At 37.2% G+C, this 61,841-nt stretch overlaps 1 protein-coding gene across 1 annotated transcript; it reads right to left on the bottom strand.

Annotated features, from left to right (window-relative positions):
* Positions 1-5,638: 5,638 nt before the first annotated feature.
* Positions 5,639-36,904, bottom strand: LOC143849720 (putative disease resistance protein RGA3). The gene is made up of 5 exons (XM_077358881.1): positions 32,728-36,904; positions 30,223-30,272; positions 28,615-28,707; positions 8,004-8,101; positions 5,639-5,929 (listed from the first exon to the last, which is right to left on the bottom strand). Exon 1 carries the CDS (start codon positions 36,705-36,707, stop codon positions 32,745-32,747), a length of 3,963 nt encoding a protein of 1,320 aa, XP_077214996.1. The 5' UTR covers positions 36,708-36,904; the 3' UTR covers positions 5,639-5,929; positions 8,004-8,101; positions 28,615-28,707; positions 30,223-30,272; positions 32,728-32,744.
* Positions 36,905-61,841: the final 24,937 nt, after the last annotated feature.

Below are 61,841 nucleotides of genomic sequence, written 5' to 3'. Positions count from 1 at the left end.
AAAACCTGAACAAAAAACCAAGGGGCAAAAATGACATTAAGGGGGAATTAAATAGGGGAATGCTTGGAATCTGTTTCCTGTCCAAGAGGTTATACTCTCAACCCGGCCCAATTGGAATGAAATTTGTATTTAATTTTTTCTAATTAAATTTTTTATTCTAATTTTTCATTTCATTTTCGGGCGAATTTGGATAGGAATCAAAATATGATGCTAATTTTGATTCCTCATTCCAGTCATCCAAACGCTCCCTGAGGACGTGTTCAGCAAGGTAAAAAAAAATCTTGTGAATCTCATTCCGTCTACAGAGTCGATTTCCTTCTTTTCTCTTTTTTTTTTTCTACCGACAAAATAATGGAATTTTTTGGAGCGAGTTAGAACAAGACTTACCATAAAGTTTTCGATACCTTGCTGCAAGAATTACGAACATATTCAAGAAGTTGGTTACTTAAGACATGAGGCTCCTAGCCTGAAAATATAGAGAAGACTAAGCCAGTACAGTCACCAATCACAAACATACATAGAAATTGAAGATAGCACTTCAATGAGGTATATTAATCTATAACAATGGGATGTAGAAACTTAGTACATTACATAAATAAATAATCAAGTAACACTCAAATGCAAATTACACAATTCGAAGATTTAGCAAGTTCAAGAAATACAAAACTTTTATATGACAAGATGTATGATAGTGATATACAAACGTAAAGTTCAACAGTCCCAAGAAATTGTTTAAACTCCCATACAAATTATGAAGAAAGGTGTGGTTGGAAACATGGATCCAGAAGCGACCCTTACTGATGAAACATTATGTTGTCTTGTTGATGTCAGTAATAACTCCCATCCTCATCAAACAACTAAAACTTTCCATTCCTCATCATTCCTATCTACTTTGATGTATGCTAAATTTCCAAAACCAATTTTGATTATTTTTTAAAAATGCTCAAATTAATAAGTTTATGAACTGGCAATCATGAGCTTTTCCAGTTTGAAAGATTCCAAAAAGAAAATTTGGAGATAATAAATGCAATTGGGTTGAGTAGGGCTTCATGTTGATCTCCTTTTGAGTTAGAGGGACTCATAATAGTTTCTAAACTAGTTCTCAAAGCCCTAAAGTTGCTAATAGTCTACGAACTACTTGCACAAAATCTCTGTTCTTTCTAAATTGGGATTTTTACTTAATTGGGAAGTACTGTATGTATGATGAGATTCGTAACTTGCAATAGGAGAAACAATCGTTGTTTGTTTTTCGGAAGTAGGAAGTCTAAATTTAATCGTTTCAAGAGTTTAGAAATTGCTTTTCTCTTTTGAATTTTTTAGGCCAAAACAACTCTTACTTACTAAACTTTAGAAATTTAGAGTACAGAGGAAAAGTGTTTTGGGTTTATTTAGAAAGCACTATTGGTCTAGGATTAGACAATTATAGCTTACACTTTAGAAGAAGCTTCTTGTGCCAAGATTTTACATATTTCACCCGTAGGGTTGAATGGAACAGTTCTTGATTACCTATTTTATTGAACATGTTTTCTTGCAGCTAAAAAATGCAGTTAATGATTTTGGGAATTTTTATTTTAAATTCCTGCATGAATTTCTATGATTTTGGGAATCAAATAAAGCAAACTTTCAAGTATCTACACAAGGGCTGAGATCAGTGAACAAATGTGGAAAGTGGGACGATCAGTCCCTTCCAATGTAGCTTGATTTTTATCTGTTGTCATGGAAGATAAATTCTGTTTTTGAATATGAAGTGATCATGTTATAGTCTTCCTTCCAAAAGGAAAATTAGATAATTAGAACCCAAGGTTCTGATTCCAACAATACAAAAATAATAAATTGCCACAATGATATCCTTGTTGGGTAAGCTAGAAAGTCATATCCGTGAACAAAAATTTTGGGAATTTAAAGGTTTGAACGATGGAAAACTTCTCTTATTAAAATTGTGTAGTCTCTGCTTCAAGAAATTTTTTTCTAGGCTGAATATGGAAGAACCATGATAAAAAAAAATAAAAAAAAATTCCCTCAGCTTCTGCAAGATGATCAGTTTGGTTATTATCGGATGGGGTGGCAGATAGTTTAGGCTCAAGCAAAATTCAAAACACCTTGGCACATGATTTCACAAGCATATTAGTCATTGGACTGAAATCCCAAGATAGAACCATATTATGGATCCCAATATGAAATGCAGTGATTCCAACCAAGAGGCTTGAAAACATATTCAATATGTTGAAACTATCTAAAATGAGTTAGAGTTTATATGAAACTACACAACACGTTGATTCTAACATAATATAATTTCTTAAATAGGCTTCCAGCTGTAAATGCTTTCAGAGAATAGATAAAAGGTTAACTTCTTGTTGTCTCTCTTGTCGTATTGATTCTGATTCTGTATATTTTTTCTAACATGATGTTGAAGAAGCTTTTCCTAATTTTATCACATTTAGTCCAAAGTAGCAAGAATTTTGAATAATCTCAATGAATGGATAAAGGTATTCAAAAGGGATGGAGAAGTGGAAACATACGTAAAACGTAGGAATCATTCATTATTTGGTAGAGCTAAACTAAAGAGTATATGAGACTTTGTAATAAAATAGAGAAATTTGAGTTTAGTAAAAAATTGCAACTAAGAAAGAATCAAAGAAGCATTTTAAGTCAACATGTGTGCATGTTAAGCTCTTATTTAGAGAGAAAAGAAGTCAATATCTGGGTGTGCCTGTGTTTTTAACTCTTGATTATTTAGCCAAAAAAGGCAATGTTTGTGTGAGAATGAGAGAGGTCATTTTAAGTCAACATGTGTGTACGCTTTTAATTCTTACTTATTCAGAAAGAAAAGAAGTCAATATGCATGTGTGCGCCTCTGTTTTTACTATTGCTTATTTAGCAAAAAAGGGCAATGTGTGTGTGAGAAAGGGAGAGAGGTGCATGCAAGATGGAAAATTACCAATGCTGAGTTCTAACAGAAGTTTGTGTAATAAATGCAACAGAGAAACCTCTCATAGCATTTCATCTTATTATGACTTATGAGTATAGAGAATGTAACCAGTTGCAAACGAAATCATAAGTCAAATACCATTTAAAGCAAACCAACACTAAGAAAGGAAGAAGAATTGAGAAGTTGAATGTCTGAAATTTCAGCTACATGATCAAATATATGAAATATACCAAGAAATGATGACAAGGAACAGCCAGTGATTAATAAGGTCAATAAAAATCATGGTGGCTGGTTTAATTTTGTAAGTTAACTGTGCATAGACCTTACTTTCATACATTGATCAAATTCTCAAGTAATTTATACAAAGATTTTTCTTCTTTTTTCAGGATAAGCTGGAAATTATTGAAAAAGGATAACAACAAAAAATAAAACAAACACTCTACCAACGGAAAAAGCTCGTAATGGTAAAAAACAAAAAAAGAAATCTCATAAGAAGTAACCATAGAATCCAAAACAGAGCATAAATTCAACGAAGTATACAATGTAAATTGGTCCAAATTAGGGTTCCTCTTTTCCTCAAATGAGTAATAATCAATGGTAGATTAGGCAAGATTAAGATGATTTTTTTTTTTTAGATTTAATGAGAAAATCTGGTAATTTTTGGGTCAGAGAAGAAATTGGTGCAATTTTCGCTGGTTTTATATTTTAAATTTTTCATGGACAAGTATCCTTTCTTTATGCACCTGAAATTCAAGTAAAATTAATTATTTCCTTTGTTTTGTAAGAACAAGTAAGTGAAAAAATGAGGAAGTGAAAGTAGATACAGAGACTGTGTAAGTTTACTTTTCTTTAAAAATAAATAATGGAGTGAAAACCATTCATAAAATTATTAAAGGCCAAGAGGAGAGACATAAATGTACCTTCAGCAGAGTTGCCTTTAAATCAGCTTGTGATTTATCCATATTTGGGTGCTGTGTGAGATGTTGGGAGGTGAGGTTCTTCAGCATCCCCTTGGGAAGGGATTTGAGATTATGACATGAGCGAATAGCGAGTTTTATAAGCATGGTAGGAAGCAGTTCTCCTGGTAAGGACACAAGTTGCAGACAGTCATGAATTTTCAAATATTGGATGGAGGTGAGGTTGTTGGGCAAGATCTCGATATTATCAACTACAAGGTGTGTAAGCTTGTTGAGCATCCCCTCTGGCAATGACTTTATTTGAGGACACTTTTTAATTTCCAATCGGTGAAGTTTTGTGATGCCTCATCAAGGGATTTGAGATTATCGCAACTGAAGATATCGAGAGATGTAAGCGTAGCAGGTAGCCTCTCCAATGACTCCAGTTGTGGACGCTCAGCAATATGCAATTGATTGAAGGATGTGAGGTTGAGCAAATCATTGGACAGGGACATGAGATTACCACAACTGATGGTCTTGGGAGATAAGTGTCGTGGTTTGTAAAGCAATATAAAAAATGTGTGCAATCTCTTCGATTCATGAAAGGTCTCAAAAATTTGTGAGAAGTCATCGTGGGGCCACATCACTAAGGATGCAACATTTGCACGGGTATTGCAAGAGTTAATGTCCTCCATTCTAACATATTCATTGCCAGAAATGGATTGTGCAAGGTCATGAATCAAGTCATGCATCTTGTAACATGATCCGTACTTTTCAGCATAATATTGAAAGGACCTCCACGTCAATTCATCAAAATACTCGAAACCTAAATCTTACAATCACTTCCTTCCTTCAGGTTGGATAAATCCTTCTGCAATCCATAGTTGGATTAGAGTGTCCTTCTCAAACTTATAATCCTTTGGATATAAAGAGCAGTACACAAAGCATTGTTTCAGACATGCAGGTAAGTTATCATATCTAACTTTTAGAATTGGAATAATATTCTTTTCCATCTCTGATATTTCCCACATGTCACTTTTAAGTATATTCTTCCACCTGTTCTCATTAGTGTTTGTGCGTAAGAGACCTCCCAGAGCTTCCATTGCCAAAGGCAAGCCTTTGCACTTGTTTGCAATGTCTTTACCAATTGCTATTAAGGTTGGAGGTACATCTGAGCTTCCCACTGTGAATGCTCATTGTGTAAATAAGGACCAGCTATCATCCTCCGCTAAGCCATCCAAATTATAGACATGCATTGTGCCTATGATACCTGAAACTTCCGGACAAATCCGTAGGGAAAAGTACCAAAATCCGTAGGCAATGGTTTTTCCCTACGGATTTTAGCTTGCACAACTTCCGTAGGCTAGGTGAGGGTAGGGAAAGCCTTTTCCCTGCGGAAGTTAATAAATACTGTAGGTAAATTGTACTTTTCCATACGGCTTTTTCCGTAGGCATAGATCATATTTCCCTACGGAATTTCAAAAACATTCATAGGGAAAATTGTGCTTTTCCCCACAAAATTTCCAAAAAAAATCCGTAGGGACAGCCTTGTCTCTACGGAATTTCAAAATAATCAGTAGGGAAATGTTCTTTTCCCTACAGAATTTCAAAAAAAAAAAAAAAGCCGTAGGGAAAATGTGCTTTTCCCTACTGAATTTCAACAATAAATCCGTAGGGATAGCCTTTCCTATTTTTTTAATCCATTAAATATCAATTCTTTGTGACCTAGTGGATCTGTACATTCACAGACATTATATATAACATCAAAATTTCCACAGTTCTAACATCCATTTCCCCCCAAAATATACAAATATATAAAAACTTAACTATTTTAATTGAATATTTTTAAAATTACAAAAATTCGTTAATAACAAAAGTCTCGATATTGTTCCCTCAACTGAACTTGACAAAATACAGCATTGTTAAACATTCATCATCTAATGATTTATATAACACCATCTTCATCATGTCCTCATCATGTCCTCGATCCTCATCATCAATTACTCTAGAACTCCATGTGATTTTCAGTTGAATGTTGAACTCTTTGAGATGGATGGCTCTGCAGGCACTGAACCTCTTTAGGAGCAACGGTATGTGACATATCCTGCCAAACAAAAAGTTAAAAAGAATGAAGTTCTTAGCCGATTCTCGCAAAAATTATATAAACAAGAATACACAGCATACATTACGCTTTCAGAATGAATGATCTTCAAAATGAATGATACGGAAACAACTACAACATATAGTAGAAAAAAAGCATGCGTTGCACATTTATACGACCACAAGAAACACAAGTAATATTAAAAACATCAATGGCCATATTTACAAAAGAGACACATTCCGTAGATTATATATTTTGTTTTATGTAATGCAAGAGTCAAGAAATAGGCTCATTCAATTCATCTCCCTTATATATCACATCAAAATATACATTGAAACTAAGCTATGTCCAAGTATCCCATATTGATGATGATACATTGACTTGCCAGCTAAGAAGGGAAGCTATGTGCTGGTCCGCTAAGTCCAATAATCGGATCAGTCATTGCAGAAGAGACTAAAACTTGACCTTGCTGACCATATGCACACCTATAAATGAATATTGCAAACTAATACATGAATTAACTTTCATTTAATGATCCATGGAGGAGCTATTATCTGAATATTCCATCGCATTGTCGCCTTGTCCTTGACAAGAGACAACATCCATGATTCTGATCTCTTTGAAATTTGAGGCTCAAAGAATCCCTCGCGGTCACTATTTTCCCTTTGGTATGCCTTTAAAGAGGATGTGGTCCCTACATAAATTGTCTCCATTAGAGTATGAGTGATGTTTTTTTTTTTTTTTTTTTTTTCTGAAACCAATTATCGCAAGAAGACCATGTCTACATTTTACCTATCAACTCAGACAAGTGAGAGACGAAGTAAACAATACTTGTACAAGCCTAACAAAACAAGCAAGACAGACCATGCATATCCAGAGTGTACACAGGGACCTATAAAAGAGGATAAGGCTGATAAATTGGTTCAAATGTGGCCATCATTCTTCTCACTATCAAAGATTATCATGCTTGCAACAAAGCAATCGTGGAATTAAATCTTAGAGAGTGTGATATCACCTATTAAGTGCTAGTTCATCATTGACACAATTAGACACCATGGTGTCCAGATGGACAAAAAAAATAATGTTTACAAGTTTGACCACTTGAACTTTAATTAAATGAAGAAATTGGAATTTGATAAGAATCTTGAACTGCCAATTGGAGAGTGCTGGAATTTGATAAGAATCTTGAACTGCCAATTGGAGAGTATCTTGGCACAGCTAGTGCATGGAGCGTCATGCTATATCCACGTTAAATCACTCCCATGACCCATGTCGATATGATAAGGCCTCGAGGGATTCCCAACAACAATAGAGACACAATACAGTCTGTATAGCATCTAAGACAATAACAATTCAGTTAGAAATAGGAAATGACAGCAAGCATGTTACATAGCTTTCAAAAAGTGTAATTGCAAGCACAAAATCATCTACAGTGCAGTAGAATAACTACATATAACTAAATAATATTAGAAGACACTATATCATAAACTATAAATGGAGGAATGTGAAGTACCAGAGTGAATAGATTCAGTTATAGAAACAGATGTCTGTCAGATGAGCTCTTAGCTTAAACAATATATCCAAGCATTATAATAGTAACATAATTCATATCACCTTCTAGTATGAGGATTACTCAAGAAATAAATATGTAATGAAACAAGGAAACCTTTTTTTTTTCTCAAAAGGCTGACATTTCGGTGCCACTTTTACTAACCACAAACCTAAACCTCATGAACTTGACATATTCTGGTAGAAAGAACTATGAGGGTCAAGAAAAATGAAAGAGAAGAATAATTGTGAAAACATTATTCGGCTCACACGGATCATTCATATGCCACAAACCAGCGGGAGACATGGAATTGAGAATGTTCTAAACAACATTAAGAGGCATTGTGAACTATATCAAACAGAGATGCAGAATTGATGTCCTTAACAATGTAAAAAATATCAGTTAACTGAAAATTAATAAGAGCTATATGCTACGGCTGTATAGTTCTCATTATTGGCTAATAGCATGAAGAATGTCAAATAAACCATGATAAAACTTGATGCAGTTCCAAAGGCTTTCACGTTTTACCTGTTGAGAAAGAATACGGAGGGCCTGAACCCTCTTGAAACCATCTGCCAGACTCTTGCTAGGAAATAGGTCTTCCAAAGAACAAAATCATTGAAAACCTGCAAAAGGACACATACATATAATAAGATAAAAAGATTTAAGTTGTAAATAAAACCTCATCAGTGACCAAAAGGATAAGTGGATCAAAATTAAATACCTCGTTTGAAACGGAAAATTAATTTCAGAAAACTCAAATTTCAAAATCAAGTTTGAAGTTATTATGAGCAAAATATCTAAAATATGGATAAAGTTTTTAGACTCATAAAGTTCCCAGGGAAGTCATGCATTAAAAATGCTAATCATCTCCCTAACAATCTAACAAATGAGGGGCTAACCTCAAGTTGAAGTTCATCATTACTAGGGAAAACAGAATTATAAGGGTATCACCTGTATGTTTTATGACAGTCTACTTGGATGGTTAGGATCATCCATGTATGGTCTGTCCTACTAGCTAGAATATGAATCAACCGAATGTAGCACTCATTATGTTACGTTGGTCGTGCCTTACCTTGTATACTTGATCCCATGTGCTCATCAAGTTCCAAATTGGAGTATTAGTCGGACCTACCATATGTCCACATAGTCCAGCAAGAGGGACCCACCATGGTCAGATAGGTGCTTAAAAGATCAAAAGCCTTAGACAGGTCTTATTTCCCAGCTTTGATAGCTTATTAAGATCAAGAAAGAAAGAATTTTAGCTACATTAGTAGCTACCGCTCCTAATTAATTTTGATCATTTAGTTATCACTCTAAAGTGATCCACATACAGGGATATGTATTGTCACCTAGACAAAAAGGAATTTATCATATATGTGAATTAGCTCCCCCTACACACCCCAATTTGCTCCCTGCTATGGAGTACATACATGCTCTATGTTATCTAAAGCAAGGTTTTAAATCTCGGTTTCGGTTTCGGTTTCGGTTTCGGTACGAAATTTCGGACGAAATCTTGTAAAAATTTCACCGAAATTTCCGAAACGTTTCGGCAAAGTTTGGTACTTTTCCGACTTACAGTGAATTTCGTTTCGGTTTCCACCGAAACCGAAATATTTTGGCCGAAACGAAACGTTTCGGCCGAAATTTAAAGCCATGATCTAAAGTTCCATGTGACCAACTTACTATTGCTCATCATTAGCTGCAAGCCGGCATACTGAGAAAGACAGTTAATTCCATCTTTTAGATGAGTGTTATGCACAATCATTTACATACACACCAACCAAACTCGGAACCAGAATAACAATTCTGGAAGTCATAAGAATCAAAGATGATCTTTCCTGATCGGATGCATAGGCCACACATGAAAAGAGAGAGGAATACCATAACAGATTTTAGCAGTATATAGTGGGGCTAATCCCTAAGTAAGACATGGGTGTTCCATGAAAAGGGAAGCAAAACTAAGATACAATTCTAACATTTTAATGCAAAACTCCATTGTTATGATACAATTGTCTGAAATGAGATCACAGAGTGAATAAAACCTGTCATATTCAAAATGGTCCGTATCAATGGCAAGAAATGCATGTGGATAATGACTATGTTTTTTGGTCACCAAAGGATATCTCCTCAGCTCAAAGTTAGTTACCATTGAAAACAACAAAAAATGACAAAAAGAGTAGCAAAAACAGAGTTCAATGGGTTTTACAAAAAGCCTCTTTGTATTTGCCATCAAGTGCTGACCATAGCAATGAAAATAGAAATTTCAGAAAGAAAGACAAAGCATGAAAGAAAATCATAAGCATTGATTACAGCAATACAAACAAAAGAGAAAGTACAGAAATAATCAATGACACACCTGAAACCATAAAACTTTAAAGATGAGGAAAATAAAATCCAAGTAAAAAACCCTAGGGTTCTAAGTCCAAAATCCTTCTTTTGCAACCCCAAGTCGCTTTCTTACGGGGAGAGTTTTTGATAATCTGATCTGATTTCCATACTAACATCTCTTGCAGCAAAATTCAATCTCGGTGTATAACAAGGGTTCAGATTTTCAACCCCAAATTTGTGTTTTTCTGCCTAAATTCCTTCCAACCTCTCATCTATCTACCTTTTCTTCTTTAGAAAAACCATAAGAAAAGAAAAGGCAGAAACTAGGATTGAATAACAGTCCTAGCATCCAAATTAAAATATAAAATCGATTCAACAAACCATTAGCAAATGAGCATGTGGGTTCTGGGCACCAAAAGAATATTCAAAAAGGTCAATAAAAAGAACAAAAAAAGAACAAAAACGCCATTATCATTCACCTAGGCCTTAAATTTAGGGCCTACACATCAGTAGTAGAGCGGCAAAAGAAACCCTAGAAACCCATTTTGCTGTTCAGGAAACAAAATCGCAACGAAAAGGAAACAAATACGTAATTAATCTACACTATTCAGGACGCAAAGACATGATTAATTCCAAAATCACAACGAAAAGGAGAAAGTAACAAACAGAAATCTATGAAATGGTTCCCAAGCAAAGCCTCTTGCGGCAAAAGAACCCTACCTACGGAAATTTTTTAAGAAGGCAAAACTCGGTATTTCCCTATGAAAAACTACTGATTCCTGTAGGGAAAGGAGTACCGTAGGCATATTGCTCAGGATTTCCCTACGAATTGCATAGTAATCCTTAGGTAGACACTATATCCCTACAGATAAAACTAACACCTGTAGGGATATGAAGTATTTTTGTACTGATATAAAATGGGTAGGGAAAAGGTGAATTTTTCCCTACTGACATAACTAAAGTCGGTAGTGTAGACACCCCATTTTGCTCTACCTTAATCGATAAAGAAATTAGGGTTTGTTTTCCGTCGGTTTTCCAATGTCTTTCTTTCCCGCATCCGTTTGTTACATTTCTAAATATTTTTGGTCATTTCCGTCGTGTTTCGCATTTTCCCGCTAAATGTTGAGAAGGATTATTCAGAAAAATCTAAACTAGGGAGAATTTGTACCCGTTTGTGTGGGACCCGCTGGTGTGGGACCTGCTAGTGTGGGACCTGCTAGTGTGGGACCCGTTTGTGTGGGACCCGCTGATGTGGGACCCGTTTGTGTGGGACCCGCTGATGTGGGACCCGTTTGTGTAGGGCCCGCTGATGTGGGACCCGCTTGTGCGGAACCCGCTGATGTGGGACTCACCATTAGCATGACTTAACTTTCTCTACCATTTCCACTAACTTCATTTTTCCCTTTAAAATAACACCATTATCTCCATTACCATTATATATTCCATTATCCCCACCACCATTCCCACCATTACCATTATATATTCCATTATCCCCACCACCATTCCCACCATTACCATTATATATTCCATTATTCCCACCACCATTCCCACCATTACCATTATATATTCCATTATTCCCACCACCATTCCCACCATTACCATTATATATTCCATTATTCCCACCACCATTCCCACAATTACCATTGTTTATTTCCATTATTCTCCACCACACCCACCATTCACATTATATATTCCATTATTCCCCACCACAATTCCCACCATTACCATTATATATTCCATTATTCTCCACCACACCCACCATTCTCATTGTTTATTTCCATTATTCTCCACCACACCCACCATTCTCATTGTTTATTTCCACCTCTCCACTAAGTTTTTCACTATATAAAGAGAGGTGATGAGAGGAGAAAAAAAAAAAAAAGAACACATTGTTTTTGGATAGTTTTCTCTTTCTCTCCCTCAATATCTCTCACTCTCTCACTCTCACACTATCATTATCTACTTTCTTTCCTTATTTGTTTCTCCCCATCTCTCTCCCTTGTTCCATATAAAAAAAAATATAAAAGAAAATAAAACAAAGAAAAAGAGAAAGAAAGCGGAAGCGGATCAAGCGGCGGTGCGAATTTCGAATTTTTCGGCTCTCGGATTCGGCGAGGATTTCGATCACAGGTAGGTACTTAATTTTTAGATTTTTCTAGAATTATTTGGTATATTTGCATGATTTTTAGTATTTAATTGGATTTAGTTGAAAATTAAATATGTATGCTCAAAATCATGATCTCCATGAGTGTTTCGAAAATAAAATATATACTAAATGAATTCCAAAATTAATGAAATTTCGTGGGAAACTAATATGATACCAGTACATTCTACCATGAAATTTTGAGAATTTTGAGAATTTGTTTGGTATATTATTTTATGCTTTCTTTGAAATTTACCAGCTTTTGGAGGAATTGTTACTGACATCAGATCACAACTAAAATTCTTAAAATTTTTACAGTAGTCTTCAATCTCACATTTCTAGTTACTGTAAAAGTTTCAAGTGATTGGGATCTGTTTTCATATGGGATGTAGGGTTAATTCATAATCTGGTCTGAAAATTAAAAAATCTGAAACTGATAGTAAATGGTTTCCAAAATTCATGAAAATTTCTCAGTATGTTATTTTTACTTATATCTTATTACTGTAGAAATTTCATTGAATTTAGATTCATATTTCTAGTGGTTTCTGTGTTATTTGTGCAATCTGGTCAATCAATTGTTAAATCGAAATTAAATATGAGCTTAATGTAAAAATCTGTAAAACTCTTTCCGTAAGCTACATTTCATCATATCTTGCTGCTGTAGAAATTTCAACTCATTTCGAATTCGTTTGCTACAATTTCACTTGTAAAATCACTCATATGTTTAAAATTGATAAAATTCATTGAAAATCCGAAATTAATTGAAAATCATCTGAATATTTCTAAAGAACCTTAAATCTCTGTCACACATTAACTCCTTAATCCATTGAAACAGAAATCTTAGGATCATTAGAATTCCCTGGAAAAATGGTCAGTGCATCCATAATCGTATCCCAATTGCAACCGATCTTTGACAATTTGAATACTTAAGCTATAGCATGTTGTTGGCTCCGAGGTTACTGTCCACGGAAATCCTGAGATATGCCAGGCAATAAGATGTTATAACCTAAGTATTAAATTGCGCAAGGAAAGAACGCACGATTCCCTTCCTTGGATGCTATTCTGGGCCGAAATTGGTGAACCCTAGAACCATTGGTAATCCTCAAGTGTCCATAAATCGAAAATCCATGAAATCTGAAATTAATTAACTTCAAGAATTTGAATTGATTTGTCTCGAGTCTTCCGGAACCATTGGATTATGGTTTCCAATCTAAGAACCATTAGAGCCCAATTTAGGAACACTAGTGTTGTGTCGTGTCCTAAGTTTTAGGGAGTCCTAGAGTTAGGAGTCCAGCCTCATCACGGACGTTTGTTATGTATAACAACCGTGCCATAGGTCTAGTCACACTAGTCACCCAATCTTTCCTTAAGACGAGCCTAGTAACCTAGGATGTAGGCAAACCTGCATTAGTCTAAGGAACAATTTGCATTTAGATAAGAATCATATAGCATCTCAGATGAAATCCTAAGATAATAAAATCCTCAACTTGAATTAAATAACTTCTCTCAAAACTGTTGAAACAGTCAATTCTGTCTAGGTCGGTGTCCTAGTTGAGTTAGGCATAAGTAGCTTGGCTTAGGTGCACCGAACTACGTCGACTCTGATCCCAGTGAGGCTTGGGTACGTAGGCAGCTTGGATGTCTGACGGCATACCACCCGCGAGTCGGCACCACAACAAATTGTGGTGTTTTGGATATTAATTTTCTTGTAAATGCTTAATCAAATCATTTAGGGCTTTCCATGAAATTAGAATTCTAGGAGAACTTTCACTTAGAATGAATCCAGACAAATTAATAAATCAAGATACACATCTAGGATTCACATTGAAATTAGATTCTAGGATGCATGTCACTTAGTTCGCACATTAACATAGAGTTGAATGAGCCATTTAAAATAAATTTAAAAGAGTTAGCTTTTGGAATCGAAGACCGATTATCGGACAAGAATGGTGCATGTGGTGGATAACTCCCCATACCTTCCATTCTCGTAACCAGGTAGCGAGTCTAGATTTCTGGTTAATTATGGGTCCTAGATCCCACATCTAGGTGGCGACTCTGTCAGTCTCTTTCGTGTGGAATTCGGATTGCCTTAGTGATCCCAAGTCCACAGGAAAGACGAATTCAAATCAATATTAAAATGCACACGCCAATCGCGTGGGAACGAGAGACCAAAGAGAGAGCGCGCGGCGGCTCGCGCCCCCCGCCCCTCTCGCGGGATCATGTCCCACAGTCTGGCGACTCTGCTGGGGACCACCTAACTTCATTAAAATTTCAAAAGATAATTCATTTGAATTTAATTTAACTGGCTCATAAAAACTCTATACTTGTTAGATTAGTTTGTCTCGTTTTATTTTCTCATCATATTTTACTCGAACTTAATTTAACAAAACCTGAAGGCATCATAGATTGCGCGAACTTATTGCACACACTTACATCACTTGCATCTAAACCCTTGCATTTCACATGCACACACGTCCTATTTTAGGAACCCGGAGTGTTATCTAGCATGGTTGACTGGGATTTCATCACCTGGTGCCTCTGTGCTAGAGAAGCATTCCACCCTTAGCCTAGTACCTTTATGGTGCGTAAACGGATCTCTTGTTCACGTACTGATACGCCGGACACTGGTACAGTATATCGAACATGGATTCGCGCTAAGGGGACTCTTGGCCTTACCCCTAGATTAACCCACACATGCATGCAGTATACGAACACATGTGCACCACATGTGTGAACCTAGTTTAGGATATCCTACCCATTTGTGTCTAGATTAGGCCGTAGTCCATCTTCCAATGGCTACGATCGGTCCTAGGTACACAAACAAAGTCATGAGTCGAGATCCTCTCTCCACTCCGCTAGATTAGGATTAGGGTTGATGCCTTCAGGTAACACTGTTAAAATGTGCGAAGACTAAAAACTTTTCCTTTGGGGTTAGATATAAATCCCATCATTTCCAAAGATCTCATAGGATTAGTTATTCTTGATCTACCCGTTGAAAGTAATCCTATGCAATCTCACATTTTGATCATGTGTCTATCATTCGTCTCTTGTGGGATTCGATTGTGTCTTCATTGGCGGAAATTGTGTCTCAATCATTTGATCGTGCAATCTTGATGATCCAATCTTGCCTGTACCCTTGATCTCTTCCTCCTCTAGGGGCTACCTTTTTCAAGAATATTTCTGCTAAATCCTTCAGAGTTTACTCTCATAATCCTTGAACTAAGGGCATTCCCCTCATCATTTGGATTCATTCTATTGTCCCAATTACTTGCTTAAATGTGTAATATTTTTCAGTCATTGAGAAGAAACACTCCATGAATGCCAAGCTCATATACCTCGTGTTCATTATTTCCATGACAGGGCACTAAACACCATAGCTAACCCTACTATTCCTTGGGTTCGGATCTCTTCTTCGATTGCAGAGGAAATCTGTCTCCCCGCCACCTTCTCTGAGGACCCCAGCATCTCCTTCTTTCCCATCCTCATCCTCCCCAATGGCAGAAAACCAGAACAGTAGTCTTCCACCCGCTGCTATTACCGATACTCTCACCTTGATTCTCCGGCAGCTTCAAGAACTCAAAGAAGAGAACCAAGTTATCAAGGCCCAGCTTTCTGAAAAGTTGGGGCCATCGTTGTCCAAAGATAAAGGGTCCATGCACCATACAGTTACTTCAGCCGCACCTGCCCAGCCAGTGTTCATTCCTATCCCTGACAAAACTGAAGAAGATTTTGAAAAAGAGCAGTACAGCGAAGATCGCAGCAGGCCTTCTCAGTCCATGGTTGATAAAGTAGTTATGGAGAAATTAGAAAGTCTTACCAGGAAGGTTCAGGACATTCAGTTTCAGGACCAGGGTGGTTTCAATCCAAGTGACCTCACACTGTTCCCAGAAATCCGTCTCCCAGCCAATTTTCAAATGCCGGACTTTGATAAATATGATGGTGTGGGTTGTCCAATCACACATTTGCAAATGTTCACCATCATGTGTCAACCTCAAGGCTTATCTTCTGAGCAAATGGCTCAATTGTTCCCGGTTTCCCTAACCAAGGTTGCCAGGAGGTGGTTCATGGTCTTGGACAAGACTCGTTACAGGACATGGAAGGATATCGGCGAGCAGTTCATCAGGCAATTCAAATATGATGACGGGACAGAAATCACCAGAAAGGATTTGGAAAGGACAAAGCAAGACTTGAGGGAATCCTTTCTGACCTTTGTGAAAAGATGGAGGAGAATAGCAGCTCAGATGATGGAGCGCCCTTCTGAGGAAGAGCAGGTCCAAATAATCATGAAAAATATTTCCCCCCAGCTCCAGTATCACATGTCGTTGCAGTATTATCCGGACTTCAAACACTTTATCGTGGCAGGCACCCAAATAGAGGAGGCTATGGCTCAAGGTGTGTTCAACCGAAGTAACCCGAATACCAAAGAATTCAGGAAGCCTCCATCAGCTGAAATTAATAACCTTTCCCGCTCCAAGCCTCAGCCTTCAAAACCTCAGAACCCCATGGTGATGGATTATACCCAACCTGCTGTCGCACCTCGGCCACAGGCCCAGACAGAATTTACCCCTCTCCCTCTTCCACCATCTGTGATACTCAAGGAGTGTCTAGCCTCAGGTCGCATAATCCTGCCCGACATTAGGGCTCTTCCTAATCCTTTACCAGCAAATTGGCGAACAGATCAACACTGCGAATACCATAGAAATTCTGGCCATCTCACTGATAATTGCATTGCCCTAAAATTCAGAATCCAGAGGTTGCTCGACAATAAAAGCCTTGTGTTTGAGCCAAGTCCCGTTGCTACCAATAACCCATTATCAAATCATGCAGTACTGCCGCCAGCCGTTCGCAATGCTTAAATAACTGAAGGTTCAAAGGGGCACAGGTCCGGTTGCAATGAAAAGAATCAGAAGTTGAAAGTACCATTTATGAGCCAGCTTTCGCCGAGCCTCCGAAGCTAGACAGTTGCGGCAGTTAAAGTTTTAGTCGTTTATTATTTTATTTTGAGTCAGCCATCATGGTCAGTACAATTGTTGAGTCCGGTTCTACAGTTCAAGGTTAATGCCTAGTCCAGGCAAGTTATCTTTTGCTTTTCTTTTAGAGTTGTGAATCATGAACATGTTCAGGATAGGTTGTGAGATGTAGTATCTTTTTCTTTAAATAAAATTTCAGTTCCAAGAGTTCACTTGTGTCTATTTCTTAAGTGTGCTTCTGATCTTAAAATAAGACTCCCTCATCAAATGAGGACAAAATTGACGAAACTCCACTTGAGTCACAACGATTACTTGAACAAGAGGAGGAGCGCCAATCTCAGCTTCTAAAAGATGAAATTGAAGTGGTAAACACTGGCACTGAAACTTTGATTCAGTGGATGCTGATTGAAAATACATTACCCTCTGAAGAGTGTGAAGAATTGATAAAATTATTTCAAGAATAAGAAGATTGTCTAGAAAAGCTACAACCGATACCAGGGGCAAGACATGGATGGAAAGCTCAAAGAAAATGAAGAAAGTGAGAAGATATATGCTGTACAAGGGGCATAGAGTGGAAACAACTTTCATATTTCCAATCAATGACCTTGGTTCTCAAATTCATAACATAAAGCCAACAAATTCAAGATAAGAAGTTCAAGAGCAAGCATTGAAAAGTGATCATCAGATATCAAGAGTACGAATCCATAGATGGAGGATGTCAAAGAACAAGTTTCGCTCTATGAAAGTCTAAAGCACGCATTAGAATCTTGAAAGAAGAAGATCCATTATCTTACCTGGAAATGCCGTCAAGCTCCGTGAAAAAAAAATAAAAAAATAATAATAATCAGTACCAGAGGGACTCTAGTAACCTAGATCGATTCCCAATCTGAACATCGGAAGGCCTCCTTTGGCCGAATAAATCCCAAAATCAGAACCCAACGTCAAAAGAATACTGGTTTGCAAACCCTTCGAGCCTAAATGAAATTTTCTTGAAAACCCATCAAACTAGGGGCATTCGCCCCGAACTACGCGAGACCTGATCCCTACACTGGGGTACGTAGGCAGCTCGGTTAAACCGAGTTCGGTCGATTCAAAAAAAAAAGAAAAAAGGAAAAGAAATGTAATCGTTCCGAAAAAAAAAAAAAAAAAAAAAGAGGGACCAGTTCCAAAAGAAGAGAGGTCAATCATTCCAGAAAGAAAGAAAAAAAGGAAAAAATCAATTAACCTTCAAACAATTTATCTTCAAACTAGGGGCATTCGCCCTGAACTACACACGACCTGATTCCTATCTTGGGATATGTATGCAACCTATTCATAGGTTCGGTCGAAATCTTTGTCGAGCCTTAAGCCATTCTTTGAAAAACCCTATCCTACCTATAAAGTCCTTCCAGTGTTCAGAATTATTGATCTAGGTACCGAAAACACAAAAAGTGAAAAAAAAAAAAGGAACGGAGTTTGAAGATCTGCTAGACTGAAAACCTGAAAGGGCGGTCTAGGCAAAATTTAAGATCGTTCCCCTGCTAAGTTGAAAACCCGAAAGGGCGGCTTAGGCAAAAGCTAAGGGGATAGCCTGCTGAATCGAAAACCTAGAAGGGCGGTTCAGGCAAAAGTTAAGGCCACCACGGTCCGCCAAGTTAAAAACCCTGAAGAGGTGACTTGGTCATGGTAAGAGAATCATTGTAAGAAGGCTACAGCCGGTATCAGGACTGAAGATCAACTGAAGTTCAAGCAAATTCAAGTGACATCCTCAAAACTGGGGGCATTGGAGCTAAGCAATCCTAGGAGTTGTAATTAAATCATTGAGGCATTACTATTTTAAGGAAAAAGTCCAGTGTTTACCAATTAAAAAAAAAATATTCCTTGAAAGGATAGACTTACCAAATAAAACGTTAACTAAGTCAGAAGCATTACTGTGTCTGTCAGTGTAGTTAATCAATCGTTGTTATTCTATGTTCATTCCTTCAGAGCTCCTCAATCCTTTGAGTAGTGTCTTTTATCTAAGTTTTCTCTTTAGAAAGAGTCAATCGTCGTTCCTATGTCCAAATGATGTAACTGTCTTGGTGAAGGAGGCCCGGCCTAGGCAGCTCCCTTCAATTGTACCTGAAAGAGCTCGAGAATTTAGTCAAACAACTTCATTTCAAAAAAGATCAGCTCAGAAAAATTCAGAAGTGGAAACATCAGAAAGCCCAGCTTCCGTAAAAAGATCATACCTCAAAAAGGCATCTTAAGCTTGGAAGAGCCTCAGATGCAATGATGGTCGAGCCAATTTCTCAGAAAGATGAACCGTTAAAATTCAGAATTTCCTTCCAGTTAGTTAAATACTATCCTGGTCAAGAAATGTTTATCTAAACACCTATCAGGAGGCAAGTCCCACTTTTCCATGATTATATCCAAGAGAGCCGTTGTTCTAGATTACCAATTTTAAGTGTCTTGTTCAAGGTTTCAGTTATCCAAATCCCCAAAGACAAGACCAGCAGTCTCTTTGAGAAAAATCTTGTTGAAGTTTAATAAAAGTGTTTCTAATCCATTCTGGTTACTAATGGTTCTTCGTTCATAAGGTTGGTCGTCTCATCATTCGTCAAAGTCTTGGTTTCCAATATCTTTACTGGGCACGATCTATAATGTCCCCGATTTCATTAAGTTCAAATCCAAAATTCATCAAATCCAATTCTACGTCAAATTCAAATTCATGAAAACCTCTAAATTCCTTGAGCCCGTTTGTGAACGGTGTCTCATTCTCTGAGTCCATTTGTGAATGGTCTCATCTTCTCCTTGAGCCCGTTTGTGAACGGTGCCTCATTTTCTGAGTCCATTTGTGAATGGTCTCGTGTCCTCTTTGAGCCCGTTTGTGAATGGTGCCTCATTTCTCGAGTCCATTTGTGAATGGTCTCATCTTCTCCTTGAGCCCGTTTGCGGACGGTACCTCATTTTCCAAAAATAAAAAAATTTATCAAATCCAAATCCTTAATTAAAAAAAAAAAAAATCCAATCCTACGTCAAATTCAAGTTCATAAAAAATATCTAAATTCTTCGAGCCCGTTTGTGAACGGGGCCTCATTTCTCCAGTCCATTTGTGAATGGTCTCGTCTTCTCCTTGAACCCGTTTGTGAACGGTGTCTCATTCTCTGAGTCCATTTGTGAATGGTCTCATCTTCTCCTTGAGCCCGTTTGTGAACGGTGCCTCATTTTCTGAGTCCATTTGTGAATGGTCTCTTATTCTCCTTGAGCCCGTTTGTGAACGGTGCCTCATTTCTCGAGTCCATTTGTGAATGGTCTCGTCTTCTCCTTAAGCCCGTTTGTGAACGGTGCCTCATTTCTCGAGTCCATTTGTGAATGGTCTCGTCTTCTCCTTAAGCCCGTTTGTGAACGGTGCCTCGTTTCTCGAGTCCATTTGTGAATGGTCTCATCTTCTCCTTGAGCCCGTTTGTGAACGGTACATCATTTTCCATCATTTTCTGAGTCCATTTGTGAATGGTCTTTTATTCTCCTTGAGCCCGTTTGTGAACGGTGCCTCATTTCTCGAGTCCATTTGTGAATGGTCTCGTCTTCTCCTTGAGCCCGTTTGTGAACGGTACCTCATTTTCTGAGTCCATTTGTGAATGGTCTCTTATTCTCCTTGAGCCCGTTTGTGAACGGTGCCTCGTTTCTCGAGTCCATTTCTGAATGGTCTCGTCTTCTCCTTAAGCCCGTTTGTGAACAGTACCTCATTTTCTGAGTCTATTTGTGAATGGTCTCATGTTCTCTTTGAGCACGTTTGTGAACGGTGCCTCGTTTCTTGAGTCCATTTGTGAATGGTCTCATCTTCTCCTTGAGCCCGTTTGTGAACAGTACCTCATTTTCTGAGTCCATTTGTGAATGGTCTCGTCCTCTCCTTAAGCCCGTTTGTGAACGGTACCTCATTTTCTGAGTCCATTTGTGAATGGTCTCATCTTCTTCTTAAGCCCGTTTGTGAACGGTACCTCATTTTCTGAGTCCATTTGTGAATGGTCTCATATCCTCCTTGAGGCCGTTTGTGAATGGTACCTCATTGTCTGAGTCCATTTGTGAATGGTCTCTTATCCTCCTTGAGCCCGCTTGTGAAAGATGTCTCATTTTCTTTTTAAAAAAAAAAAAAAAAAAAAAAAAAAAAAACCGCTTGAGAACGATCTTTGTTCTTTCTGTTCGGAATCCATTCGAAAGTGGTATCTCATTCTCTCGTTGCTCGTTTGTAAACGGCACCGCATCAGGATTTCTTATTATGTTCTAATTCTAGGATTTCATTTAGGGCCTTGCATTAGGTAGTAAATGTTTGCGTCTAAGTTCCGTTTTGTGTAGAGTCTTTTGTCGATTAAAGCTACGCAAAATGGCTCTGTCATTTTGACTTTGGTATTCGATGACTACGTCATCTCTACCAAAGAGGGGCATCTGTAGACACCCCATTTTGCTCTACCTTAATCGATAAAGAAATTAGGGTTTGTTTTCCGTCGGTTTTCCAATGTCTTTCTTTCCCGCATCCGTTTGTTACATTTCTAAATATTTTTGGTCATTTCCGTCGTGTTTCGCATTTTCCCGCTAAATGTTGAGAAGGATTATTCAGAAAAATCTAAACTAGGGAGAATTTGTACCCGTTTGTGTGGGACCCGCTGGTGTGGGACCTGCTAGTGTGGGACCTGCTAGTGTGGGACCCGTTTGTGTGGGACCCGCTGATGTGGGACCCGTTTGTGTGGGACCCGCTGATGTGGGACCCGTTTGTGTAGGGCCCGCTGATGTGGGACCCGCTTGTGCGGAACCCGCTGATGTGGGACTCACCATTAGCATGACTTAACTTTCTCTACCATTTCCACTAACTTCATTTTTCCCTTTAAAATAACACCATTATCTCCATTACCATTATATATTCCATTATCCCCACCACCATTCCCACCATTACCATTATATATTCCATTATCCCCACCACCATTCCCACCATTACCATTATATATTCCATTATTCCCACCACCATTCCCACCATTACCATTATATATTCCATTATTCCCACCACCATTCCCACCATTACCATTATATATTCCATTATTCCCACCACCATTCCCACAATTACCATTGTTTATTTCCATTATTCTCCACCACACCCACCATTCACATTATATATTCCATTATTCCCCACCACAATTCCCACCATTACCATTATATATTCCATTATTCTCCACCACACCCACCATTCTCATTGTTTATTTCCATTATTCTCCACCACACCCACCATTCTCATTGTTTATTTCCACCTCTCCACTAAGTTTTTCACTATATAAAGAGAGGTGATGAGAGGAGAAAAAAAAAAAAAGAACACATTGTTTTTGGATAGTTTTCTCTTTCTCTCCCTCAATATCTCTCACTCTCTCACTCTCACACTATCATTATCTACTTTCTTTCCTTATTTGTTTCTCCCCATCTCTCTCCCTTGTTCCATATAAAAAAAATATAAAAGAAAATAAAACAAAGAAAAAGAGAAAGAAAGCGGAAGCGGATCAAGCGGCGGTGCGAATTTCGAATTTTTCGGCTCTCGGATTCGGCGAGGATTTCGATCACAGGTAGGTACTTAATTTTTAGATTTTTCTAGAATTATTTGGTATATTTGCATGATTTTTAGTATTTAATTGGATTTAGTTGAAAATTAAATATGTATGCTCAAAATCATGATCTCCATGAGTGTTTCGAAAATAAAATATATACTAAATGAATTCCAAAATTAATGAAATTTCGTGGGAAACTAATATGATACCAGTACATTCTACCATGAAATTTTGAGAATTTTGAGAATTTGTTTGGTATATTATTTTATGCTTTCTTTGAAATTTACCAGCTTTTGGAGGAATTGTTACTGACATCAGATCACAACTAAAATTCTTAAACTTTTTACAGTAGTCTTCAATCTCACATTTCTAGTTACTGTAAAAGTTTCAAGTGATTGGGATCTGTTTTCATATGGGATGTAGGGTTAATTCATAATCTGGTCTGAAAATTAAAAAATCTGAAACTGATAGTAAATGGTTTCCAAAATTCATGAAAATTTCTCAGTATGTTATTTTTACTTATATCTTATTACTGTAGAAATTTCATTGAATTTAGATTCATATTTCTAGTGGTTTCTGTGTTATTTGTGCAATCTGGTCAATCAATTGTTAAATCGAAATTAAATATGAGCTTAATGTAAAAATCTGTAAAACTCTTTCCGTAAGCTACATTTCATCATATCTTGCTGCTGTAGAAATTTCAACTCATTTCGAATTCGTTTGCTACAATTTCACTTGTAAAATCACTCATATGTTTAAAATTGATAAAATTCATTGAAAATCCGAAATTAATTGAAAATCATCTGAATATTTCTAAAGAACCTTAAATCTCTGTCACACATTAACTCCTTAATCCATTGAAACAGAAATCTTAGGATCATTAGAATTCCCTGGAAAAATGGTCAGTGCATCCATAATCGTATCCCAATTGCAACCGATCTTTGACAATTTGAATACTTAAGCTATAGCATGTTGTTGGCTCCGAGGTTACTGTCCACGGAAATCCTGAGATATGCCAGGCAATAAGATGTTATAACCTAAGTATTAAATTGCGCAAGGAAAGAACGCACGATTCCCTTCCTTGGATGCTATTCTGGGCCGAAATTGGTGAACCCTAGAACCATTGGTAATCCTCAAGTGTCCATAAATCGAAAATCCATGAAATCTGAAATTAATTAACTTCAAGAATTTGAATTGATTTGTCTCGAGTCTTCCGGAACCATTGGATTATGGTTTCCAATCTAAGAACCATTAGAGCCCAATTTAGGAACACTAGTGTTGTGTCGTGTCCTAAGTTTTAGGGAGTCCTAGAGTTAGGAGTCCAGCCTCATCACGGACGTTTGTTATGTATAACAACCGTGCCATAGGTCTAGTCACACTAGTCACCCAATCTTTCCTTAAGACGAGCCTAGTAACCTAGGATGTAGGCAAACCTGCATTAGTCTAAGGAACAATTTGCATTTAGATAAGAATCATATAGCATCTCAGATGAAATCCTAAGATAATAAAATCCTCAACTTGAATTAAATAACTTCTCTCAAAACTGTTGAAACAGTCAATTCTGTCTAGGTCGGTGTCCTAGTTGAGTTAGGCATAAGTAGCTTGGCTTAGGTGCACCGAACTACGTCGACTCTGATCCCAGTGAGGCTTGGGTACGTAGGCAGCTTGGATGTCTGACGGCATACCACCCGCGAGTCGGCACCACAACAAATTGTGGTGTTTTGGATATTAATTTTCTTGTAAATGCTTAATCAAATCATTTAGGGCTTTCCATGAAATTAGAATTCTAGGAGAACTTTCACTTAGAATGAATCCAGACAAATTAATAAATCAAGATACACATCTAGGATTCACATTGAAATTAGATTCTAGGATGCATGTCACTTAGTTCGCACATTAACATAGAGTTGAATGAGCCATTTAAAATAAATTTAAAAGAGTTAGCTTTTGGAATCGAAGACCGATTATCGGACAAGAATGGTGCATGTGGTGGATAACTCCCCATACCTTCCATTCTCGTAACCAGGTAGCGAGTCTAGATTTCTGGTTAATTATGGGTCCTAGATCCCACATCTAGGTGGCGACTCTGTCAGTCTCTTTCGTGTGGAATTCGGATTGCCTTAGTGATCCCAAGTCCACAGGAAAGACGAATTCAAATCAATATTAAAATGCACACGCCAATCGCGTGGGAACGAGAGACCAAAGAGAGAGCGCGCGGCGGCTCGCGCCCCCCGCCCCTCTCGCGGGATCATGTCCCACAGGTAGGGAAAGCCCAGATTTGTTGTAGTGATTCTACTTCCTTTTGCACCAAAACTGAATGGGGCATGTAGCCTCTGCCAGTCACAGTCATTCCATACATCGTCTAAGACGAGTAGAAATCTCTTGCAACTCAATACTTGAAGTGGATTGATTTCGTTAAGACCACAACGTTTCTTTGTCATTGATTCAAAAATTACTTTTGTTATTCTACAAATATCAAAATCTTCAGAGACACAAACCCATCCTCGAACTTGAAAATGATCTTCCACCCTTTTATCATTGTAAATAAGCTGGGAAAGAGTTGTCTTTCCAAGGGCCCCCATTCCGACTATTGGAATAACACATATATCCTTTGACGATGATGATGCAGATTCGTTCGAAACCAACATCAATTTTATTAACTCCTCTTTATCGCTACCCCGACCAAAAACATTTGATTCGTCTATTAAGGAACTAATTTGTGATTGCCTTTTTATTCCACGCTACCTCCCCTCATCTCCTTGTTTGAGATGGGGGGGAGGCATAACTTGCAACATTCTTTGAACCTTCTCGTATCCCTCTTCTTCCATGACTCCAAAAGGATGAGAAGTAGCAAATCCTTCCATAATATAACTTTGCATCCAAAGAAGGAATACATGTTACCAAGCCATCAGATTGTATCTTGAGGAATCCAACCAAAGTGGAAAGATAGAAAAAATTGAACAGAAATCCTTCAAAATGAAATTGAGCAGCTAAAAGTATATGCCTTGAAGATTCAGTATTTCCAGCTATGGATCCTACAATTCCTTATAAAGCTCCCTGACAACCCCTTCATCCATCTTGACCCTGGCTAATAGCCTAGATTGGGCCCGGGGACTAATCTTCCCGTTGGCTTTGCTACAACAGTACTCATAGTGTAAGGTCAGCGGGTGGCATAGCTAAATTCCTCATTGAGATGACTGGACAAACTCTCGACCAAATTGTTCCAGCACAACGATTAATAGCATCCTTGGAACTAATTTCATTGAAGTAGTTAGGGCTCTAATTGAGTGAGCCGTGGATCATAAATAATGAGCGTAGCTTAATTTACCTAATCTCACAATTCAAGAATTTGGATAGAGTTAAGAGAAATGCCTAACTTATAAGAGGAGGTAGAGACCAAGTATTGTCATTTCAAATCATAAATCAAGCAATTTTCAGGGTACAACAAAATATTGTCATTTCTCTTATATTATTCTCTAATAGTCCACTTCAAATAGTAAATCAAGCAATTTTCATGGTAAAACAACCCAATAGGGTCCTCTTCAAGTCCAAACTTATGCTCTAACAGAACACACCAGCTGAGAGGTGCCTAAAGCAGCAATGCTTAAGCTATTGGGTACTGAAAGTACTATCATTAGGAGACAGACATTTAATAAGTTATGCAAACATTTACTTTGCAACTCTCCGGATTGTTGATTACATGTTTGGCATCTAGATTTCTTTAGTCTAGATTTTCTACTTGTGAGTAGGAGGTATGGGCCAATATGTAGAGGTTTTTATTAGCAAATTTATAACCTTTTGAACTTCCAATGCAACCTAATAATATAAGTAATCATGGACAGAATTTAATATGTTGCTCTGCTCTCATATACAAGAATACGGGATTGTCTATATATTTCAGTGTTACATTGCAGGCTACATAATCAGATTGTGTCACTACTTACGCTGTTATTTAGTGGTAGGTTAACAATAATATCAATCAGTAAATTATTTTTGTATTTGCTAAAATTTGCAGTCTCTCACTATTATGCGTTTTTTTAATATATTCATACAGATTCTCTGTTAGTACAATAATGTTTCCTTGAATATAAAGCCAATATCGAAGAATTATTAGAAGTTACAAAGTGAATGCCAGCTCCACGCACTCATAGTGCCACACACCCATATGCCCGAGTATTGGAACAATTGGGATTCATATTGACTGATAGGGTTGTGAAGAGTGGTCCCAACACCTTTGCCAGTTGCTCCGGACCGTGTCTTTGTTTGAGGCTTGGATAACATGGAGTTATCAGCCCCCAAGTTTCCAAAACTGAAAATAAAAAATAATTTATTGAGAATCTGAATTTATTGTCCTATTTTACTACAAGTAAAATAAGTTTTATCCAATATTTTAGAATGTCTTGCAACCATTTTATTCAGTAGGGTGACTAGCCATGTCAACTCAACTCAAGGTCATGACTAAAACCTGGTAATCTTTTTTAATACAACCAGATGCCTAGGCTACATTATTATTTTAAAGATAAAAATATATCATTTGAAAATAAAACCCTGTGGTACAGCAAAATGGAACGAGATGTCTCAACAAAGAAGATACCAAGCAGGTGACTAAAAAGTACTAACAACTCTATAACCCAACCACTATGCCTAAGAAAAACTAAATCTCAAAGAACCTGCCATCAGGAAAATAGTGCCTGAAACAAAACAGCAGCACAAAATGGGTGAAACTTTCGCTGCTTGGCTAGATGTAGCAGGATGCGGACAGGAACAACAACCCCTCTGATGTGTACCACGAACTACTGCAAGGGGAGGGTGTTCTCAATGGTCCGCAAAGAGCGCTCCACGCTCTCTCCTTTGGTTCCTATTTGCAGTATCTTTAACAGATGTCGAAATGTAGTTGAAGAATGTTGGACTAAATTTGTATAGATAGAATTCTGACAGCCATTTTGCTAGTCTCCAAGGTCCATAGGACATTCTTCTACTACATCAATCGGCGCGGATCACCTTTGACTATAAGATTTAGGAATAGTTCTTCCTTGAAGATACAAAGAGCCATCAAGAGTTCTACTTCATTAATCTGTTGTAATCTTTGTTTATCTGTTTTTCATATATTTAAATATTGTCGTCTCTCCCATGGATGTAGGCACCATTTTCAAACAACATAAAACACTGTTATCATTATATTAGTTTTTTGGTTCCTTTTGTACGTGAGATTGAATTAGGCCTGTCAAATTTCTACAACTCCTATTCATCTAGGGTGATTGCGCGCATCTGTAGGGAATAGTCCTGCCCTAAAAATTGGGGTGGGGATACCCTATGTCTTTAAAAAAAATAAAAAAAATAAAAAAAGATTTCTACAACTCCTATTCATCTAGGGAGCAAAGCTTCCAATGAAATGATGCAAACTATAAATTCATACCATCCAATACGCACAATTGAAGATAAATTGGTGGTAGGATCAACAGCTGAAGAACCCAAAAGGGCTCAACTAGTAAGATTTCTAGGGCCAGACAAAACATGGTTTTGGTGTTGAAAAGCATACTACAGTTTCTCTGTTGCATCTGAAGAATCAGTCTTTCAATGATTGTACAAGACTTAGGGATTGTGCCAGTCGCTTTGCATTGCAATCCCTGGCCACATACGCTTTAGTAGAAAGTTACACACAATACACACTAGCAAAGCAAATAAAAATTGTTAACAAAGACGGAGCTTCAAGAAACAATTTTGGCTATGCATCTAGAGGCATTTTACATAGAATTGGTAATGGAGGTTTCATTATTGGCTATTTGAATTTGTGGTAGCTATTAAGAATATTGCAATTCAACTCTCTGAACTTGTTTCTTCTTCCTTGTTTTTTTGTTTCTATTCTAAAAAACGAACCACATATTCGGTCAAAAGACAGTTCACGAGGCTCCTTTTGGAAGTCCTGAAGCATCAGACCAATATAACAATACAAAAAGAAAGGACAACATGCTGATGGAAGATGCTGTGTTCTTCACTTATTAAATAGACAGAGAAAATAGTTTGTCAGCATCAAAATGTATGCAGATTTATCTTTGTGGTTTGTAAGAAGGAAATCATGAATTGCATAGCAACCAAGCATAACTTTGTTTGTATGGAGGTACCTATTGGTTATTAAATTCTATACTTACATGATGTTCAAGATCCATTCCAGACTGCATATTTAGATAATATGCCATTTGTATTGTTCCATAAGAGAATAGTGCCCGCTGAATTCTCTTAACCTGAATGAAAAGATTAGCATGTAAGTTGACATATATATTACATGAACTTCACGTCAATTTGGCACGTCTTTGATTTATTGCTTAGATGGAATGCAAAAACATAACAATTTTGAGATAAATAAAGTCATGGAATTTAAAGTTGTAGAAATCTACAGGATGAAAATTCTTTTCGCTGCATGTTCAACTAAAGCAACATCTAAAGAAGTAAATAATTCAAATGATAATGGGTATTCAGAAAAACGTAACTGAATAAAAAAGAATTGAATGACCTTGTACTCATAGAACATGGAAGAGTCTACAGTAAGGCAATAACAAAATTTTGGTAAAAGTTTTGAAAAAGGAGAGTATGATCTGTGTGGAATTTCCATTTTTGGAGAGAGATGGATTAGGGTTTTGAAAAGAAGATGGAATTGAGAACTATATAGAAGAGGAAAAAAGATCTATGGCTTCGAAGGGTGTAAGAAGGAAAACTATGTATCTAATACGAGGTTAAACTCAATCCCTTGTTAAGGGAACTTGATCCCTATGCTATGGAATGGTGTAATATCATCTATAGTCATATAAGAGAGAGAGATAGAGGAGAGAAATCCTCCATAGGGGAGAATAATTTATTTTTCTTTGTTCTATTAATGAGCTTGACAATGTATTTTGCATAAAAGAAATTACCAAAAAACTAAAATACCATAATAAACAGAAATGCTCGCTAGTGCAGAATGTTCAACAAAATCAAACTAAGAAGTGGCTAGATCAAATCCGAATCAACTCGGGTAATGAATGGAAAGACCACATTCAAGGCAAAACATAGTCTCATTGGATGGCTTCTGATGCAAGCTACTTTTGTTTTTTATGAACTTGAAATTCCAATAAAATCTGTCCGTGCATGTGCGTGTGTGTGTTTGTAAGATGAAAAATAACAGAGTTTTGATGCTCAGCTCTACCAGAAGTTAAGCATAAAGAATGTAATCAATTGCAAATGAAATCATCAATCAAATAACATGTAAACCAAACCAACACTAAATAAAACGGAAGAAGATTTGAATAGTTGAATGCCTAAAATTTCAGCTATAAGATGAATTAATATGAATGATACCAAGAAATAATGACAAGGAACAACTAATGAGTAGTAAGGACAATAAAAATCCATGGTGGCTGGTTTGACTTTGTTAAAAGTTAATTATGCATAGATCTTACATTCATACATTGATGAAATTCTGAAGTAATGTATACAAAGATACTTTTTCTTTTTTCAAGGATTAGTTGAAACTTATTGAAAAATGGAAACAAAGAAAAGTACAACAAACACTCCACCAAGGAACAAAAATCAAAGGGCCCAAAACAGAGCATAAATTCAATGAAGCATATAAGGTAAATTCATCCTAGTTAGGGTTTCTTTTGTCTCAAACAAGTCATAATCTACTTTATATGAGGCAAAGACCAAGACAAAATTTTTTGAGATATAATGAAAAAATTAAAGAAATGATTGGATTGGGGAGAAGAAAGTGGTGTAATTTTCACCTTGCCTTTTCTTTTAATTTTTCATGGATGAGTGTCCTTTCTTTATGAACCTGAAATTCCAGTAAAATTAATTATTTCTTTTGTTTTGTAAGAAAGTGAAACAAAGAAAATGAGGAAATGAAAAGAGATAGAGAGAAATTGAGGTTTACTATTCTTTAGTCCCAACTGATACTTTTGACTAACCTCGGTTAATGGATAAAGGCATCCAAAAATCATGGAGAAGGGGAAACATATGGAAACAGGCAGGGATCATTCTTTTTTTTTTTTTAAAGGTAAGCTAGGATATAACCTCCAACTTCTTTATCATTCTTTATTTGGTAGGCCTAAACTAAAAGAGTAGGTGAGATTTTGAAATAAATTGGAGAAACTTTACTGCAGTAAAAAGTTGCAACTAAGAAAGGTCCAATAAAGCATTTTAAGTTAACATGTATGTTTGTGTGTGTGCGCTTTTAACTATTTCTTATTTAACAAAAAAGAAGTCAATATGACAGTGTGTTTGTGTGTCTGTATTTTTAATTTTCCTTATTTAGCAAAAAAAATCAATGTGTGTGTGCGTGCGTTTGTGAGGAAAAGGGAGAGATAGAGAAAGAGGTACATGCAAGTTGGAAAATTAATTAAATGTTGATGCTAAGTTCTAATAGAAGTTGGTGTAACAAATGCACAAGAGAAACCTTTAGACACCACTCCATCTTCTTATAAGCATATGGAATGTAACTATTTGCAAACTAAATCACCAATAAAAAAGATACAAAGAAATGATGACAAGTAACGACCAATGAATAGAAAGCTCAATAAAAATCCATGGTGGCTTGTTTGACATTGTTAAAGTTAACTATGCATAGATCTTAGTTACACACATTGATCAAATTCTTCATACAGACAGTTCTTTTCTTCTTGAGAAACTGAAACTAATTGAAAAAGGAGAACAGAGAAAAATAAAACAAATACTGCACCAAGGGAAAAATACACTAAAGGAAAAGAAAAAGAAATCCCATAAGAACCAAAGCAGCCAGAACAGTGCTTAAATTCAGCGATGGGTACTCAGTAAATTCATTCCAGTTGGATTCTTTTTGTTACAAAAAAGGTAACAATTTATTGTAGACTACTAGGTAAGTAAAATTGAAAGTAAATGGCGAAGAATGTACGAACCACTCTTTTAGCATCATCAACTAATGTCAGATTTGATTTTAGAGAAGAAAAATTCAACCCCAACATACAACAAAGAAAAACATTTAACCTACTTCGAACCATGTAAGATAGAATTTTGTAAGGGCATCTAAAATTTCTTTGAGTAGATTTTTTTCCAGCATCATGTTGTTCCATCCTAATCCATAGAACTAGAACAAAGAGCATTCTACTAGCATCAAATCAACTAATTTCGAATTTGATTTTAGATTAAAATATCTCAACCTAGACATACCGCATTTAAACCTCCTTTGAACTATGTAAAACATAATTTTGTTTTGGAACTGCAATTTTTTTGAGTTTATGTGTTTGCCAGCATCATGGTGTTCCATACTAGGCTAAAAAACTAGAATAAAGAGTTTCGAATTTGGGTTTCTGTTTACTGACAGTAAGTAATAGAAGTATGCATCTTTATCAATGCATTCATTTTTTAATCTCTTTTGAGGTTCTTAAGCATTACTAATTTGAATGTTAGGCATGTATGTGTTCCTTGTCTTGTCTCTTGAGATTTTACGTGCACTAATGGGGTTCCCACATTTTATTGATGAAGAATTTCAAAAGTTTCTACTGCATGAACGCTTTGGGTTGGAGAAGAAAGTCATTGGATATTTGCTTTGTCTAATTGTTTTCATTTTTCATAGATAGGTGCACTTTCTTTATGAACTTGAAATTCCAATAAAATGAGGGGTAGATTCAAGATGAAAAATTAACATAGTTTTGATGCTCAGTTCTAACAGAAGTTTAGGGAATGTAATCAATTGCAAATGAAATCATCAATCAAATAACATTTAAAGCAAACCAATGCTAAATAAAAAGAAAGAACATTTGAAGAGTTGCTACAGGATCAATTAATATGAATGATACCATAGAGTTCAAAACAGAGCATAAATTCAATGAAGCATGTAAGGTAAATTCATCCTAGTTAGGGTTCCTTTTGTTTTAAACAAGTCATAATCTACTGTATGGGAAGACTAAGACAAGAAATTTTGAGATATAATGAAAAATTAAAGAACCTGAAAAAAAGATCTTTATGAGCCTGGAATTCCAGTAAAATTAACTCTTTCCTTTGTTTTGTTTTGAAAGAGAGAAAATGGGGAAATGAAAAGAGATAGAGAGAAATTGAGGTTTACTATTCTTTAAAATAAATAATGGATTGAAATCTATTCATATGATTAATAAAATCCAAGAGCCCTAATTTGGGATTGAACCTCTAGCTCAATGGTTAAGGCTTTTTCAACAACCTGGAGGTCGGAGGTTCAATCCCATCTTACATACCAAAAATAAATAAAACAAAATCCAAGAGGAAAGACAGCCGTGTACCTGCTCCAGAGTAGTCTTCAAACCCTCGAGTAATTTATCTCTATTTTGGGGATGTGTGAGATATTGGGCCAATATTGGCCTCCGTCCTTTTGACACTGTTTCTCTACTTCCGGACAGCCATAAATTTGTAATTCCTGAAGCGTGGTGGGCAGCCCTTCCTCCGGCAAGGAAAGGAGTTGAGGACAGTCACCAATGGTCAATGTTTCGAGGGAGGTGAGGTTCTTCAACATCCCCTTGGGCAGGGATTTCAGATTATCACACGATTTGATACCGAGGATTTCAAGCGTGGGGGGCAGTAGCATGCTTGGAGAGAATTCGAGTTGTGAACATTCAGAAATTTTCAAGGTTTGGAGGGATGTAAGTTTTTTAGAAAAGAACTCAACATTATCAACTGAGAGATATGTAAGCATGTCGAGCATTCCCTCTGGAAACTGCGGCATTAGAGGGCACTTTCTAATTGTCATTGTACGGAGGCCGATGATGTTTGGCAATGACTCTAGTTGTGGACAGTTATTAATATTTAATTCTTCGAGGGAGGTGAGGTTATTATGCATCCCCTTGGATAGGGACTTGAGATTAGGACAGCCGTAGATCCAGAGAGATGTAAGCGCGGTGGGTAACTCCTCCTCGCCTGCCAATGACTCCAATTGTGGACAATTTCTAATTTCCAAAATTTTGAGGGACGTAAGGTTGTTGAAAATCCCCTTGGCCATGGATTTGAGATTAGAACAAGAGAATATCTCAAGGGATTGAAGAGTGATGGGCAGTTCCTCCAATGACTCCAATTGCGGACAACTTCTAATCTTCAATTTTTTGAGGGACGTAAGGTTGCTGAAAATCCCCTTGGACATGGATTTCAGATTAGAACATGAGAATATCTTAAGGGATTGAAGAGTGACAGGCAGTTCCTCCTCTGGCAAGAATGGGCATTGAGTAACCAAGTCCAGATCTTGGAGGGAACTCAGTTTTCCTAGCCCCCTTGTAGGCGTACACTTGAGGCTATCACAACCGGATATATTGAGAGATCTAAGCGTGATGGGAAGGTCCTCCTCATCGTCTCCCAATGACTCGAGTTTAGGACACAACTCAATTTTTAAATATTGGAGAGAAGGAAGGTCATGCAAGCCGACCTCCTTTGGCCAAGACACCAACTCATTACATTGAATGACCTCCAATTTCTCAAGTGCGGTTAAAGGTTGAAGAAATCCATGGGGTAAGGATATCAAGCCTTTAATAGAGCGAATTTGTAACAACTTTATACTAGTGAGGCAAGGAACCAAGGCCAATACCATCTCATTACAGTTTCTTAATTCCAAATTATTAATGGATGGGAGGTGGGGAAATCTCTGCAGCTTAGGACAATTTGATATTATTAGTGTACCAAGGCATGGCATGTCACCTTCCCTTGCTCCACACCATTCCTCCAAATTCAGCATGTGTACAAGCTCTAACTTCTCCAATGATGGAAAACCCTTAATAACCTTATTGGACCCACCAATATACTCACCTTCAATATGTTTCAATCCATCCATTCCATTAATCTCGAGCTTCTTGAGGAAAGCTAGCTGGCCAAGGGGTGGAAGCTCTTGGCAATTCAAACATCGAATCAGACTAACAGTGGTCAGATTCGTCAGATTACTGCTCATCATCCACCTTGGGAAACTAACACCACCATATGATGAAACCTTTAGGGTTTTGAGGTTGGTGTGAGGTTGGAGGCCTTCAAGTACCTCCTCATCAACTGCAACATCTCGTGGATTATTATTGCTCCATTGCAATATTAACTTGTCAAGGTGCTCTTTCTTCTTCAAATTGGCTTCCTTGGCTTCCTTCCCATCAATCACATTCTCTAAATTTGAAATGTGAATATTTCCCCTCAACTCTGTCAAGTTCTTTAACTCCCTTATTCCACATCCACTTTCTTTGCCCACAACAAATATAGTCAGTGTTTGAAGACTTATTAATTTCCCAAGTTCCGGCGGCGTAGAAATCTTACAACCCTCTGAAGCGAGATGCCGTAAGTTAATTAGGTTGCTGGTGGACTTTGGTAGCTCAGCAAGTTGCTCGCAATAGCAAAGTTTCAGTGTTTGCAGATTATAGAGGCTAGCAATTGATTCAGGCAATGTTTCAATATTTGTATGAGAGAGATCAAGGTACCTCAAATATTTTAATTCGCCAATAGAATCCGGCAATTCTCTTACACAGCTATGACTCAAATCTAACACCCGTAAGCATCTCAATTTTAGGAAGAAATCATGAGCAACTTGCTTAGTGAGTGTTTCGTACCTTGGCAGTAGCAAAAATGTGCGCAACCTCTCAGATTCATGGAAGGACTCAAAAATTTGTGAGTGTTCATTGCGTTGCCATACTGATGCATGACGAGCCTCTGCAGCGACATTCCAAGAGTCAACGCTATTTTTTATTCTGAAGTATTCATCACCAGAAACGGAATGTGCAAGGTCATGATTTAAGTCATGCATCTTGTAGCATGATCTGTAGAACCGTTCAAAATATTGAAAGAAGGACCTTGACATCAACTCATCAAAATACTCGAAACCTATGTCTTCCAATCGCTTCCTTCCTTCAGGTTGGATAAATCCTTCTGCAATCCAAAGTTGGATTAGAGTGTCCTTGTCAAATTTATAATCCTTTGGAAACAGGGAGCAATACACAAGGCATTGTTTCAGACATGCAGGCAAGTGGTCGTAGCTAAATTTTAGTAATGGAATAATATCATTTCTCATCTTTGATATTTCCCACATTTCACTTTCAAGGATATTCTTCCACTTGTTCTCATTGGAATTTGAACGTAAGAGACCTCCAAGAGCTTCTATTGCCAAAGGCAACCCATTGCACTTTTTCACGATCTTCTTTCCAATTGCTACTAAGTTTGGAGGTACATCTGAGCTTCCCACTATGAATGCCCGTCGTGTAAACAAGGACCAGCTGTCATCCTCATCTAAACAACCCAAATTATAAGCGGGAATAGTGCCCATGATTCTTGAAACCTCTGAACTTCGAGTAGTTATTATAATTCTACTTCCGTTTGCCCCAGAACTGAATGGGGACTGTAGCCTATCCCAGTCAATATGATTCTCATTCCATACATCATCTAGGACGAGTAAAAATCTCTTGCCACTCAATTCTTCCTTGAGGCTAACTTGAAGTGGATCGATTTCGTTAAGATCACAAGGTTTCTTTGTCACTGATTCCATAATTGCTTTTGTTAGTCCACGTATATCAAAATCGTCAGAGACGCAGACCCATCCTTGAACTGGAAAATGATCTCCCACCCTTTTATCATTGTAAATAAACTGGGCGAGAGTTGTCTTTCCGAGGCCCCCAATGCCGACAATCGGAATAACAGAGATATCCTTGGATGACGACAATGACGATGATGACGATGATGCAAATTCATCCAACAGCAATTTTACTATCTCCTCTTTATCGTTAACCCGGCCGCATATTTTTGATGCATCCACTAACGAGCTCATCTGTGGTAGCCTTTTTATTTCAGGCCGCCTCCCTGCATCTCCTTGTTTCAGATGAAAGTGATGCCTATCCTGTCCAATCTTATCCAATCTCTCCCGAATTGCTTTGATCTTATGTCCTATCTCATGCCGAAACTTAACTGGTTTGGAAGTAAAACAAGAGAAGCATAAGCTGCGCACCTGCTTCCTGTTACTGTTTTGGATATTTCCTTCCAATTTTGATCGGAGCACTTCAGTTGTAAACTCGTCCACTACATCATCTGCATCGTAAGCAACATCCTTAAGCTTCCGAAGCCAATTTTTCACTGCATTACTGCTTACTTGCTGTTCTTCAGCATCTTGAAGCACAGCTTGAATTGAAGATAATGTGGTGGATAGGTTTTTGACCTCTTCATCAACACCCCATAGTAATTTAATCTCTTGTATGACTGAATCCATCAATTTGCCAACGATTGTATCAACAAGAGGAGACAGTAATAGATCGGCCATACCTTCTTCCTGTATTGGAGAGAAGAACCAGAGAAAGAAGCAACGAACTAACAAATTGTGCTTCAGAAAAAGCAAGATTAGATCACTATGAACTCAAAACGCCTCTTTCTTTTAGCACAGAGAGCCTCTTGCAGTGGGGAAAAACAAGTAACGGATCATTCTTTTGACGTAAAATGGGTGTAAAACAAATTTTTTTAGGGAATGTAAGTTTGATTGGGAATGTAAATTTGACAGCGCCACAAATTTTTTTTGATGAGTAAAACAAATTTTACAGAGGAAGAAAAGTAAGGAGAAAAAGATGCAATAATTCATATTTGAGACCGTTCACTTGATCGACCTTGCTTTGGATCTCCTGTGCATGTCCCAAAATTCATACAAATCTTTCCATCGTGACATCATAGACTGTCAAAAATAGCAAGACCCATCAAATGAATGGCTCAGATTAGTTAATGATGGGACCCATATTGTCATTCATTTGATGGGGAGATTTTTACTAATCAAATGGGGTCATTTAAACACTAGGACGGGAATCGGGCCCCATTGTGACTAGTCGATCACGCCCAATTAGCTTAGCTTAGTTTTCAAGGCTATGATGATCACATGTGAACATCCGGGTGTCATGTTTCAACGTAGAATCAATCAAATGCTATTTTCTCATGAACCCATTTAGTTGTTTTAATTACTTGTGTCTTGGTAGAGTAGTGGTCAAGTAATCTCCTCGTAAAATAGGAATGAAGTCTTTGTTTGGTTGAGCAAAAGCCTGGCTTTTGTAGCCGCCAGTTTTACTTGAGTTTTGGGTGCCACATCATCAATATGCTATGTTTGGTTGGCATCCGACGAATGAATCCTCCTTGTGCAGTGACATGTCACCCATGTCTTCTACTAAGAAAATACAAGCAAAGGACTGCAAAAATGTGATTTTTTTGCTTGGATTTTTTTGGGAATGATGATCTCTCTCTCTCTCTCTCTCTTACTTTTTTCTCTATCTATATATTGGTAAAGATGCCTCCAACCAGTACTCTACTTGGTTGACAAGCAAAAACTACCTACCAATATTCCACGAGGTAAGTTCCAGGTAATTGCTTGCAACCAAACATAGCCCTTCTTTTATACTTGAAAAGTGGTGTGTACTTCCGGTCATGGCCGACAAGGAACATCACACTATAGTAACCGACTTAATGAAAAGCAAGCTTGATTGTGCCCACACTACATAAAAGACAAAGAAGCAATAATTATTCTTCCTGATTTACGTGTTCTAGCCATCGAGGCACCACACATTAGAAAAAAGTATAGATCGATTGAGAAGCTCTAAAACAAGATTAGAACTCTAAGGCTCAATTTTGTATTTTGAGAACCGATTGTGAGTCCAAAACTGATTATTGGACTCAAATTTATGTTTAATTTTTAGTCCATTAATCAGTTTTGGACCCACAATCAGTACTCAAACTCCAACACAAACAGGGCATAAGATAACCGCGAAGCTGACATTAGAAATGTATTGAGAGATGCAAAATCTGCAATAACTAATTAATTCAACTTATAAGACTCAAAGTAGCGAGATGATAAATTTGTACCCCCCTAGGATAATTCGCACCCCTCTACTATGAATTGACATAAAAAAGCGTAAAAAAGAAGGTTATGTGCAAGACTTTTAATGCTCTTTGACATCGATTCCCGTTAAAGGGGTGTGAGGGGTGCAAAATTATCATCGCCATTCAAAGTATTTAGAAATATTGATGAGGATGAAGATACATTCATCAATGGAGGTTCCAAGTGAGCACCACATGTGTTCATCTGATAGGATCCGTCAATCCGACCCCACCTTGATCAAATGACTTTAGCCTCTTCGTTCTATTGGGCCTCATTTAGACTGTTTGTTTTAGATTTTGAGAATTGATTTGAGTCCGAAAACTGATTATTGGACTGAGAATGGAGTTAAAATTTTAGTTCGATAATTAATTTTGGACTCGGTCAATTCTCAAAATCCAAAACTAAAGGTGCCTAAACTATTGATTTCATAGGACTTAATCTTAAGGAAAAGATGTGTAGTTTGCAAACCTAGGGTTAAGAGAAAGAAATTGCTAGACGGTGTCTCTTAGGCTCTTTTTTAATGTGCAATGTTCATATGATAGGATCCATTCATCCGACCTACCAAAAAATTGTTGATTGGGATGTTCGTTCAACCAAGACCCAGAGAAAGAAGCAACGAACTAACAAATCGTGATTCAAAAAAAGAAGAAGCAAGTTTAGAGCACTAAGATGGTTGCTTCTCTAGAACTGATAATAACTCTGAAAGCCTCTGGTTTTATTTAGCATAGAGAAGCTCTTGCAGAGGGAAAAAACAAGTAATGGATCATTATTTTGACGTAAAATGGGTGTAAATTAAAACAAATTTTACACAGGAAGAAAAGTAAGTTCGATTGTGACTGCCAGACCAAAAAGAAAAAGATGCAATAATTCATCTTTGAAATTTAGGTGCACCACACAAAGGAAAAAAAATCTAGCTACCCGTTCTTATCATGGTAAGAAAATTAGAATACTCTTTATTGCTGGCAAAAACTAAGAAATAATGACCAGTAATAGGAAGAAAAGTAAGTTTGATTGATCTCAACTGTTGGGCCTTGCTTTGGATCTCCATGCCCCGAAATTATTGCAAATCGTCGATTCTTGGCATCACGTGGACTGGTATGAAATGGATGGCTCCCATAAGTTAAAGATGAGACCCATAATGCTCTAGGGATCTCATAGTAGGCCCCATAGTCAATTGATCTGAACCGTTCACTTGATCGACCTTGCTTTGGATCTCCTTTACATGCCCCAAGACTCATACAAATCTTTCTATCTTCACCTCACATGGACTGTCAAAAATAGCAAGACCCATCAAATTCATCTCAATTCAATAGTAAAGCACGAGTGGAGAGATTTTTACCAATCAAATGGGGCCCATTTGAGCACTTGTTAATGTCAGTGTCCCGTGTGGCCGACAAGGAGAATCAAACAATAGCAACCCACTTTAACAAAAGCAAAGTTTGATTGTGCCAACACTGCATTAAAAGTCAAAGATGCAATAATTCATCTACCCCACTCACGTGCTCAAGCCAACAAGCACCACACGTTAGAAAAAAGCCAGCGTAGAGGGCTCACTTGAAGAGAGAAAAAATCTTAGTACGAGTTTCATCCCTGGTCACAAGAAATAACTGGGCAAAACTTGGATCAACACTGGAATCAAATGGATAAGCTCCAAAAACAAGATTAGAACTCTAAGATAATAGCTACTCCGAAATGGACTGAAACCGGAATTTAAATCCATAAGCATGACACCATAACCATTGGCCTAGCCTTGTGGCCCTTCAAATCGACGGTCTAGATAATAGAAGCAAGTCCCCATATGTGATCTGATTTTGATGAGAAGATTGATCTTGATAGTTTATGTATCCAAAGTCTGCAAGGGCAGTTGGGACATACGGAAAAGCTCATAAGTATCATAAAAGAAAAACAATAAACCAATCCAAGGAACAATTTTCCAAGCTTACCAAACAAGTTCTAAATTTTCCTCAAAAACAAAGAAATATTAAATTTGCAAAAGAAAGTCTAGGAAAAAGAGTCAGCCAGTCGTTAGAGAACTTATTTTCGAGGGTACAATCGTGAGAGGTGTAGTCAAGTCTGTGGATGTATGGGATCATCTTTGTTTATGGATTATGGCACGACATGAAGGGAAGCGGGCCCCATTGTGACTAGTCGATCACTCCCAATTAACTTAGCTTAGTTTTCCAGGCTATGATGATCACATGGGAATTATGTTTTTCCTCTCTTTCTCTCTTTTACTTTCTTCTCTATCTATATATTGGTAATGACACCTCCTACCAATACTCTACTTGGTTGACAAGCAAAAACTACTACCAATATTCTACGAGGTAAGTTCCAGGTAAATCCAAGGTTCTTCTCCTCCTTACTGACTACTTACACCACTGATCTACTAGGTAAGCCTGCAACCAAATAGAGCCCTTCTTGTGTAGACTTGAAAAGTGTTGTGTACTTACGGTCATGGCCGACAAGGAGCATCACACTAAAGTAGCAGACTTAATGAAAAGCATGCTTGATTGTGCCCACACTACATAAAAGACAAAGAGGCGATAATTATTCTTCCTGATTAACGTGTTCTAGCCACCGAGGCACCACACATTGGAAAAAAGTATAGATCGATCGAGAAGCTCCAAAACAAGATTAGAACTCTAAGGCTCAATTTTGTATTTTGAGAACCGATTGTGAGTCTAAAACTGATTATTGGACTCAAATTTATGTTTAATTTTTAGTCCATTAATCAGTTCTGGACCCACAATCAGTACTCAAAATCCAACACAAACAGGGCATAAGATAACCGCGAAGTTGACATTAGAAATGTATTGAGAGATGCAAAATCTGCAACAACTAATTAATTCAACTAGAGTATAAGATTCAAAGTAGGGAGATGATAAATTCGTACCCCCTCTAGGATAATTCGCACCCCTCTACTATGAATTGACATCAAAAAGCGTAAAAAAGAAGGTTATGTGCAAGACTTTAATGGCTTTTGACATTGATTCCCATTAAAGGGGTGTGAATTATCCAAGAGGGGTGCAAAATTATCATCGCCCTTCGAAAACAAGCTTGCGATTTGGCAAAAGTAAATTGGTCATTGGATTGAAATCCAAATATAGAACCGATATGACTGACAAGATGAAATAAACTTTTCCAAACAAAATTGGCTTGAGAACATGTTCAGTCTGTAGAAACTATCTAATATAGGTTTGAGTTTAGATGAAAGGAAATAATAAGCTTATTCTAGCATAATATTATTTCATAAATGGCCCCCCAAAAGGAAATTCTTTACAATGAAGAGGTAAAAGCTTAACTTTTTGTTGTCTACTGTATTGTATTGATTCTAAATCTGAAAACCACAGTCCCACATTTATCCGTTTTGCACAAGAAATCGTGGATACGGTCTTTCGAATTACATTTGGTCCCAACTGAGACTTTTGACTAACCTTAGTGAATGGATAAAGGCATCCAAAAATGATGGAGAAGTGGAAACAAATGGAAATAGGCAGGGATCATTCTTTCTTTGTTTTTTGCGTAGGTAAGCTAGGATATAAAGGCATCCAACCTCTTTATCATTCTTTATTTCGAAGGCCCAAACTAAAAGATTAGATGAGATTTTGAAATAAATTGGAGAAAGTTTAGGGCGATAATAACTTGCAACTAAGAAAGATCCAATGAAGCATTTTAAGTTAACATGTGTGTGTGTGTGTGTGTGTGTGTGTGTTTGTGTGTGTGAGTTTAACAAAAAGAAGTCAATATGCCAGTGTGTTTGCATGTCTGTGTTTTTAATTTTTCTTATTTAGCAAAAAAATTCAATATGTGTGTGAGAGAGAAAGAGGGAGAGATAGAAACAGAGGTACAAGCAAATTGGAAAATTATTTCAATGTTGATGCTAATTTTTAATAGAAGTTGGTGTAATAAATTGAAAAGAGAATCCTTGTAAATGCAAAAGAAAATCCTTTAGACACTACTCCATCTTCTTATATAATGAATGATGACAAGGAACGACCAATGAATAGAAAGCTCAATAAAAATCCATGTTGGCTTGTTTGACTTGGTTAAAGTTAACTATGCATAGATCATAGTTACACACATTGATCAAATTCTTAATATAGACACTTCTTTTCCTTTCGATAAGTTGAAACTAATTGAAAAAGGAGAACAGAGAAAAAAAAAAAAAACTACACCAAGGCAGAAAGCCACTAAAAGAAAAAGGAAATCATATAAGAACCAAAGCAGCCTGAACAATGCTTAAATTCAACAATGTGTACGCGGTAAATTCATCCCAGTTGGATTCTTTTTGTTACAAAAAAAGGTAACAATTTATTGTATACTACTAGGTAACTAAATTTGAAAATAAATGAAGAAAAGTGTAAAACCCACTCTACTAGCATCATATCAACTAATGTCAGATTTGATTTTAGAGAAGAAAAATTCAATCCAGACATACAACAAAGAAAAACATTTAACCTACTTCGAACCATGTAAGACAGAATTTTGTATGAGCATCTAAAATTTGTTTGAGTAGATGTCTTTTCCAACATCATGGTGTTCCATCCTAATCCATAGAACTAGAAAAAAGAGCTCTACTAGCATCACATCAACTAATTTTGAATTTGATTTTAGAGAAGAAAAGTTCAATCTAGACATACAACAAAGAAAAACATTTAACCTACTTCGAACCAATATTCCACGAGGTAAGTTCCAGGTAATTGCTTGCAACCAAACATAGCCCTTCTTTTATACTTGAAAAGTGGTGTGTACTTACGGTCATGGCCGACAAGGAGCATCACACTATAGTAACCGACTTAATGAAAAGCAAGCTTGATTGTGCCCACACTACAGAAAAGACAAAGAAGCGATAATTATTCTTCCTGATTTACGTGTTCTAGCCATCGAGGCACCACACATTAGAAAAAAGTATAGATCGATTGAGAAGCTCCAAAACAAGATTAGAACTCTAAGGCTCAATTTTGTATTTTGAGAACCGATTGTGAGTCCAAAACTAATTATTGGACTCAAATTTATGTTTAATTTTTAGTCCATTAATTAGTTTTGGACCCACAATCAATACTCAAACTCCAACACAAACAGGGCATAAGATAACCGTGAAGCTGACATTAGAAATGTATTGAGAGATGCAAAATCTGCAATAACTAATTAATTCAACTTATAAGACTCAAAGTAGCGAGATGATAAATTTGTCCCCTAGGATAATTCGCACCACTCTACTATGAATTGACATAAAAAAGCGTAAAAAAGAAGGTTATGTGCAAGACTTTTAATGCTCTTTGACATCGATTCCCGTTAAAGGGGTGTGAATTATCCAAGAGGGGTGCAAAATTATCATCGCCATTCAAAGTATTTAGAAATATTGATAAGGATGAAGATACATTCATCAATGGAGGTTTCAAGTGAGCACCACATGTGTTCATCTGATAGGATCCGTCAATCCGACCCCACCTTGATCAAATGACTTTAGCCTCTTCATTCTATTGGGCCTCATTTAGACTGTTTGTTTTAGATTTTGAGAATTGATTTGAGTCCGAAAACTGATTATTGGACTGAGAATGGAGTTAAAATTTTAGTTCGATAATTAATTTTGGCCTCGGTCAATCCCCAAAATCCAAAACTAAAGGTGCCTAAACTATTGATTTCATAGGACTTAATCTTAAGGAAAAGATGTGTAGTTTGCAAACCTAGAGTTAAGAGAAAGAAATTGCTAGACGGTGTCTCTTAGGCTCTTTTTTAATGTGCAATGTTCATATGATAGGATCCATTCATCCGACCTACCAAAAAATTGTTGATAGGGATGTTCGTTCAACCAAGACCCAGAGAAAGAAGCAACGAATTGAAGTAACAAATCGTGATTCAAAAAAAGAAGAAGCAAGTTTAGAGCACTAAGATGGTTGCTTCTCTAGAACTGTTAATAACTCTGAAAGCCTCTGGTTTTATTTAGCATAGAGAACCTCTTGCAGAGGGGAAAAACAAGTAATGGATCATTATTTTGACGTAAAATGGGTGTAAAACAAATTTTACACAGGAAGAAAAATAAGTTCGATTGTGACTAGGGGTGGTTATTCGGTTATAACTGAACCGAAATAACGAAATTTGATAACCGAAATAATTTCGGTTATCAAATTTCGTTAACCGAAACCGAACCGAAAATTTTCAAAACTGAACCGGAACCGAACTGATTAAAAATTCGGTTATTCGGTTATAACCGAATAAACCGAATAACCGAATAGTGGGAAAAAAAGAGGGAAAAATGCAAAATCTTGGTTTCGATCGGAGGGCTAGGATCATCCAATCGAAATGATTTTTGGAGCACAACCTAATTAAGTTGTGATCAATCAAATAGACGGTTTTGATCAACCTTTGGAGTGCCCGTATCACACCTTTTTTTGAAAAAATAATGATTTTTATCATCATTTCGGTTATTTCGGTTAACCGAATTTTTTTTTGAGTTAACCGAAACCGAAACCGAATAACCGAATTGCCAAATAAAAAAAACCGAAACGGAAAAAAACCGAACCGAACCGACCGAACCAACTCGGTTCGGTTCGGTTATTCGGTTTTAATCGAATAATGAACACCCCTAATTGTGACTGCCAGACCAAAAAGAAAAAGATGCAATAATTCATCTTTGAGATTTATGTATCATTATGTAGCAATACCAAAAAGAAAAAAAATCTAGCTACACGTTCTTATCATGGTAAGAAAATTAGAATACTCTTTATTGCTTGCAAAACTAAGAAATAATGACCAACAATAGGAAGAAAAAGTAAGTTTGACTGATCTGAACTGTTGGGCCTTGCTTTGGATCTCCATGCCCCAAAATTATTGCAAATCGTCGATTCTTGACATCACGTGGACTGGTATGAAATGGATGGCTCCCATAAGTTAAAGATGGGACCCATAATGCTCTAGGAATCTCATAGTAGGCCACATAGTCAATTGATCTGAACCGTTCACTTGATCGAACTTGCTTTGGATCTCCTTTACATGCCCCAGGACTCATACAAATCTTTCTATCTTGACCTCACATGGACTAGTCGTCCATCTCAGTTCAATAGTAAAGCACTAATTAATGTCAGTGTCCCATTTGGCCGACAAGGAGAATCAAACAATAGCAACCCACTTTAAGAAAAGCAAAGTTTGATTGTGCCAACACTGCATTAAAAGTCAAAGATGCAATAATTCATCTACCCCACTCACGTGCTCAAGCCAACAAGCACCACACGTTAGAAAAAAGCCAGCGCAGAGGGCTCACTTGAAGAGCGAAAAAATCTTAGTACGAGTTTCATCCCTGGTCACAAGAAATAACTGGGCAAAACTTGGATCAGCACTGGAATCAAATGGATAAGCTCCAAAAACAAGATTAGAACTCTAAGATAATAGCTACTCTATAACCTGATAATGTTTACACTCTTTTTGTTTTTTAAATCAATAATGTTTATTAAATCAATAATGTTTAGGGCTTTCCAAGAAAAGCTAACTCGTTGATTTTTAGGCATTAATCTTAATGTTTGGCATGGGCATAGTTTTAACCGAAATTTCGCAATTTCCCAAAATTTTGGAAATTTCAGAAATTTCAGCCGAAATCTCGAGAAATTTAATATTTTAAAAAGAAATTTAATATTTTTTCAAAATTTTGGTTGAAATTATAGAAATTACCTAAATGATTAATTAAGTTTTTTTACTAAATTTCGGCCTAAATGGACTGAAACCGGAATTTAAATCCATAAGCATGACACCATAACCATTGGCCTAGCCTCGTGGCCCTTCAAATCGACGGTCTAGATAATAGAAGCAAGTCCCCATATGTGACCTGATTTTGATGAGAAGATTGATCTTGATAGTTTATGTACCCAAAGTCTGCAAGGGCAGTTGGGACATACGGAAAAGCTCATAAGTTTCATAAAAGAAAAACAATAAACCAATCCAAGGAACAATTTTCCATGCTTACCAAACAAGTTCTAAATTTTCCTCAAAAACAAAGAACTATTAAATTTGCAAAAGAAAGTCTTGGAAAAAGAGTCAGCAAGTCGTTAGAGAACTTATTTTCGAGAGTACAATCGAGAGAGGTGTAGTCAAGTCTGTGGATGTATGTGATCATCTTTGTTTATGGATTATGGTACAACATGAAGGGAAGCGGGCCCCATTGTGACTAGTCGATCACTCCCAATTAACTTAGCTTAGTTTTCCAGGTTATGATGATCACATGGGAATTATGTTTCTCCTCTCTTTCTCTCTTTTACTTTCTTCTCTATCTATATATTGGTAATGACACCTCCTACCAGTACTCTACTTGGTTGACAAGCAAAAACTACTACCAATATTCTACGAGGTAAGTTCCAGGTAAATCCAACGCTCTTCTCCTCCTTATTGACTACTTACACCACTGATCTACTAGGTAAGCCTGCAACCAAATAGAGCCCTTCTTGTGTAGACTTGAAAAGTGTTGTGTACTTACGGTCATGGCCGACAAGGAGCATCACACTTAAGTAGCAAACTTAATGAAAAGCACGCTTGATTGTGCCCACACTACATAAAAGACAAAGAAGCGATAATTATTCTTCCTGATTAACGTGTTCTAGCCACCGAGGCACCACACATTGGAAAAAAGTACAGATCGATCGAGAAGCTCCAAAACAAGATTAGAACTCTAAGGCTCAATTTTGTATTTTGAGAACCGATTGTGAGTCCAAAACTGATTATTGGACTCAAATTTATGTTTAATTTTTAGTCCATTAATCAGTTTTGGACCCACAATCAGTACTCAAAATCCAACACAAACAGGGCATAAGATAACCGCGAAGTTGACATTAGAAATGTATTGAGAGATGGAAAATCTGCACCAACTAATTAATTCAACTAGAGTATAAGATTCAAAGTAGGGAGATGATAAATTCGTACCCCCTCTAGGATAATTTGCACCCCTCTACTATGAATTGACATCAAAAAGCGTAAAAAAGAAGGTTATGTGCAAGACTTTAATGGCTTTTGACGTTGATTCCCATTAAAGGGGTGTGAATTATCCAAGAGGGGTGTAAAATTATCATCGCCCTTCGAAGTATTTAGAAATATTGATGAGGAGGAAGATATATTCTTCAATGGAGGTTTCAAGTGAGCACCACATGTGTTCATGTGATAGGATCCGTCAATCCGACCCCACCTTGATCAAATGACTTTAGCCTCTTCGTTTTATTGGGCCTCATTTAGACTGTTTGTTTCGGATTTTGAGAATTGGTTGAGTTCGAAAACAGATTATTGGACTCAGAATGGAGTTAAAATTTTAGTTCGATAATTAATTTTGGACTCAGTCAATTCTCAAAATCCAAAACAAAAGATGCCTAAACTATTGATTTCATAGGCTTTAATCTTATGGACAAGATGTGTAGTTTGCAAACCTAGAGTTAAGAGAAAGAAATTGCTAGACGGTGTCTCTTAGGCTCTTTTTTATGTGCAATGTTCATATGATAGGATCCATTGATCCGACCTACTAAAAAATTGTTGATTGGGATGTTTGTTCAGCATGAGGCTAGGACCGCGTATGCGGTCAACTAGACAGATCGTTCAGGTTCACATAGTGGCAACCGAGGGCACAAGAGTCATTTCGCACCTCTTCCAGAAAAAAAATCATAGAACTCGTGCCCTAATAGGAAACCTAGCTCGCGGCCAGGATATGTATGGAAACCGACTTCTTAGGCAAGTCGTCAATCACAAGGACTCCATTAAAGCTAATTTTTCCAAACTACCAGGGACTAGTCTCTGAAAGGGGGACCAAACTCCAAAGTATGCATCACACAACCACACCATTTGTTTCTCTTCAAGCTCTCCCTGCCTTTAGCATTTAATTTAAACTGTTTGGTATTCCATTCTGACTTGAGCATCAGAGAGTGCTCCTGTGTCCAAACATCAGGCCCTTTAATGAATTCTCAGTGATTGCAAGTCATCCTAAACAGCGAAGCTCATCTACAACCTTAACCTAGGCTCAAGTTCAGATTTCAGCATCAACCGACACCAATAGATAGATTGTTTTGATCACCGAATGGTTGGATCACCCACTTTTAATATACCTTTGCTGCCGGTGTTTTTCCTTGAAAAAAATCTACACGTAAAATATCTCATTTTAAGGTTTCTTTGCATTTTTTTTCCCTGAGACAACTTGCAAACCGTACATTGGAGAGTTTCTATATGTTGCACAGACAAACCATTTAAAGAAAAATTATGAGCAGGTGAAGTGGAACCTGTTCAATGATCCAAATAATTTATTTGTTAGGCCTAGTTATGATGGAGCATGTATCAAAATCTACTCACGCCGAAAAATTCTCATACTCCAATGGGGTTGTTAGTGGGCAGTGAAAAAACAAAGAAGCAACGAATTAGGTTCTCACATGGGAAGGTTAGAATCGGGATGAGAGTTGATTTTGTTGCATGGCCTAGCCATAACAAGGGCCAGATCCCATCCAGAGTAGGCCCCTCACAGTTTATAAATCGGGGTGTGTGAATTGATGCATTGACATATATATATGCAACGACGTACCTTTGATATGGATATATTGATGAAGGTGTTAAAAAATATGTCGCTACACATATCATTGTCAATCTAATATATTGCATTGAAACTTATGTATTTGAGATTTACAAAACGATAAAAAAGTGTATTTTATATTTGAGACGCACTTCTACTTACAATAGGTTTCAGATATTGACCCTAGTTTACTTTCATGTAGCCTTTACAAGTAAGCCTAATTCACCATCTCATTTGACCGTTCACAAGTAGGCTCCACTAATACAATCATATAAACTCACAAGTAAAGCCCTATTATACTATCATGTGAGCCCGCAAGTAAAACTATATACATTTTAAGTTTCATACACTAATTTGTTTATCTAGACAAATTTGACATCAGGTTTCTTCATTTTCAGTCTTAGTTCATGGACTACCAGACTCATCATCCCACCTATTCGACGAGCAGCTACAAGAGATGATGTATTCTCTCAGGTTAAGGGAGAGGAGAGACATGGCCGAGTATGGAGCCCTATAGAGTGATAGAGAAAGACCGCAGAAGCTCAAAAGACAAATGAGATAGAATAGCAGCGCACATTGATGCAAGAACAATGGGCAAACATTCTGTTGAATTTTAGGGGTAACAATCAGTTAATATTTTAATTATGTTTAGTATGATTAAGTTTAAAATTTGTTATTTTACATATTGATTAATGCGTCTATCTTATTAGGAATTTGCTAGGGGCCATCACAAAAGGCATTTCGAGGACTGGCGGTTGCATGAGAGAGCAACCACATAGGCTCTGTTTTCTTCTTATTCATTTAATTCATCCTAAGTGGCCGCTCTCTCATGCAACACCCGGTCCATGAAATGCCATATGAGATTGTCCTTAGGAAATCCCATCTTATTATATGGTAAGTTCCGAACGCTGCTACTCAATGGTTAGATGAACCACTCCCTTCTGCAAGTCACGCAGTTCCCTTCCCTATCGAGATATATATGTTGATATTTTTACCTAGAATAATGTCAATACTTGACAAGTATGATTAATTATCTTAAATAACTATCATCATATACCCTCAATTGCTCAAGTTGTTGTGATGGGCCTCACACGACATGATGTGGAAGTGGCACACAATATTTTCTTTAGACGGAAGATCCAATGGCAGAAGTTGGGGGCACACCATTCGGACACAGATTCTGTGTAGTCACTATTAAAGTACCCTTGGTTCATGATGAAGTAAGACCGTTTGGAAGGTTCAAAACCATAAGAGATGTCGTTGGAGCAAATGTCGCTTGGGTTTTTTCATTTTTAAGTAATGTTAATTTACTTATTGATGCATGATGAGCCTTTATTGACATGAATAATTATTTATCGATATATATACTTTTTTGGTTTATTTTGTTCGCAGGTTCAATGTAATCCAAGTAGTTGAGTCGTACTTTTTTATTTTTTGAGTTTTCATTTTGGTTTTGAGTGGTGTTTGATTGGCTTTGACTATCAATTGTTTTGGTGTTTGTGTTTAGCTTTTATTTGTTAAAATATGTATAAGATGATTTGTTGGTGGTTTAATATATTTGAATTGTGAATTCTTCATGTGTTTTAAGGAATATTGGCTCTGTATTAGTGTGGATTTTAGTTTTTCAGTTTTGGTTTACATTCATATACCTATTTTGGAAGTACTTATGCTTGAGGAATTTGGGCCAACAAGTGCAATGAAGAAAGACTTGGTGCCAACAAGAGAAATGAACCAAGAGGTGAAATTTAGTATTTGTAAAAGCCCTCCTCAAAACCAGTAAGATGTAGCTGAGCTTCTTTTTTAGAGAAACTTGGTGCCAACAAGAGAAATGAACCTAGACGTGAAATTTTGCATTTGTAAAAGCCCTCCTCAAAGACAGTAAGATGAAACTGACCTTCCTTTTTTACTTTTATTTCTTCTCTTCTCTTCTCTATATCTATCTTATAGTTTGATATACTTCTTTGCAATCATCTTTCCTCGAATGCATTGATAGGAGAGTTGCCATTAAAACTTTCAAAGCTATCTATGCTAAGAAATCTATGAGTACAACAATTCTCATTGAACTTCACTTATCATTTGGAATTGTATTACTTTCTGATAATAAATTGTCTGATTTCTCTTCATTACAATGCAGAGAGTGGAAGGTGGCATGGGAAGAATTACGCGCGGTAGAATCTTTCGATCACATAAAACAAATTTTTTTCTTCCCAGACAAATTGAAATTTAGAAGTTTAAGAGAACTTTACCCCAAGATTATCGAAAAGATAAGCACTACTTGATTCACTGACCGCTTAGCGTTTGGTGCTTCTAAAACACAAACACTTTAGAAGTTGTAGTAGTGGCTCCTTGAGTTGCACGAATTGAAGGATGAAGATATTGAGAACCGATCTTGAGATCCAATCCCAAGTGTATGTTGAAATCCTTTCGCCCTTTTTGTTTTTCTCAAAACTAGAAGTGAGAGAGAGAGAGGGGAAATGGGAATTGTGTATGTAGTAGAGGAGGATGGACGTCTAAGAGCAATACAATTGCATATCCAACCCACTCTTTCCATTTTATAGGATTTCATGGTGAGAAATCGTTTCCCACTTGAATTCCTATTCTAACATGGACCATGACCAAAATGCCCTTTCACTTATGCTACACGGCTCTTCTTCTACTTTTTACTTTTCTACTTTTTTTTCAACTCTTTTCACGCTCTTCCTCCCGCCACTCTTCTTGCTAGCGTGTTGGAGCTCCGAGGAAAGTGAAAAGTAGGGTATTGCTGTATTTAGATTAGGTTTTTCAAGCCGTTCCACTGTTATTTGAGATTTGTTTTAGGGTTTTGCACTTTTTAGATTAGGTTTTTTACCTTTCTTTCAACTGTTAATGGAAGTCTGTTTTTCATATTATTTAGGGTTTCTTTGTTGTATGTGGGAGAAAGAAGACGAAGAAAAAAAATGGATAGATTGTTAGGTTGTTTTTTCCGGTTTACTTCTCTTTCATATGATAACGGAAATATATTTTTGCATATTATTTAGGGTTTATTTGTTGTATGTGGGAGGAAGAAGAAGGGAAAAAATGAAAAAAAATTAAAACTCATGGATAGTGGACTATCGATACATAGTGCAATGTCTAGTTTTTTCTTTTTCTTTTTAAAAAAAAAAAATCCTGGATAGTGGACTATCAATACATAGTGCACTGTCCAGGTATTTTTTTTTTAAAACAAACTCATGTACAGTGGACTATTGATCCATAGTACACTGTCCAGTTATTCGACCCAAAACACAGTAGGGCAAAATGGGGGTTGTCAATTCTATATTTTGGGTTATCAAATTACCTTAAAGGATTCATCATTTTGGGGTTATCAATTATCTTAAAGGGGGTTATCATGGGGTTTTCAAGTGTGTGAATGGGGTTATTAATTCCTAAAATAAGGTTATTAATTAACCAAATGGATTAAGCATGTACTTTTCTAAATTTGGGGTTTCTACTTTGTAAAATGAGGTTATCAAATGAAGTACTAGGGGATTATCAAGTGTTAAAATGGGGGTTTTCAACCCTTCAGAAGCGGTTTTAGGATTATCTTCATGGGGTTATCAAATACAAATTGTTGCAAATACTCTATTTACAAATCGCTTGCCAAAATGCATATATACATAGTAGGTTTCAACTATGTAAAATGGGTTTATCAAATAAATTAATGGGGGGTTTTCAAGTATGTTAATGGGGTTATTAAGCAAGGCTTACTAGGTATGTTAATGGGGTTTTCAAGTATGTTATTGGGGCTATCTAACTTCAGGCCGTGATAAAATATCAAAGAAGCAGTTTGAAATATGGAAGACGGTGAAAGCGCTTCCACATGTTAGACTTAAAGATATACCACGCGAAGCTATTAAGATGGCCTTATTACCATTTTGTCAAGACTTCCACTAGGTTATTCTCATTGTTGACATGATGTTTTAGGTGGAGTTCATGGTGGAGTTTATGTGGATTTTTTGTAAATTTTTAAATGTGAATGGAGTTTATATGGAGTTGATGTGTACTGTTTGTAAATTTGTGTTTATGTGCATCAATTTGTAAATAGGGTGGCATCAATTTGTATTTGATAACCCCATTCAGATATTTGAAAACCCCTTCTAAAGGGTTCAAAACCCACCCCATTTTATTACCGGATAACCCCATGCAGGTACGCCCAGTAAGCCCAGCTAAGGCGTTTAATAACCCTTTCACATACTTGAAATCCCCCATTAATTCATTTGATAACCCCATTTACATAGTTGAAACCCCCAATTTAGACAAGCACATTGTTAAGCAATTTGTAAACAGAGTATTTGCATTTGATAACCCCATGAAGACATTTGGAAACCCCTTCTAGATGGATGAACACCCCATTTTAGGACTTGATAACCCCATGAAGATGCCTAGTAATGTGCTTATATAGGTATCTGCATGGGTTGATAACCCCATTAAAATACTTGATAATCCCCATTAATTCATTTGATAACCCCATTTTACATTGTTGGAATCCCCATCTTAGATAAGTACATTCTTAACCCATTTAGATAATTGATAACCCTATTTTAGGAACTAATAACCACATTCACATACTTGTAACCCCATCATAACCCTCCTTTAGATAACTGATAACCCGAAATTTATGATCCTTTTAGGTAATTTGAGAACCTCAAATTTTGACTTGACAACCCCCCATTTTGCCCTAATGTGTTTTGGGTCGAATAACTGGACAGTGCATCATGATTAATAGTCCATTGTCCAGGAGTTTATGGTTGCTTTAAAATTCCTGAACAATGCACTGTCAATTGATAGTCCACTATCCAAGAGTTTGTTTAATTTTTTAAATGCCTTGACAATGCACTGTCCCAAAATCCTAATCTCGCCCTTGCTCTTCCCTAAACCCTAATGGCCAAACCCTCATGCCACTCTCTTTCCCAAACCCTAATGTTACCCTCCCTCTGAAACTAAAAACTAAAAAAAAAGGTAAAAAACACTAAGAAAAAGCTATAAAAAAAGAGAGCAAAACTCTAAAAAAAAAAAAAAAAAAAAACTCACATAATAGAGTTCCTGTGAGGAGGACGGTAACCTTTCGACTGAAAAACTTCCCGGGAGGTAGCATATGCCAGCAAAGTGACATTCCCGGAGGGACGAAGGTGAAAAAGCAAGGAAGAATGGTGAAATGGGAAGAGAAAAAGGGGCGGGAACATGTATAACGTGTTTCTTTTGTAACAGGACATTGTGATCATTTTTCTGTCAGAAACAGTAAATTGTCCCCCGTCACTAAGCTTTTCAATTGATGGGACCCGGTGAAAGTATGTCCCCCATCCGTCATTTTTTCTTTAGAATAAAACAACTTTTATTTAATTTGTTGATAAACACAAAACAATTAGGTATGGCCAAAATGTTTTTTTTCAAATAAAACTCCTTTTATTTGGCAACATGAAAATTAGAAACCTTTTTTAATTAAATTTCTCTCTCTCCCTTTTATTTTATCCAATAGGAATCAAGATAAAAACTAGCCAATAGGATTTCACTTAACCTCCAACCAATAGGATTTAAGTATCAATTTAGCATATGTTAATAAATATGCACCCACCATAAGTACTCCTTTCTAATAACTTGTGCACACTATATGTATAGTGTACCTCCTCCCTGTATCTCATACAGTGGATCATATCCATCCATGCAAACAATCAAATCCGGTACCAAGATCATCCAATGATCCATATGGGTCAAGGGAGTCATGTATGGGATTGACGCAGGGATTCGATGGCTGACCCTGCAAAACCCACGAAAGGCCCCACTGCAATCTCATGCAAGTAGTCTAGTTACGATCGCATTAGGCAAGTAACCCCCACCAGGACATTACGCTAAAGAAGACCATCAGATCAACATACCCATAATCACATCCAATGTGTACATTCTTCTTCTCATTCTCATTTTCCAGTTTGGGTCCAACGGAGGATGGACATCAATCACCCCTTGGGCCCACCCAATGGTATATCATTCCCAATGGTATATAATTTAATCTATCAGCACGAACCCGCAAATGCATATCCAAATACCTTTTGAAGACCACCATTGTTTTACGAAAACCATTTGATAAAAAATTATCAAAACTAACTAGCCATCCATTATTGAAGGCCTTTACTAAGATCATAACTGTAAATGACTTTCCTCTACAAGACAGTTGGAGGACTCCTTGTTGGGCATCACTATTAATATCATGGGTTACCTGATGACGTAGCATTGCCCGTAAGTGATCCTAAACCAGGAACCACTCTTATATAGACCAAAGCCATAAGGCTCGCCCATAGACTAAAAAGGACATCTCAGGTTTAAGGACATATAAAGGGTCCTTACTGACGGAATAACCTTATCCATATCTTCATTCACATGCTATTCTGTAAAGTGATCCGTTCAATGCATGAGTCATTCATCGCACCCATTCTATCTGCTTAGGGTCCACTACACCAGTGACCGAGATAAGTCACCCTAATGCGTGTATGGAGGCAGGTTTTATTGATACAGTTATTGTTTATGGCAGACAGTTGTTGTTCGTGAATCATGGAGACTTGTTCATTTGGAATAATTTAATTTATATTTCTAATAGATTATTGTGGATATTTTGTGCTATGTAGGTAAATGCACACAGCGGTGGGGCTGTGTGCGGGTGAGCGGCAATGAGCACTACAACATATAAATGTTTCTCTATTTGTTTCCTTTTTGTATCTTGGTGCATTTTTTGGCTAAAATTCTACTGTGCATTATTTGATGAAACTTGCAGGGAAATGTTATCCGCACTACTGTATTTTGATGAGGGCACTCCTCACTTTATTAGAAGTACGGTATGGCACTCACCATAAGATGATCCAAACCGTCCATTAGATGGGCCACATCCTAAATAGGTTGTGGCCCAAAAATCATTTCCATAGGTTGATCCTAACCCTCCGATTTGAATGTTAGAGGGTTGATCCTAACCCTCTATAGATCTGAGAGTTAGGATCAACCTATGGAAATTATTTTTAGGGCACAACCTATTTAGGCTGTGGCCCATCTAATGGAGGGTTTGGATCATCCTATGGTGCGGGCCATACCGTACTTTTAATAAAGTGAGGAGTGCCCTCATCAAAATACCGTAGTGCTGATAACATTTCCCAACTTGTATTGTATTTTTGAAATTTCAAGCATATTTTCCGGTGTCTACTCACATCTTAAGGTATGGCCTTTGCTACTGATCTTTGTCAAAGTTGCAGTTCTAAAAGCTAGGCCTAATATTCCCTTCAATAACATGCGCTTCCTTATTGGTGGAAGTGATGAGACCACCTACCATATTATGGGGGTTTCATATCACTTCCACTATTAAATGCACTACAAGTCTTCACCCATTCAACCCACACCGAATTCTGCACCACTGTTAGAAAATTTTAAGTCAGTTATTGACTCACCGAGTCGACTTGGTTTTGGCCATATTAAGTCAATAGAAAACTTCTCTTACATGTTTATAAGAAACTTGCTGCATCAGTCATAGGCTCAACCATATCTTTTACCATACTTGGTCTAAGTTGGAGTTTACAAAAATTGTTCCAAACCGATGAAGTTGGGTGGCTAATTTACACTTTTTTCCTATTGAATCCATCAGAAATATATCAAATTGCTGATTATGCAGATTGAACTGAGACTGAATTAGTTTATAATGAGCTTGAATAAGATTTCCTAGTCCTAAACCTTATAAAGCCTTCGTATATTTCCCAATGTATTCTGGGTGTGGCTTCGTTTACTTGTCACCGTTTCCTTTTTATTTAATTCTATCGTTCTGAAATGTATGGCTCTTAACTGTGAGAGACTTCTCTTTTTATGATGTTCATTCTTATGTTCTTACAACTGTTTCAAGTTCATCGGTACACATACAGGAATGATAACATGTTCTTACACTGATTTTGATTATTGAGAGTTCTCCCCCTTTTGCTTCGTATTCCTTTGTCATCCTTCAATTTAAAGAACCTGTGTACTACTTGGATCACATCATATGTTTTTGTTCTGCTGGTTAGCATATGCCCCACTCTTGGGTTGTGTGCCGAGCTCATCCATTAAGGGTGCAACTCAGGTCGATTTTCGGAATTTGAGTTAAGCTTTTACCTTAAAATCGGGTTGGGCTCAGGTTGATTCCAATTCATTTTTAGCAAAAGCTCAACCGACCCGACCCAAGCTGCACCCCTATCATCCATTCTGCCAAGGAGAAACTGACGCTAATTTGTGGTTCTTGTAGTCGCAGGCACCCATATCTGTAAGTTACAATGGGCAATTTAACTTTGTGACTATAAACACGTGTTACTTGGTCGTGGTACTTTCAAAGAACATTTGCTCCATGATTTGGTTTTTTCCCCCTCCTTTAGCTTATCTATTTCCAAATATCTTTCTAATATATCAGCGGTAGAAACTTTTAAATTCTTGATAATCCTCTTATTGTTTCCCCTTCTTCACATGTTGTAATTTATGAATTATGTATTTATTTATAGTTGTTTTACCCTCATTTTTTGGTACTTACCGTTTGCGAGGTTGACCGAACAACACTACACCAACTTAGCTTTTGTCCGGTAGTCATCAACACCGGCCAAAAGCATTAGAACTGTCGGCTAATGTTTTCCCTGAGATTACCAGCGCACAACAAAAAAAAGAAAAGAATGAAAAAAAAAAACAATTAGGCGGCGTTCGACGTTCCTGAACGCAGACGACGATCATGCCGGCTATATTTTAGAAGATAGGTAAATACAAAATTGGGATACAATGAATTACGTGTAAGCAATCCACAAACAGCAAATCCTTTGGTTGTGCGACCAATAATAACAACAATTACTAGCTGGGTCAAGCGATGAAGTATTCCTTACAGAAAAGAGTGGAGTTATCCACAAACAGCAAATCCATTGGTTGTGGACCATTAAGTATATTTTACAGAAATGATGGTGCATTCACTATCAATAACATAAAATCTTGTGATTCTCACACTCGAAGAAATGAGAAGCAGAACAGGCAACAGCATGGACTATGTTAGCTTCAACAAATGAACCACCGTATCATCTCACTTAATTTGTGATATATAACTGAAATAGCACACAAAGAAAGCATTAAAAATTGGAGATGAAAAATCATGATGCTATACATTCTGGTAAATGAAAATGCATAGGACAGAGAGCATGCAAAATTGAGATTGTAAAACAATGATGCTACACAGGCATAGGGCAGAAAACTTATGTGGGGATATAGCAAGACGATGAGGTAGAGATTCTAGCCCAACCATAGATACTTGCCTACTCCCCAAATTAATTTAAGTATAATGGTCTCCAAAATTGAGACTTGACCTTCCTATTTTGTGAACTCCAGGATCCCAAAGCAAATATTCACTAATGACATCTAGTCATTTGTTCACATGGTTATTTGAAGTCCTAGAAATGAAGTGGCATAAGTCCTACAAAATTTGCAACTCATTTGGCAAATGGAGGAATTTTTTTCCTTTTTTGACCTCAAAGGAGAGGCATTCACCTCCATCCAATTGAGCTATAAATTGATGCTAGAATTAACCTGCTCCGGTCGTGAGGGTGTAGCACGTATATCAAATTCAACAAAACATACAAAAAACATTAGAACATGAACACAATCGCTACAATTAAGCATAACTCAATGTCATGTTAAAGGTAAGATTTGACCTTATAATTGAAGCATCTGTTTGCATACCCTGAGAGCATAGTTTAGCTTATTGGTGATAAAGTGTGTAGTTTCCCAGAATCACATGTCTTGAGGCATCGGCGTAGAACAACAAATAAGCATTCAAACACTCGGCATGGCAAATAAGATAAGCAAAACATGAAATTTGAGCTACCCAGATGCAGCTACTCGAGAAATTATAATTCAAGAAAGATGAGAGCTTTCTCACTTGCTGAGTATTCTCACAAAAGAAATTCAACAATGTTAGGGGAGATTGAGGTTTTTTGTGTTAGGAGGGCTCCATAGATCTAATCCAGTAAGAAGATTTCTATGTTTTAGGAGAGTGAAGAGGGTTTTTGTTATTTCTATACAATGATGAAACACTCATCCATGATTATGAGGCTTTAGAAGCATTTTGCACCTGTTTTAGGCCATCTAGGAGGTACTTTGTATGCCTTGTAATGTCTTAACTAACCAGCACATATAACAACTGAAGGGTACTATTGTGACTTGGGATCTGTCCAAGAAGGCATGCTTCTCATTTTCTACTAAAATGCAACAGAAAGTTGCAAGAAAGCTGAGAAACACGACCACCACGAGTGAAAAGCTTAGACAAATAAATTCTTGTAATCTTTTTAGGCAACAAATAGTTGGGGCAATGAAATCTAGGTTGTAGTTGGTTGATTGACTCGGAACCCAAGATTGTTCATAATTCCAACACAAAACTAGCCACACTTCAACAAATGGAATGGAAAATCTAGTAATTTAGATTGAATGATTAAAGAAGACAAGCCATCTTGCTCACAAAAAAAGCTAATGTACAACACTTACATGCAAGATAATCTTCATACTTTTGGCTTCTGCATAGTCTCATTCCAGCAACATAGAAAGAAACTTCACGGCAAAGTGTTGCACCAGTCCCACAAAAGAAACCTCTGAAGCCATCTTGGGGAACATTACCTCTAAATTGAATGGATAATTCATGTAAGTGTTTATGATGGCACAGTTCTTCTAGGGAGGAAACATAGCCGGCATATATGGATGGGTAACCTAAAACAGAGTTCAACCCATCGATTTCACATAGAATAAAAAGCAAACTATGCATCTATGAGCTCTTGGGTTTAGTTATGCTCATATAGAATTAAGGTTATTTTGGTCACTTTCCATCAGGGTATACTTTCCCTTCAATACAATATAAACTCGATGTATCATCTTTCTCAGTATGAGAAGATGTGTTTGCACTTATTAAATCAAATCTTTCGATATCATTGAAAAAAATATGTTCCTACAGAATGATCTTACTCTGTCTTAATATCATCTGGACTATAGAAGATTCCCATTGCTATACTATATTGAAATCTTAGCTATCATCTCAGAGCCAAGTAAGTACAAATTACCAAGCTAAAATCCCAATTGAATAAAAGAGGACATCAATACCATTCACAATGAAAGTCATTGATAACACAATTAAAGCCAAAAGTTTTTCATCTCTAAAAGAGGCCACTCTGGCTAGCTCAGGTCGGCTGGCTACAGCTGAAGGCCGGATTTTACACATAACACTCACCATTATAATCCTTTGAAGCACAGGTAGAGGGATGGGAAAGGACTCTTACAAGCCGAGAGGACTCCTTGCAAATTCAAAAGTAAGTCCATAGGAAAACAAACAAACTACAAGAAAAGGGGGGCTGAAATTTGTCCAAGCCTTCCTCCAAATTTCCAAAACCATTTCAAATTTTCATCTTCAAAACTACTGAAATGAGAGCACTTATTTTTTGGATGGCAAGCACTTCACCCCAAATTATAGTAGAGGGTTGAGGTCCTTGATGGGCTGATAACTTGACAAGTGTCTTGTTTCCTCATAGACACTTGTCAAGCAAGGAAAAAAGATGAATATAGATGTTGCATGTGTCCCATGTTCCACTGGTCCTGAGGACACTTAGCAATCGTAGAGGCCAGTTGTCGCATTCGCTGCCATGTGTCTTCAAATGACTTGTTTGTTGCAGCGCCCCCCCCCCCCCTCCCCCTCCCCCTAATTTTGTGGATCAGCTGCCTACTCCTATTAACCATCAGTCCACTATGACCAACTTCCGTGTATCAAACTCCTCTAACTCTTGAAAGTACTTCATTGGAGCAAGCCCAAAGGCATCTTCAGAAGGCACGAGGAAAGATGGTACAAAATGAAGATGGTTAGAAATTATTAATTTTACACATACTTAAACTTTGAAAGATATATGTGAAGACAGTTAGAAATTACTATTTTTTTTATGTACTTGAATTTTGAAAATCATATAAAGAAAATATTACATAAACGCTCCCACGGTATCCCAACCCCAAACTCTTCTTGGCCCCTACGCTTCCTCACCCCCGTTCTCGCACCCGCTTCGTGCTTCTAATACAGACCTCATCGCCCACATCCTTTACCTCTTCTATTCTTCTAATTTACAAACATTCCCTCACTACAGAATCTCCCACACTTCTCTCTCTAATTACAATCTTGTCCTCACTACACATATTCCCCTCATCTCACAATTATTATAAAATACCCCTAATCAATACAAGCAAACTGCAAACTAATTACCCCTACTCTATCAAAGAGGCCCCGCCCCATAACCTCTAACTAGGGACTTGGTCTATATCAAACTTCCCCTCCCCCCCTTTTAAAAAGAGCTTGTCCTGAAGCTTAACTCCTCTATTGGAGGTGTAGGCTCAAGTCATGGGTAGGCAAGGATACTGTCTCTCACTAACAAGCCAAAGGCAACATAACTACGATGCCGGGGTCAAAGATGTAAGTAACCAAGGCAAGGCCCTTCACCAACGGCCCATTTGTCTTTGCGAGGAGACATCTCTGTGCAAGGATCCACCACCATCTCAATCTAAATAGCAATGGTTCCTATTTGTCTCTGTAGATGTGTATTTTGCCTATCTTGGTGATAGTTCCTATCTCCATCGATATGTATTTTGCCCATCTACCATAAGCTCAGCTCAATAAACTGGTCCAACTATACCAAGGCGAAGTCCAAGGTACCTCCTGTTGGTGAAAATCTGTCCACTGCCTCGCCATAATCATCCACTGCGATCTCTGTCTCACGCTCGTCCGGATTAACGGACTCTTCCTGCTCATCATGAATATCCAAAGAATCATTATATCAATAGGCTCCTCTATTGGTGCCTCAAATGAATCCCCGTTTGTAGTAGACGCCTCAACCTCTCTTCGGCCCTTAACATAAATAGGATCCTCTATATGCTCTGTCAATGCATCCTTAAGTGGGCCCTCACCATCAGTCTCTACATATGTGATATCAACTTCAGATGTAGGAATAGAA

Source organism: Tasmannia lanceolata, unplaced genomic scaffold, assembly GCF_043159265.1.
Source record: "Tasmannia lanceolata isolate RefF3 unplaced genomic scaffold, GAP_Taslan_0.1 ptg000018l, whole genome shotgun sequence".
In the NCBI taxonomy this organism is placed as follows: Eukaryota; Viridiplantae; Streptophyta; class Magnoliopsida; order Canellales; family Winteraceae; genus Tasmannia; species Tasmannia lanceolata.
Note: the sequence above shows the minus strand (reverse complement) of the source record. Positions and strands in the feature narration are given on the sequence as shown.

Excerpts from the sequence above, each read along its gene's own strand:
- LOC143849720 (XM_077358881.1), bottom strand. The coding sequence starts at position 36,707 with ATGGCCGATCTATTACTGTCTCCTCTTGTTGATACAATCGTTGGCAAA.